This window comes from Simochromis diagramma, unplaced genomic scaffold (genome assembly GCF_900408965.1).
Source record: "Simochromis diagramma unplaced genomic scaffold, fSimDia1.1 OVJJ01000463.1, whole genome shotgun sequence".
Classification (NCBI taxonomy): Eukaryota; Metazoa; Chordata; class Actinopteri; order Cichliformes; family Cichlidae; genus Simochromis; species Simochromis diagramma.
The window spans coordinates 5,345,266-5,406,213 of record NW_024386941.1 but is presented as its reverse complement, the minus strand read 5'-3'; the positions used below and the strand labels follow the sequence as shown (position 1 = coordinate 5,406,213).

At 39.5% G+C, this 60,948-nt stretch overlaps 5 protein-coding genes across 5 annotated transcripts; 4 read left to right on the top strand and 1 right to left on the bottom strand.

The window, feature by feature from the left end:
* Positions 1–4,399: 4,399 nt before the first annotated feature.
* LOC120737005 (olfactory receptor 52B2-like) lies at positions 4,400–5,335 on the top strand. Its single transcript, XM_040037436.1, has one exon. It carries the CDS (start codon positions 4,400–4,402, stop codon positions 5,333–5,335), a length of 936 nt encoding a protein of 311 aa, XP_039893370.1.
* A 4,295-nt stretch (positions 5,336–9,630) lies between these two features.
* Positions 9,631–10,569, top strand: LOC120737004 (olfactory receptor 52D1-like). Its single transcript, XM_040037435.1, has one exon. It carries the CDS (start codon positions 9,634–9,636, stop codon positions 10,567–10,569), a length of 936 nt encoding a protein of 311 aa, XP_039893369.1. The 5' UTR covers positions 9,631–9,633.
* Positions 10,570–15,611: 5,042 nt separating this feature from the next.
* On the top strand, positions 15,612–16,550 carry LOC120737003 (putative gustatory receptor clone PTE03). The gene has a single exon (XM_040037434.1). It carries the CDS (start codon positions 15,612–15,614, stop codon positions 16,548–16,550), a length of 939 nt encoding a protein of 312 aa, XP_039893368.1.
* Positions 16,551–22,588: 6,038 nt separating this feature from the next.
* On the top strand, positions 22,589–24,724 carry LOC120737001 (olfactory receptor 52D1-like). The gene is made up of 2 exons (XM_040037433.1): positions 22,589–22,685; positions 23,904–24,724. Exons 1-2 carry the CDS (start codon positions 22,589–22,591, stop codon positions 24,722–24,724), a joined length of 918 nt encoding a protein of 305 aa, XP_039893367.1.
* A 16,965-nt stretch (positions 24,725–41,689) lies between these two features.
* LOC120737000 (olfactory receptor 10G4-like) lies at positions 41,690–42,751 on the bottom strand. Its single transcript, XM_040037432.1, has 2 exons — positions 42,450–42,751; positions 41,690–42,152 (listed from the first exon to the last, which is right to left on the bottom strand). Exons 1-2 carry the CDS (start codon positions 42,749–42,751, stop codon positions 41,900–41,902), a joined length of 555 nt encoding a protein of 184 aa, XP_039893366.1. The 3' UTR covers positions 41,690–41,899.
* Positions 42,752–60,948: the final 18,197 nt, after the last annotated feature.

Below are 60,948 nucleotides of genomic sequence, written 5' to 3'. Positions count from 1 at the left end.
AGAAGTGGCAAGACAGCTGACACACATGAACATAACGACATCACAGGGGAAACGTAAAACTAAACACAATGAACACAAGAACACAGGACCTCTTTCAAAATAAAACAGGAAACATAATGTAAAGCAGACCTGACGACATGAACTTAACAAAAGACATGCAGACATGAAACACATGAAGGGTAAGGGAGACTTCACACAGGGGTTGAAAACATAAGGGGAAACTAATAAGCAAATGAACATAGAAAACGTAATGAGCTTAAACATACACTATAAACATCAAAATATATTAAAACCCAAAACGCTGGGTCCAAAGACTCAGGATCATGACAGTGGTACTTTTAAAAACTGTCATTGCTGCCCCAAAAAGAGCTCATCCGTGGATAAACGATGACATAAGGAAAGTCAAAAGACTCTGTAGGAAAGCAGAACGCCTTTGGAAATCAACTAAACTTGAAGTTCACAGGCTCCACCTTAGGGAACTTTGGGTTTCCCTGCACGAAACCATTAAATCAGCTAGATCAGGATATTTTTCTCAGTTGATCTCATCAAACAAGAAAAATTCCAAAGTACTGTTCGAAACCATAAACTCTATTGTTTCCCCCGTGGACCACCCAGTACCTGCGTCCTCTATATGTGAGAGTGATGACTTTCTAAACTTCTTTGTAGATAAAGTTAATAATGTCCGTATGAGCATTGTGTCTCTGGTCCACCTCCCCCTCATTTGCTGTAAGTGTTTAACCCATTGACCATACATGACCTTTCACTTCTGCTGGATAAAATGAACATCACCACTTGTCCAAATGACATTCTACCTGCTGTGCTGTTTAAAAATGCTCTCTTTGTCATATCTCCAAACTGCGAACTTTTTTGTCTAAATCTGAGTTAGAAATGATTATTCATGCTTTTATTTCTTCTCGCTTAGATTACTGTAACAATCTTTTTCTTTTTTTGAGCAAAAAGAACCTTGACCGTCTCCTGCCTATGTTTCTGATCTCCTAGAACCTCACACTCCCTCTCGCAGCCTGAGATCATCTAATCAAAGGCTGTTGGTAGCTCGTCAAAACATCAAAACTAAGAGTTTGAGTGAAAAAACAAACAAAAACACAAAAAAGTGTATGCTCAAAAGTTATTCTAAATGTTGAGACAGGTGTTGTTTGTGTTGGGATTCTAAAAATTTGTGAAATTTGTGGCATAGAAATGGTAGCACTGGTTTTTGATAATATGCAGAGTGATGGTTATAAAGTCTAACAGCTGCTGAGAGGAAGGACCTGCTATTAAGCTCCTTTGTGCACCTATGATTTATTTAGTTTTGACTGAATTACATACAAGAAAAAAAAGTGCCCTGTGGCAAGCTGGAGTCCAGGATTTACCCTGCCTCTTTCCATATATTTCCATGATTTCCCATGTATTTCAATAAGTGCTCCATAAAAGCGTAAGCATATGTAAAAATAAATAAATAAATAACTATTTTCAATATTTCATATCTACATTAACATCTGAAAATGAACCAGGGACTTTCACTGGGGCAATTTCAAATTCCCCAAATGTGAATATGTTTATGTTCCAGTGAACCATGTCATCAGATAAGTCAACCGCTCAAATAAACAATCAAGCAGAAAAATACCTTAACCTTACAGAAAGGCCCGAGACAGTAAACTCAACCCATGCCCTTTTATGTGGAACAGTACTAAAAAAGGGCAAATAATGTAATAAGTGGGTCAAATGAATTATCAAAGCAGCTCAAGGGTTCATCATGTCTATTTCCCAGGGGAAGATGATTAGTCCTAATGTCCTTACTGCCCTTTTGTGTGAGTAAAAATTGTCCTTGTTCCCCATTGCCTGCTGTGATCACTTCAGAGCTCTGTTTCAATTAGTATTCTTTCATACTTTCTGGAAAGGCCGAACATTGAAATCATTAAACATGGTTTTTGTCTTTCTGCATTTTCTGTAAAACATTTTACTTCAATATTAATAAATTACTATGTCAGAAGGAACTGTTGTTCCGACAGTGCAAATGAATGTATATAAAAAACAATAAATGATTGTAATAATTTATATATTTATAAAAAATTATAAACAGTGTTATAGTACCCAAGGTGTAAAAATAATTTACTTAATTTCACAGTTCATGATTAAAGTTTAAAAAAATCAAATGTTCACACATTATTATGCAACTCCACTTAACAACTTGTAAACATCTGAGTCACACACACCTCCCAGGAGTATTATTAAAAAACAATCCTCATTAGCAAGTAAAACAGTATATCATTCTAGACTAGAGGTTTACCATTTGTCCAGGGATTAATTAAAATGTGAGACAGTTAATAACACATCAATTAATCAAACTTCTAAGGGGCTCATTAAAAATATGTTTTGACAAAGTAATCAGGGATTTGGCTGTTGTAATTCTGCCCAGTTAAAGTGGTTCCAGTTACATAATAGTTTTATAAAAGTTTTATTACAGCTCTTTATTTTAAGAGCTGAAATTATATTTAAGCTGAATAAAAATATATTTTATTATTTCTGTGGCACTACTTTATGGTATAAGGTATTGTTATGCTAATGCAGCAATTATGTTATAAAACAGTTATAACAGTATATAAAAGAAATACTTTTAAAGTATTATTTGTAGCACTATATACCAACATATCTTTACTAATAATATATATATATATAAGACTTTATTGTTTGCCATTTGTATCTATTTATCTATCTATATATATATATATATATATATATATATCTCTATATATCTATATATATATCTATCTATATATATATAGATATATATATAAGACTTTATTGTTTGCCATTTGTAAAATTCAAACAACATATGGTAGAATTACTATTTTTGAAACATCTTTGAAAAGCAATAAGGAATAAGAAGCCACATTTGAATATTTGGTACCATCATCTTATTTAAAGAAATCTAACATCAGTAAAAACTGAAAGAAACTTTCTAACCCATCTCACCTTTAACTGAAAGGTAAAGGTGCACCATCTGCACCATTGAGAGCATCCTGACCAACTGTATAGCAGTCTAGTATGGGAGCTGCTCTGCCTCGGACCAGAAGGCATTGCAGAGTATCGTGAAAACCACCCAGCGCATTGCCGGAGCACCACTTCCTGCCATAAATGACATCTACAGGAAGCGGTGTCTGAAAAGGGCTGGGAAAATCATCAACAACTCTTCACCCTCCTGCCCTAAGGCAGGCGCTACAGGAGCCTCCGGACTAAGACCACCAGGTACCGGAACAGCTTCTTCCCTACAGCTGTCAGACTGCTGAACTCTGCCTCCTGACATCTGACCGACATTAAACTCATGGACTGATCAGACACACACCCACAACCACCTATAACTGAACACACACACAATGGACAAAAACAAACAAATGACCAACTGTACCCTCATACACACAATAATAACATGGACTGAACCACCACTCACAACCACTAGCACTTTATATAATCTCTGTAGGAATTAGCCACATATCTCACTGATCTAAACTGCACTACTGTATAATTCTGTCCAATAATAATTATAGTTCTACAACTGTTTATAACTTGTATAGTTCATATTCCTATACAGTTTCATATTTATATCCTGTTCATAGCCTGTACATAACTTGTACACTCACTACAGCCTGTACATACTTTTAGTTATAGCATATTTATAACATACCTTCATACCATGTACATAAGACCATAATTTTGTACCCTCATACCTATAATAGACCCATTTTTGTAATATGTCTATATATCTATTTCATTGCTAATATATATTTTGTAATATATCTATATTATTGCTAAGCACTTTCTGGATGGATGCAAACTGCATTTTGTTGCCTTGTACTTGTGACATGTACAATGATAATAAAGTTGAATTCTATTCTATTCTATACTGCTGTGATAAAAGGCACTGGTTATCATAGAGTCTCATATACATAACTGGAACAAACAGACTGTTTTGTGTCGGAAACATTTTAGTTTATTTCTTATGTTTCCTACATTTAGCCTGTAGTTTACTGGTGGTTATTTTAATAGTAATGCCCTTAACATTAGTTTATTTAGCTAAATTAAGTAAAACTTTTAGTACTTGATTTGGATACTGAATACAAACTTAACAAAAAGATTTTTGTTTTTCTACCTTTGTGAATCCATTAATAATCCCAGAAGTATACATGTCACGGGGTGACGTTACATGTTCTGGTCAAGGTGACTTTAATAAAGCAAGAGAAGCACAACAGTTCGGAGCACTTTAGGCAACATTACATTTGAAAAATGGCACCCTTGATTTCTGTAAATATTAACTTGATTTTAATTATAATGTGAAAATATTTTAGTAACAATGTAAATTAGTAAATTCACAGTTGTCTTTTTCTAACCTCTTAAGTTTAAAATGGAAAACCAGTCCTTTGACTTTAGTTCCGAGTTAACCCTTGATCCATTTGTTATCCCACCTGGAGGAAAGTATCCTATATTTTTTCTTGGCATTTCAATTTGTATTTTTGGAATTTCCTGCAACCTGACCTTGTTGGCTTTAATCATATTGAACAGAAACCTTCACAAACCCATGTATTTCATCCTATTTAGTCTTCCACTCAATGATCTCATAGGACTATCTGCAATGTTACCAAAAGTACTTTCAGATATTGTTACAGAGACACACAAAATAGACTATCATCTCTGTGTTTTACAGGCATTCCTGCTCCACATGTATGGTGGTGGCATTTTGTTTATTCTTGCAGCAATGTCCTTTGACCGTTATGTTGCTATTTGCATGCCCTTGCGCTATAGCTCTGTCATGACACCAAGATTTATTAGTTGTATCATTGTACTAGTTTGGGGCCTCGACTTTGTCTTGATTGTATCACTGTTCTCTTTGCAGGCAAGACTTCCCAGGTGCAAACATGTTGTTATGAATGTGTTTTGTGATAACCCATCTCTCCTGAAGCTGACGTGTGGAAACACAACAGTCAATAATATTATGGGGCTGTTTAACACTGCTGTTATACAAGTTGTAAGCGTATCCATTCAGGCATATTCCTATGTTAAAATTCTCATTGCATGTGTGGTTACAAGGAAATCAGAAACAAAGGCAAAAGCTGTCAACACGTGTGTTGCACAGTTAGTTATACTCTTCATGTTTGAGGTTGTGGCAACATTCACGATTTTATCTCACAGATTCAAAAATGTTTCGGTTGACATGCAAAAGATCATGGGCATGCTCATTTTTACTGTACCTCCACTTCTGAATCCAATCGTATATGGGTTGTATACAAACGAAATACGAAGCACTCTCCTGAGAGTCTTAAAAAATAGAGTATCTATGTGAATATTTGCTTACTGTTAATCAAATCATAAAAATCTTCTTTGAGCTGCAATAAAAATGAAAACACTGCGTCATCTGATCAGCACTTTGAAAACTGTAAGAGCTACACATGAAGAAGTAATGTAAAATAATGACACACACACAAGAACAGACACATAAGCCATCTGCATCACTGTGGAAAAATCTGCAGTTTCCTGTATTACAGGAAATATTATTGTGGATTTTTTGTGTCTGACCTTTTTGCTAATGTAGTTTGACTCAATAACACTTATAAGATGTAGCGATTCTTAAAATATAGAGATAAACATTCATCCCACTTAAAATGAATGATTGTTGACTACATCGTACTGCAGTTATGAAAACTTGTTGTTACTTTTATCCTGATCTTTTTCTTTTGGTTTTGTGATGTGTTTTGTGATGTCAATATATTGACAATATACTGCACATGCTCAATACATCAAAGTACATTTTTCTGATCATCTTTATTATAAATGATAATATATTTAGATTCTATTTTTATACAGATTTTTGAATTACAGAAAATATACTCATGATCCATAAGAAAAATGGAGAAAAGATGGGAGATATTTGTGTTGTGGTTTATGTCATGGCCCGTCGGAGAGGCTAGGGATTTTCCAGTGCTTCTGGTGTCCACCCTCAGAGGTTCTGGTGTCTCACCTGTATCTCATTCATGAGCAAATCAGCAGGAGGGTTATTTTGGCCAGCACTGCCTCCCACTCATCCTGCTACCTCTTAGTGATAACTAGGCGTCCCTTATGGTTAGCTTCATCCCAGTTTTCTTCATGTGCAACTTTGTTTCTATGCGCTTCAGCTCCTGGTCGCAGTCTCCCAGATCGACGCTCGGTTGCCATTCTTTTTCCAGCGCTGGTCCTGCTTGCTTTCCTCACCTGCAAACTGCTCTCAGAATCCATAACCTTGCTTACGTGCATGCCCTCCTGCCCATCGTGCCTTTACTAGACCCCTCTGGAGAATCTGGAAAACTTTCCACTTTTCTGGAAGACTTTCCACCGTTTTCAGTGTTCATGCCCTGCTCTGGACACTCCCACAGGTACCCTCCCCGAAGCGTCTCAAATTATGGCCTGCAAAACTCCCTTCAGTCAGTACTCACCTCCAGCTTTCCTCTATCACCTTAACAGTCCAGTAATCTTCCTCTCCTCTGTTTCAGAGTTCTTGTTCCGCTCGCATTCTCTGCCAGTGACTCCTCGTGATGATCTGCTCTCTGCTGGTGTCTCCTCATGTGTATTCATGTTTAGCAAGATTCCACTCTTGCTGTGTAAATAAAGACTTGTGAAAAGTTAAGTGAGTTATTGAGTCTGCTTTTGGGTCTGAATCTTGCTTGAACTTCTGGTTCATGAGAGTTTATAAATACATACACATGAAGTTGTTTAGTCACAAAACTAAATAAATAAAAGAGCATCTAACCCCATCGCCTTACCCTTAACCAAATCTCTATGCAGAATTTGTAAGGGAGGGATATTACTTTTGGTTGTGTAATTTGTTTGATGTTCATTTATAATCTGCTTGTACTCCGAGTTTTACTGACCAATCCCATTTTAGAATGCTTTGGTCTTATACAAGTAAACAGTCTGTGTAGAAAACAATGGAGGGCATGCCTTTACCTAAATACAATCTCAAAAACTTCATCTCTTTTTAACATGTCTTACAACTATTTGTAAACAAGGACCATCAGGTAAAGCTCATCAAAGTTGGTCAGTAGACAGACTGATTGGTTCCCAGATTGCCTTTATGTTAAACTCTGTTGGAAGTGGTGCGAGAGAAAGAGCACAATCCTTACATAGTTATTTAGTAATCTTTCATTTTTAAGGATTCAAGTCAACCATAAAACACTTGTAAAGTATCTAAATCCCCATGCTAAGAAAAGACCTGACATAGTGTATCAGAATATAGCTTAGACTGACTTCAACAAGAACATAGTATCAGAAGGCATATTAGTCACTATCAAGTATACTGAGGTTGTGCACTGCACTGGTATTCTGCAGAGGTCTAAGCCTTTGCAGTATTAAAAAGTAGATATGGATACAGCCTAGGAAGTGATATACATTGAGAAGCAGAGTTGATAAATCAGGGGTGTCCAACTCCAGGCCTCAAGGGCTGGTGTCCTGCAGGTTTTAGATATCACACTGGGTCAACACACCTGAATCATAGGATTAGTTCATTACCAGGCCTCTGGAGAACTTCAAGACATGTTGAGGAGGTAATTTAGCCATTTAAATCAGCTGTGTTGGATCAAGGACACATCTAAAACCTGCAGGACACTTGCCCTTGAGGCCTGGAGTTGGACACCCCTGTCATAAATGAAAGTGAAGAAAAGTCAGGGGCCCAGGCAATAGAAATTACAGAGATGAGAAGGGATAGGAAACAATGCAGAAGACTATGGCCCTTCACAGGAGGCATCACCAGCAAGTCAAGGAAGTTGCTGATGTCAGTAAATCCTCTCCATGTCTAGGGACTGGCTTAGCGATAAGATTTACAAGTTTATGTAAACAAAGTTGTTTGACAAGTCGTGGGCAAAGGGGACTGGAATGTACTGCAGCTTACTGTAACTGCCGCAGGACTGATGATAGCTTCAATCTCATATGGTCCAATGTAACATGAAGCGAGCTTATGGGAAAGGCATTTCGAGCCCCAGCTCCGACAGTCTCTGTCATTGTGTCCTTGGGCAAGACACTTCACACTTGCCTACAGGTGGTGGTCAGAGGGCCCGGTGGTGCCATTGTCTGGCAGCCTCGCCTCTGTCAGTGCGCCCCAGGGCAGCTATGGCTACAATGTAGCTTACCATCACCAGTGTGTGAATGTGTGTGTGTGAATGGGTGGATGACTGAATGTAGTTTAAATCGCTTTGGGGTCCATAGGAACTAAGTAAAGCGCTACACAAATACAGGCCATTTACCATTTAAAAGGATGTTCAGCCCCCTCTTTCCATTTCCCTAGTGCCAACTTCACTGCTAACATCTCCCAGTTGGCCACATCATAATTTTTCTCTGCAGGAGGTGACAGAAAAATGCACAAAGTTGCAGCTTACCTGTTAGTCCAGAACACTGGGAACAGAGAACAACCCTGACTCCAGAGTCTGATGCAACTACTTCTATGATAAATGGTTTTGTGGTATCTGGGTGGATCAAAACAGGTGTTTTAGTAAGACAAAGGCAGTTTTGGCTTCAGTGGACAAGACAGGCAGGACTTTGGTGGAGGTGAGGTGTGGTGGGTGCTTGTGTGACGTGGAAGTGAGCCCTTCACTTACAGGTCGGACCTTGGCTGGGTCGATCTTCACCTGTCCTCCTGCCAAAATATAACCCAGAAAAATGACAGAAGAAGAGTGGAACAAATTTCTTGGCCTTGACATACAAGCGGTTCTCGAGGAATCGTTGCAGGATGGAGTGGACATGGACACAGTGCTCCTGGGGGGTTTTGAAGAAAGTCAGGATATCATCAAAGATCATCAAAGATGCTCAGAAAATCTCTTAGAATGTCATTTACTAATACCAGGAAAACTGGAGCGTTAATGAGGATAAAGTTTTATATTGAATGTGGTTTTCCATTCATCTCCGCTCCTGGATACAGACCAGATGATAGGCAATGCGTAAGTCAAGTTTAGTAAAAATAGTTTCTATGTGCTTACAGATAATCTTGAAAAACTGATAAAATGATGAAAGCTGACCTGTTGATATGTTGTTGATGTTTGTGTAGGTAATTAATGACATGATATAACATTTCTGATCCTTGATAAATCCCTTGTGAGGCAGTGGTTAAGACCATGTGAATCTAAAGATGAACTTTAAGATAACACCTAATACTCCAGAGAACTGCCTGCTGTTCAGAGTCACGTCTATAAAGCCTTTAATCCCTATGAATCTTTTACTAGGTTGTCATTGCCAGCACTGACATACCGGTAACTGGATAAAGATGAGTGCTTTGTGTGTATGTACAATGTTGTGCATATGTACAATGTTTTTTCTTCTTTGAAGCGACTGACTCCTATAAATATGTGTGTGTGTTCTATGAGCTATTTAAATTTAAGGTCAAAACATTCTAAGTTCTTTTTTTTAAGAGTGCAAATTACATGACATGAAATGTATATGAAGTTCTTTGGAGAGGGAGGATAGAGTTTGTTGATTATAACTGAACTGTAACATTTAATCCTATGTCTTCTTTTTATATATTTTCTATTATGTCCTTTGAGGTACGTAAATATTGTCTTGCTCATTAGCAAAGAAGCGATGATTGACTTCTCAATTTTTATTGTGTGAAAAAGCAACAAAATGAACAACCGATACAACACATCCTCTTTTTTACAGATTAATGTCTTTAATCTCTCCTCTGAGAGTGTTTTTCCTGCATTTCTTTTTGCAACTCTGAGTTACATGATAATACTATTTTGCAACCTTACTCTAATCCTCACCATTGTGCTGAATAAATCTCTGCATCAGCCAATGTACCTAATTCTGCTGAATCTTCCTATCAATGACCTTATAGGTTCATCAGCTCTCTTTCCACAGCTCATCAAAGAAATACTGAAGAACAGTGGGATAATGGAATACTCAGCTTGCGTTGCTCAAGCTTTCTTTATCCATATCTATGCAGCAGGCACTGTGTTCAATCTGAGTGCAATGGCATATGATAGATACATTGCCATATGTTACCCACTGCAGTACAGTACTGTGATGACTAATGCCCATATCATGAGAATAATCACCATTGTATGGATGAGTTGTTTAGTTTTAATTGCTGTGCTTTTTTTCTTACTTTTGCGCTTGCCTCGTTGTCGATCTGAAATGACAAACCCCTATTGTGATAATGCATCTCTGTTGACTTTGGTCTGTGCTGACACAACTATTAACAATATCTATGGGCTTTTGATAAGTGCTTTTTCACAATTAGTGGCTAATGGAATTGTTTTCTACACATATCTCTGGATCCTCATAACTTGCTTTAGATCTAAACGATCAGATACAAAAGCCAAAGCTCTGCAGACATGTGCTACACATCTGATTGTTTTTCTCTTGTTGGAGTGTCTTGGTCTTTTCACCATCATATCATATAGACTAAATAATGTTTCACCCCATTTCAGAAGATTTATGGGTTTGTCAACTTTAATTTTTCCCCCAACACTGAATCCAATCATCTATGGTTTGAAAACAAAGGAAATTCGAGAAAAGGTGTTGAACTTTTTAAAGAATAGGATGTTTTCATCTTAATGCACTCTTTCAAAAGAATCTGATGTATCATTCTGAAACATTTTAATTGTTTTATTTTCCCGTATTTATCCTGCTGTCTGACATTAATTCAGCCACTCTGTCGAGTCTTTTAAAAAATGCTGATTAAGTTTTCTGATGACAGATATTGTAGTGCTTTTTGAAAGAATGTAGGTTATTACTTTATTTTTTAGTTATTGCTTGTCATTATATTCTTTTGCATAAAAAGTAAATGGAAACTTCCAATTACACTTTTTTCTCGTTGTGTGACTGTTTTCACAAAAATCAAATAAAAACCTTTATTTTCATAGAATATGAACTTTTATACTTTCATATACATTGTATATTATCAATCATCTTTTTCCATTTTAATATCTGTATTATTATTAGTATTATTGTTATAACTAATACTACTACTAATAATAATAATACAACAATTTAAATATATAATTCCATCATTTCATTTTAATGTCTATTTATATTCAGTACATTGTTTATGTGAAGTGTGCTACATAACTCAGACTGATTTAAACATATATCTGTCATGATCCGGCAGTGTGCAGGGAGGAAATGGACCCAAACACAAACTCACTAGAAACAGGTTAGAAATCAAAAGGGCAGCTTTAATTGCTGAACAAAGAACGTCTACAAAACCTAAACTGAGAAGAATCTAACAAAACACACACAGGGAGACACAGGGAGCATGAGGGAGATCGCGACACTGACACAGAGAAACACAGGGCTTAAATACACTGGGAAATAACGAGGGGAATGAGACACAGAAGGGGAACACAGGTGGGAGAAATCGGACATAACTAGACCCAAGGGAAGCGAAACTCAATACATTCACGTAGGACACAGACCTTCAAAGTAAAACAGGAAATGTAACATAGACGCAGACTTGACTAGGGGAGACAGAGCAACTAAGAAACACAGAGAACAATAACAGGGAGATACAGAGAACAATAACAGGGAGACACAGAGAGCGGCTAACTAAATACTCAGAAAACTAAAGAGAATACAAGAAAACCAAAGTAAGACACTAGACTAAAGAATACATGGGGCAACAAAGAGAACTAAGATCATAATACAAAAACTCAGAGACACAAGAAACTCAAAACACTGGGTCACCGACCCAGGACCGTGACAATATCTATCAATAACATCTTAATTAAGGCTCCTTACTACATTTCTCTTCTTTAAATCTCCAGTTTAGAGGAATGAACATTAAGTAGAATGTGAGTAATTTTAGTAACTCACTATGACTTTAGTTTATATACAATAAATCTTTATTCCGGTGTCCTATATCTCCTCTCGACAGGTTAATATAATTTTTATTGCTGATTTTTTCTCCCCATCGTAATCATTTTCACTAGAATATTTTATGACAGAGATATTTTACTAATGCACACTGCTAAAAACAAAACAAAACAAAACAAAACAAATAAAAACAGGATCAAATGACCCCCCTGTCTTTTGTGTGATACTGGGCTATATATATCAGGCTATTTGACCTAATTGGATATTTTTCTGGATAATAGGATGACAACATAATACGCATAAATAATTACCAGGTTTATCACCATTCATCCACAAGTTTCTGTGTGGTCATTGGTCCCCTGGAAAAGAAATGAAATGGTAAAAGCTCATCTTTTGGGGCTGAAATACCTTCAATAATTTAACATTGGGGACTCAAGTGGATTAAATTATTTATTTTGTTTTTGACAGGTTTACAAGTACTGCAATTAAATGGGCAACTGGGAATATTACTGAAGTTGCCATTGCTCACCCTATAGTGTCTATACAAACTGTTATCAAGTCCTATCCACTTCATTAGCTCTATATTAAAAATATTCCAACATTTCAGTGAGCATTTTGGTCTAGCTTATTTCTAAAGAAAGAAGGAAAAAAAAAAACAGAGTGCCGTTGTACATAAAAGATCTTCACCACTGTTTCCTGCCAAGAATAGATGATGTTAGGGTTCCAAGCATAAATGTCATAACACAGAGCACATACTGTTTTTTGCAATGTTCAATTAGAGCGATTATGTTTGATTTCCATGTGCACGTTTGTGCATGTTCTTAGTGAGATGATAATACATTTTTGATTCTTCACAAACCCTTAAGTCTTAACCAGAGATGGGCAGTAACGCGTTACTTGTAATGCGTTACTGTAATCTGATTACTTTTTTCAGGTAACGAATAAAGTAAGGGATTACTATTGCAAAAACGGTAATTAGATTACCGTTACTTTCCTGTAGGAACACTGCGTTACTGCGTTACTAAAACTGTGATTTTTTTGCAAGAATGTCTCATGACAGTGACGTAAGCGAGTGCGACGTTCGTGACAACAGCTGTGTGCAGATCAACAGTGGATCATATATCGAGTGCGGGAGAGAGTATGAGCATGCAGCGTTTAAAGCTTGGAAGTACTGACCTTATTTTGAGTTTGATTCCATAAAAAGTGACAAAAACATTAGCGTCCGTTGTGCGTGGGAAGAAAACTTCTTTTTAAAGCGAAAACCCCCCCCCCTAAACTTCCAAGCAAGCACTGAGTGCGCTACGACGTAATGGGAAACTCACAGAGAAACTCGTGGATTCTTCCACTGACCGCTGCGGCACACCTGCACCAGGGTAAACCTCCGCCTATGCCACTCCTGCTTTACAGGTGAAAATAGAGCAACAGGACCGCTAGTCTTTGATGTTATTTATTTTCTGCTGTGTTTTACTTGCATCTATTTGAAAGAGTGAATGTAAACACACAAAAAAATATATAGTTTATGTGCTGGAATGTGCAGAAAATAAGTTTAAATGTTAAACAAATTTCTTCCAGTCAGAGAATGTTGCATATAATTTAATTTTTGCTTGATGCATAAAGTTAAAAGGTTAAAACTAATAAAACAAGTTTTAAAAAGGGACTTTTCCATTTGATTACATTTTGTATGATGGATTATGCAGAAAAAGTAGAATTGGGCTGAAAGATCTATCGCTTTATCACCTCTTCAGGTTGTAAATCGTGTTTTTAAAAAGTAACTAAGTAACTAAGTAATTAATTACTTTTGAAAATAAGTAATCAGTAAAGTAACGGGATTACTTTTTTGGGGGAGTAATCGGTAATTAGTTACTGATTACTTTTTTCAAGTAACTTGACCAACACTGATCTTAACTAACAATCTAAAGATGAGCTTTGCATGAACCCTCTGTCTGTAGCCTGTTGTGCTGACTCTATCCCCATCGCCTTACCCATAACCAAATCTCTATGCAGAATTTGTAAGGGAGGGATATTACTTTTGGTTGTGTAATTTGTTTGATTTTCATTTATAATCTGCTTGTACTCTGAGTTTTACTGACCAATCCTATTTTAGAATGCTTTGGTCTCATACAAGTAAACAGTCTGTGTAGAAAACAATGGAGGGCATGCCTTTACCTAAATACAATCTCAAAAACTTCATCTCTTTTTTAACATGTCTTACAACTATTTGTAAACAAGGACCATCAGGTAAAGCTCATCAAAGTTGGTCAGTAGACAGACTGATTGGTTCCCAGACTGCCTTTATGTTAAACTCTGTTGGAAGTGGTGCGAGAAAAAGAGCACAATCCTTACATAGTTATTTAGTAATCTTTCATTTTTAAGGATTCAAGTCAACCATAAAACACTTGTAAAGTATCTAAATATATCGGAATATAGCTTAGACTGACTTCAACAAGTTATATCACTAAAACATAGAATCAGAAGGCATATTAGTCACTATCAAGTATACTGAGGTTGTGCACTGCACTGGTATTCTGCAGAGGTCTAAGCCTTTGCAGTATTAAAAAGTAGATATGGATACAGCCTAGGAAGTGATATACATTGAGAAGCAGAGTTGATAAATCAGGGGTGTCCAACTCCAGGCCTCAAGGGCTGGTGTCCTGCAGGTTTTAGATATCACACTGGGTCAACACACCTGAATCATAGGATTAGTTCATTACCAGGCCTCTGGAGAACTTCAAGACATGTTGAGGAGGTAATTTAGCCATTTAAATCAGCTGTGTTGGATCAAGGACACATCTAAAACCTGCAGGACACTTGCCCTTGAGGCCTGGAGTTGGACACCCCTGTCATAAATGAAAGTGAAGAAAAGTCAGGGGCCCAGGCAATAGAAATTACAGAGATGAGAAGGGATAGGAAACAATGTAGAAGACTATGGCCCTTCACAGGAGGCATCACCAGCAAGTCAAGGAAGTTGCTGATGTCAATAAATCCTCTCCGTGTCTAGGGACTGGCTTAGAAGACAACATGGAAATTCTTTGTGATCTTATGGCAGAAAAGGCCCTAATTATTGGAGAAATAGAGGGAGGTAGAGCCAGCTCATAGTTTCATGGTGTTAGATGAGATACCTTGGGCATGACTGGGGCAGGAAAAGAGACATCTGTGCCTAATTTGACTTAGAAGTACTCTCAACATGCACCAGCAAAAGGTGGCTGAGAACAGCAGAGCTAAAATCTTGGGACTTCAAATCCCAGGTTGCCAAGATATGCAGCATAAGATGCTGGTCATGAAAGTCAATCTAAGCTCATTGAACCTTGAACGTGCATATATAAGTGTTCACATTTGAAACAATTCTCTACTTTACATATTTGGCAACCACTCCTTTATTTTTAAAATCAAAGGAGGGTAAAGCATGCCAAAATTATTAATGAGGTATACTTCAAAGACTTTTTCTGAATAAAAGTAAAATTTTACATATCTACTTCTATGTAAGGACTTACTTCATGCAAAATGCTCCAACAGCTAGCCTCATGGGCCATCTTTGGCATATATAAAGAACAACATCATCATCATTGGTAATTACAGCACTGTAAGGGTGAAGTTAGGGTGATGCAAGGCTTCAGGAAAAAACAACAACACAGGTACAACTAACTTTGTGTTTCATAATCAAATTGAAATTGCTTGTTAATTTATGATAATTTCTTTTAACTGGAGAAATTCGATACAGATTTTGACAAGCAGGAGGAACATATTGTTTTCCATAGGAAAGGAAACAGTTTAAAGATTGTATAATTATGTATACTAATTCATCTACAAGTAGCCTTCTAACACTGCAAACACTGGGCTTATCTAGCACAGATATCTATCCAGCATTTGTATTTGGAACACTTACCTATTTAATTATTATGTTTTCCAATTTGTTGGTGTTAACAGTCATCGCTATGAATAAAAAACTACACAAGCCCATGTTTATCCTGCTGTTCAACTTGCCCATTAGTGACATAGTGGGTGCAACGGCTTTTTTTCCTCATCTCATTTTTAGCATTGTGGCAGAGAACAGACTTATTTCCCACCATGCATGTATTTTTCAGGCTTTTCTGATTCATGTTTATGGTACAGGAAATTTACTCATCTTGAGTGTCATGGCATATGACAGATATATTGCTATATGTTTTCCACTGAGGTATACAACCATTATGAATTCACATAATTTAATGAAAATGATTGTTATAACATGGTTCATAAATTTGTCAATGATGTTTACATTGTTTATTCTGCTTGTACGTTTCAAAACATGCAGAACAAACATTGTAGATTTTTACTGTAACAATCAGTCATTAGTAAAATTAATCTGTGACGACACCAGTGTGAACAACTACTATGGATTAGCAACTATATTCCTGCTTATGGGAGGCCCGTTGGCACTAATTTTGTACACATATGCACAGATCTTGCGTACATGTGTCATTACTAATCATACAGATGCCCGGCAAAAAGCCATTCAGACATGTGCTACACATTTAATTGTTTTCTTAAGCTTACAAATCAACACTGTCTTTACATTGATTTCTCACCGCATCGACAGCTCATCCCCTGTTCTGAGAAGAGCATTTGGTGTGTCTGTTCTAATTTTTCCCCCTTTCCTTGATCCTATTATATACGGACTGAAAACTAAAGAACTAAAGCAATGCATAGTAATGTTTCTAAAACGAAATGTGGGTTTAACAATGTAGCCACTTTTCCGATTGAATGTGCTGTTTACATATGTCTTTTTTATTCTACAGAGTAGGTTAACTTCTGTTTCAGTTGATAAACTGATTAAATCTTGATTGCTTTTTTATCAAATTATTTAATTACAATCTAACTGACATAAGTTAGTCCTTTGAATACTAAGTTTCTTCGGAGAAATCTTTTCTTGATCTCCTCTGTGTTGTAGTTTTTGTTCTCTTTTTTTGTAAATCAAAGACCACCAATGAAGCTAAAGAATAATCTTTATGCAAAAATAATGATAAAATAATAATTTAAAAAATTACAAGATTAGCACATGCAGTTACTTTAGAATAATATAGAATTGTGAACTTCTGCTCATGTTCATTATAATTATTTTAACCTCCTGCCTAGTGACTGTTATGAAATTAATCTAATATTGATTTCAATGATATTGGAATTTATATTCAATGTATATTGCAAATAAGTAAATGCATTTAGTAACATGTGAATCATATATGGTTTTTTTTTCTTTTTTACTAATTCTTATGGAATTTGTATGAGTAACATGTTTATTTGTGTATTTATGTTTTCATGTTTTCGATTTTATCATTGTGCTTGTGTCAGAATAAAAAACTCCTGAAATTTCATCGTTGACTCCATATGATAACATGATAAATAGACAAGAAATAAGGAAAAAGAATTTAAGTTTGTTTTAAGATAAGATGCGATGAAATAAGATAAACCTTTATTACTCCCACACCTGGGAAATTTGTTGTTTTTTTTAGCCCCTATGATTTTCATTGAGAGTGCAACAAAAGTAAGCTTATCAAAATGCCACTGAGGTTGATTTGATTCTAAAGTTGAGTCATTGAGAAGCCTGAAAACATTACTTCATTTTAAGTTAACCACAGCATACCTACTGAAAGTACTTCCTATAAATGCAGAGTTATAGTTTATTTCTTGTCTCCAGAGCACGTCTGTAAACTTTGGTAATTTCTTTATTAAACAGGAATACAGAACAACTGAAGCAGTCATGGGTAGTTAAATACAAAACTGTAATAAGAAAACAGATCAAGCATTTTGTAAAGACTGATCACAGATGCACTGATGCACAGTGTCATGGCCCCAACAGAAAATATCACACATTTGACGACAAAGCCTGTTAACAGAGTTTGGTATTTAGGTCATTACTGACTTTGTTAATTTGTGTTTCACCCAAAATATAGATTTCTGTTTATACACTTTGTGTTACTCAAGGCAACACAAACACACTGCCTTTTCTGTACCAGCAATATTGTCAAAGGGGCCTGGAGCCCAGTGGGAGCCCATGGAGCGAGCCTTTGGGAAAGGCATTTCAGTGGATTGTCTTTAGCAGCAAGCCATACCCTTTGCCCAGGCTGGTTCCTGGGAGCAGGTGTCCTTAGGCTGTCTGCACAGCAGAAGTGAAGATTGCTTGATCTGAATAGCGCCTTCTCGGTCCAGATGCATCAACATTGTTGCAGATGGTGTGGAGGGAGAAGGTGAGTCTTGGCTTACGGAAACAGAGGTGTCTTCAAAGCGTGAGAGACCAGTTGCAGATGGGGTTAGTGTGTTTTGTGTGTATGCCCAGGGAAGATGTGTAGACCATATTGGTGGTTTTGCGTGGTGACACAGCAGAGAGCTGATTGCAGTTTCTGTTTGAGATGCTCGGTTTGGCCATTGGTTTGTGGATGATAACCGGAGCTGAGGCTGACCTTTTCTCCAAGTGCTGAGTCGAAGGCTTTCCAGAACTGAGAAGTACACTGTGGACCTCTATCAGAAACAATTTCCATAGGTATCTAGCTTGAACTTCCTAGAATCTGGATGGTAAAAGACTGATCATTTGAAGTGAGCAAAAACAAAGACTATAGACTGGCTTGACAGACATTAATTTTCTTAGCCGTTCTTAAATAGGTTAACTTTTTATGGTCTGTCCAGATGGTAAAAGGATGTTCAGCCCCCTCTTTCCATTTCTCGAGCGCCAACTTCACTGCTAACATCTCCCAGTTGGCCACATCATAATTTTTCTCTGCAGGAGGTGACAGAAAAATGCACAAAGTTGCAGCGAACCCATTAGTCCAGAACACTGGGAACAGAGAACAACCCTGACTCCAGAGTCTGATGCAACTACTTCTATGATAAATGGTTTTGTGGTATCTGGGTGGATCAAAACAGGTGTTTTAGTAAGACAAAGGCAGTTTTGGCTTCAGTGGACAAGACAGGCAGGACTTTGGTGGAGGTGGGGTGTGGTGGGTGCTTGTGTGACGTGGAAGTGAGCCCTTCACTTACAGGTCGGACCTTGGCTGGGTCGATCTTCACCTGTCCTCCTGCCAAAATATAACCCAGAAAGATGACAGAAGAAGAGTGGAACAAATTTCTTGGCCTTGACATATAAGCGGTTCTCGAGGAATCATTGCAGGATGGAGTGGACATGGACACAGTGCTCCTGGGGGGTTTTGAAGAAAGTCAGGATATCATCAAGACATACGAACACAAAGATGCTCAGAAAATCTCTTAGAATGTCATTTACTAATACCAGGAAAACTGGAGCGTTAATGAGGATAAAGTTGTATATTGAATGTGGTTTTCCATTCATCTCCGCTCCTGGATACAGACCAGATGATAGGCAATGCGTAAGTCAAGTTTAGTAAAAATAGCGGCTCCATGAAGGGGTTCAAAAGCTGAGTTAATCAAAGATAGTGGGTACTTATTTTTAATTGAATATTGAATAGTTTTTATTATCTTATTTGTTATCAGCCTCCTCAGTATTGCAAATATGTGTCTACGGCTCAGCAATGCTTGGCTTTTGTTGTTTCACATGTCACTGCCTCTGTGTCTGTCAATATGCAGAAAGGGAAAAAAAAGTCAGAAAAATAGACAAAAAAAAGACCAATTATTAATTGAACAATCTGAATATGTAATCCAATCATTTAATTTTAACATCTTTTTTAGTGTATAGTTTTTTTAAACTATGTTAAAAAAAAAAATTCCCTACTCGCCCCTGTGGGCGGTCAATCCTTCAAGCTCAGGTCCTCTACCAGAGACCTGGGAGCTTGAGGGTCCTGCGCAGTATCTTAGCTGTTCCTAGGACTGCGCTCTTCTGGACAGAGATCTCCGCTGTTGTTCCCGGGATCTGCTGGAGCCACTCGCCTAGCTTGGGAGTCACTGCACCTAGTGCTCCAATTACCACTGGGACCACCGTCACCTTCGCCCTCCACATCCTCTCGAGTTCTTCTCTGAGCCCTTGGTATTTCTCGAGCTTCTCGTGTTCCTTCTTCCTGATGTTTCTGTCATTCGGAACCGCTACATCGATCACTACGGCCGTCTTCTCATGTTTGTCTACCACCACTATGTCCGGTTGGTTAGCCACCACCATTTTGTCCGGCTGCATCTGGAAGTCCCACAGGATCTTAGCTCGGTCATTCTCCACCATCCTTGGGGCATCTCCCATTTTGACCTCAGCACTTCCAGGCCATATTCGGCACAGATGTTTCTGTACACTATGCCGGCCACTTGGTTATGGCATTCCATGTATGCTCTGCCTGCTAGCATCTTGAACCCTGCTGTTATGTATCTGGGTTGTCTCAGGGGCATCTTTACACAGCCTGTACCTGGGGTCTTGCCTGGTGTGATAGACCCCAGCCTCTATGGATCTTGTACTCAGAGCTTGTTCTTGTGCTGCCATGATTAGTGCCTCTGTGCTGTCTTTCAGTCCAGCTTTGTCCAGCCACTGGTAGGATTTCTGGATATCAGCCACCTCCTCTATCTGCCGGTGGTACATACCGTGCAGGGGCCTGTCCTTCCATGATGGTTCCTCGTCTCCCTCCTCTTTCTTGGGTTTCTGCTGCCTGAGGTATTCACTGAGCACTTGGTCAGTTGGGGCCATCTTCGTGATGTATTCTTGGATGTTCGTTGTCTCATCCTGGACTGTGGTGCTGACACTCACCAGTCCCCGGCCCCCTTCCTTCCGCTTAGCGTACAGCCTCAGGGTGCTGGACTTGGGGTGAAACTCTCCATGCATGGTAAGGAGCTTTCTTGTCTTGATGTCAGTGGCTTCTATCTCCTCCTTTTGCCAGCCTATTACCCCAGCAGGGTACCTGATCACGGGCAGGGCGTAGGTGTTGATAGCCCGGATCTTGTTCTTACCGTTCAGCTGACTCCTCAGGACTTGCCTGACCCTAGCGGCCTCTTCATGGTTCCCATTCGCCTGCGGGATCCCCAGGTACTTGTAACTGTCCTCTATGTCTGCAATGTTGCATTCTGGTAGTTTGATCGCCTCCGTTCTGACTACCTTCCCTCTCTTTGTTACCATCCGACTACACTTCTCCAGCTCGAACGACATTCCGATGTCATTGCTGTATATCCTGGTGGTGTGGATCAATGAATTGATCTATTGTTCACTCTTGGCATACAGCTTGATGTCATCCATGTACAGGAGGTGGCTGACAACTGCTCCATTCTGTAGTCTGTATCCGCAGCCAGTCTTGTCAATTATCTCACTGAGGGGGTTAAGGCCTATGCAGAACAGTAGTGGGGACCAAGGTTATTACCGTTAACAAAAACTAACGAAATAACAAAAACTAGAAGTGAAAAAACATTTTCGTTAACAGAAATAAAAATAAAAACAAAAAAAGGAAAACTAACTAAAACTGTAATGAATGTTCACAAAACTAACTAAAATTAACTGAATTTATAGCAAAAATGTGTTTAGTTTTCGTAGATGTGTGTATGTCATACAATAGTCAAGGGTTAAAATGAAGTTTAGTTTTCAGATTTTTTTCTTGCTGTCTAATTATGCCAGCAGGTGGCAAGTACGTTAGTCGAGTCGTCTGTGTTGCTGCTCCGTCCACGCGCAGAATCATGTCAGGAAAAGTCAGGAGAAAGCACCAGAGTCCAATTTGGGATTACTTTGAATATGACTGTGTTTTGGATAAAGCAAGTGTCTTGTAGTGGAAAGAGACAAATTATGAGGGACATTTCTAAAGGGAAAAAAATCCCACAAACCTTAAAGTGCACTTGAAAAGCTCACACAAGAAGGACTAACCTAGCTTACCTTGAGAAGGTAAGGGAGCACACTCAACCCTCATCCCCAGAAACAGACGCTAACCCCAGGCAAGGCAGCGTGATGCATCCCGAGACAACAGGACTGGGATATCTACATAACTGTGTGAGTCAATTGCCTTCAAAAAGTTTATCAATTCACTTGAACCAAAATTATGAACACCCGGTGCTGCAAGAGTTAATAGTCTCATTGGGGCCAAGATATACATTTTATAGTTGTCTGGTATCAATGGTTGTTCATCTGCCTTTATTTATTTATTTAAAGAACCCATAGGTGGGAATGTGAGTTGTCTGTCTCTGCGTGTTAGCCCTGCGACAGACAGGCGACCTGTCCAGGGTGCAGGGTATGGTAGCTGGAATAGCAACATACCCAAGGATAAGCAGAAGAGAATGACTGATATGATGAAACTGGGATTTTGTTACACTTAATTATTGCAAACACAACTAAAACTAACTGAAACTAATCAAAACTAAACTGAAACTCAGATTTTCAAAAAAATAAAAACTAAACTAAATTGGCAAACAATTGGTAAATACTAATTAAAACTGATATAAAATTGAAAATCTGAAGTCAAAACTAAATAAAAATAAAAACTAATGAAAATTGCGAAACTAGTAAAACCCTGGTGGGGACAGAGCATCTCCTTGGTAGATCCCGCACTTGATGGTGACTTGTGCTATGGGCTTGAGGTTGGCCTCCAGTGTTGTCCGCCACATCCCCATTGAGTTCCTGATGAAGGCTCTCAGGGTCCCGTTGATCTTATATAGTTCTAGGCATTCCAGGATCCAGGTGTGGGGCATTGAGTCATAGGCCTTCTTGTAATCAATCCAGGCAGTGCACAGGTTGGTCAGTCTGGTCCTGCAGTCTCGGCTGACTGCTTGGTCTGCCAGTAGCTGGTGTTTTGCGCCTCTGGTATTCTTGCCCATCCCTTTCTGTGCCCCGCTCACGTATTGACCCATGTGCCTGTTCATCTTAGCCACTATGATGCCTGACAGGAGCTTCCACGTGTATATGTTCCCTTCGGTCCTTGTCGTGTCATTGATGTTGTCTACGCCATACCTGTTTCCAGTCCAGCCAGGTTAGTCAGCTATTTCAGTTCAGTCAGTCCTCCGTTTCATGTCCTGTTTATCTGCTCATCATAATAAACACTAGCCTTCACCTATCTGAGTCCAGCGTTTGGGTCCTCTTTTCCTCGCATCCACACACGATACAAGCCCTGACAATATCATTCTTGCTTATTATTATTATTATTATTATTATTATTATTATTATTATTATATAATTTCCCCATCATAATCATTTTCAATAGAATATTTTAGACAGATATTTATTAATGCACACTGGACAAAACAAAACAAAAAACAGGATCAAATGACCCCCCTGTCTTTTGTGTGATACTGGGCTATATATATCAGGCTATTTGACCTAATTGGATATTTTTCTGAATAATAGGATGACAACATAATACTCATAAATAATTACCAGGTTTATCACCATTCATCCACAAGTTTCTGTGTGGTCAGCAGAGATGGGCAGTAACGCGTTACTTGTAACGCGTTACTGTAATCTGATTACTTTTTTCGAGTAACGAGTAAAGTAAGGGATTACTATTGCAAAAACGGTAATTAGATTACCGTTACTTTCCCGTAGGAACACTGCGTTACTGCGTTACTAAAACCGTGATTTTTTGCGAGAATGTCTCACGACAGTGACGTAAGCGAGTGCGCCATTAGTGACAACAGCTGTGTGCAGATCAACAATGGATCACATATCGATTGTGGGAGAGAGTATGAGCGTGCAGCGTTTAAAGCGTGGAAGTACTGACCTTACTTTGAGTTTGATTCCATAAAAAGTGACAAAAACATTAGCGTCCGTTGTGCCTGGGAAGAAAACTTCTTTTTAAAGCGAAAAAAACCCCTAAACTTCCAAGCAAGTACCGAGTGCGCAACGACGTAATGGGAAATTCACAGAGAAACTCGCGGATTCTTCAACTGACCGCGGCACACCTGCACCAGGGTAAACCTCCGCCTACCGCAGTGCTGCTTAATAGGTGAAAATAGAGCAACAGGACCGCTGAGTCTTTGACTTTATTTATGTTCTGCTGTGTTTTACTTGCATCTATTTGAAAGAGTGAGTGTAAACACAAAAAATATTTTATTTTATGTGCTGGAATGTGCAGAAAATAGGTTTAAATGTTAAACTAATTTATTCAACTCAGAGAATGTTGCATATAATTAAATTTTTGCTTGATGCATAAAGTTAAAAGATTAAAACTGATAAAACAAGTTAAAAAAAGAGACTTTTCCATTTGATTACATATTGTATGTGCTGAATAAATCTCTGCATCAGCCAATGTACCTAATTCTGCTGAATCTTCCTATCAATGACCTTATAGGTTCATCAGCTCTCTTTCCACAGCTCATCAAAGAAATACTGAAGAACAGTGGGATAATGGAATACTCAGCTTGCGTTGCTCAAGCTTTCTTTATCCATATCTATGCAGCAGGCACTGTGTTCAATCTGAGTGCAATGGCATATGATAGATACATTGCCATATGTTACCCACTGCAGTACAGTACTGTGATGACTAATGCCCATATCATGAGAATAATCACCATTGTATGGATGAGTTGTTTAGTTTTAATTGCTGTGCTTTTTTTCTTACTTTTGCGCTTGCCTCGTTGTCGATCTGAAATGACTCACATTTACTGTGATAATCCATCTCTGTTGACTTTGGTCTGTGCTGACACAACTATTAACAATATCTATGGCCTTTTGATAGTTGCTCTTTCACAATTAGTGGCTAATGGAATTGTTTTCTACACATATCTCTGGATCCTCATAACTTGCTTTAGATCTAAACGATCAGATACAAAAGCCAAAGCTCTGCAGACATGTGCTACACATCTGATTGTTTTTCTCTTGTTGGAGTGTCTTGGTCTTTTCACCATCATATCATATAGACTAAATAATGTTTCACCCCATTTCAGAAGATTTATGGGTTTGTCAACTTTAATTTTTCCCCCAACACTGAATCCAATCATCTACGGTTTGAAAACAAAGGAAATTCAAGAAAAGGTGTTGAACTTTTTAAAGAATAGGATGTTTTCATCTTAATGCACTCTTTCAAAAGAATCTGATGTAACATGCTGAAACATTGGACATTTTTCACCTTCATTGTCCTCCTGTTATGTGAAATTATATTGTATGTTATTGTTTACTCGGTCACGTCCTTTTCTAACCCTAACCCAAAAGCAGTGCACATTAAAATTTCTGAAATCAAACAATTTTTGAAAACTACAACACAAGCAATTAACATCTGATTAAAGACTGAAGGTAATATTTTTTTATTGTGCATTGTTACTTTATCATTAATGTTTGTCATTATACCATTGCATAAAAAAATAAACGCATACTTGAAGTTAATTACAATGTTTTTGCTTTCTTATGTTGTATGACAATTTTCTAAATAAATAAACAAACACTGTTTAGTAGGTACCACAGCAGTTGGAATAATTATAATCATTGATAATGATCATTTCTGATTTGGTTTTAGAATTATGTTGTCAAATAATGTAACTTAAACAGGTGTTGCCCTGCAGATAAGATACTGCTTTTATGCACTGATTATCATCAAACGAGTATTTACTATTGTAATATGTGTAATTAAATTATTATTATTATTATTATTATTATTATTATTATTATTGTAGTCTACTTGCCAGATATCCTTCGGCATGATGCAAAAAGTGCTTGTATGAATGGGTGAATGAGGCATGTTCTATAAAGCGCTACATAAGAACTATTCCCTTTTACAGTATTAAAAAGATCAAATTTACTCATTGAGCATTTTCATGTTTAGCACCAAAATATCACCATTTATCTTTTACATAACTGCATGGTAATGATACTACTTGTATAAAATAGGAGAATAGGGAAATGTATTTAAGACTCAGAAAGAGTAGACTTTAATTAAAAAGTCTAATCTTTATGCTCTTATTCCAATATTATAGTACTTAAAGTCTAGAATAAAAAGCAAACTTAGTTTTTGGTGTTCTATAGGTCAGCTGTGTGTGTCGTTTCGATATTAACTAACTTGAATTCTGCATTGTATTTTAAGGCATTTATGAAGTCATTCCAAAGGAAATTGAAATCAGTGTAAATTTATTGTGATTTTCTAAACCTGATCTGTACATAATGTGAAGTCTAAGAAATGTGTGGTTCAGTGCTTAAAACATTAAATATAAATACACATAAAATTAAGAGTGATGTCTGTAACTGTTGTATACATCGCAGATTAAAATTACTTCTTCATATTGCTGGACAATATAGAATATAGTCTGACTACACCAGAGGGCGCCAGCAATACAATCTGAATTCATATCGACATTAAAACTGAAACTGTATGGACTTCATTTCATTCAGCAGTGTACATCTCTCTTTCATTTTGTGTAATCTGCAGCCCTCTAGTGTCTTTGAAGGCACATTAAATGTCTCACAGAACATTACATCTAGTATGGTCTGATTAAACACACACACACACACACACACACACACACACACACACACACACACACAAATTACAGTTCAATATTCCATTTCACTATTGCTTATTTTATCAACTGCTATCCTCAATTTTTGTAGAATTACACTTGTTACTCAACTCTAGCTTCTTAAATGTTTGAACACACTTGGCAAATAAATGTGATTTTGTTTAAGAATAATTATGTTTTCCATGAGTTTAATACTTGTAGGCTGCTTGATATTAAATCTATCAATAAATAATAATTAAATACAATTTGTACTACAGAAACATTGTGTATTACATTCTCATTACCTTAGGAAAACTCACAAACTTAACTACAAAAAAACCCCAGACTTGTTCAAAATTATGACAAAATATGCTTAAGCAGATCTGAAAATGTTCCTGTTATTTATGACCGACCTCAGTCACATATACTTTGTCTCCACATTGTGGTAAAACTTGATAATGCACACCTTGATATCATGGCTAGACTAAGACTAAGACAAAGAGTATCTACATAGTCACTTTCTATTATAAAGAAACATTTCATAGAAAATTCTTTAATTTCCATTTTTACTATTCTGTAATATTCACTAAAGCAGCAAATAAATAATGTGTGGATGAGGAAGTTCTGTTATGAGGTAACTAGCCTTCCTGTCATGGTCGGGTCAAATCTGACCGATTTACAAATTTAAAAATTCATAAATATTGTGTTTTACATCCGATTGCCTTGAGGCCTTACTACATCCTCCATATTATGCACTTGAACATATAAAAGTGATGAGCACCTCTTTTATTGAATTTTGAGTGTTTTAATCAACTTTGTTACATCTGTGGTGTTCCCGGTTAAAAGCCAGACCGCCATAGGAAATGAATGGGAATCTAACAACATCTGACAACAGCTTTCCACTTTGCCACATTCAATTTTAAGCAAGGCTTTGTGTCATGAGACAGTTAGGTGGCAGGCAGAGAGAGGACCCAAATGAAAGACTAGGCAGACAGACTTTAATTGAAAACTCATCTTTATTACCTGGCAAGTGGCAAGGTCATTATATCATTATGGCAAACAGATGGCAAACAGATGGGAGTGCACACAACAACAATGAGGGGATATGACGACAACAAACTGATGACACATGAGGCAATCAGGGTGATGGAACACACCGGGGAGCACCAGTGAAATATAATGTTAATATGACTAATAAGACAATGAAAGCAAAAGTAAAGATGAGCACAAGACTTCTGCTGTGTCCGAATTCAGGGGAAGGATGCTCATAAGGACACTACCTACCTACGTCACAAGGTAGTGTCCTCAGACGGACGGGTAGTCAGGAAGTGAGCGGCTGTGGACAGCCCCTTTTTTTTCTCCATAGAAACTTTATTGAACAAACAATGAGTAGTATCCAACATAACAGATGGGCTGTGGACAGCCTCCTAGCCTTCAACTCCGCTCTTACTTGTGTTTTTTTCCAGTCGCTAGCGCCACAGCGCGAAAACTTCAAAATGGACCCAGAAATGTCGTTCCGTTTTAATTTTAATTTTCAAGGAGCTAGAAAAAACCTTATCGTCGTCACCCGCATGTTTTGTACCTTAGCCTCATCAGAGACAATCATATCCAGGTTACATAATTTCCTTTAATCTACACGCATTTAGGAATTACTCGGCTAATTACACGGATAATTGAATAGACCCTGTGCACGAGAAAATGCTAACTTCCTGGTTTGAGAACGGATGTGGGGTTGTACATTTCCGGTAGCTTTACTTTGCGGTCAATCGCTACTGCGAAGATATACTCCAAAATCATGTCCAAAACTCGAAAACGGAAAGATCACATTAAGTTACAAAGAGGAGAAGGTGGGAACACTCACCACTGTTGTGTCATAAAAAATCTAATGATCAATTTTGACGTTTAAAAAGTTTAGATCGATCAGTTGTTTACATCACTCAACACAAGCAGAACTGCATTACTGCAGCAGAAGACACATCGTCCACATTCAGAAGTATCTCTGTATAGTGACTGGTCTTACGATTTAAACAGGCAAATGTTCAGCATTCAAACTACAGGTGAAGAATAGTCAAACCAGATGTTTCCCCCGTTATGTCGAGATCAGCTAGTCAAGTACACACCTACACAGCATGTTAACGAACCGTGAAAAAAGCCACACAAAAGATGAATGATTGCTGGTAACAGTTTCTATACATTAGTATTTAAGAAGGGTATGTTGTGACTTACCTTCAAAATTACAGCGGTCCCTCGCTAATAACGTGGTTCACCTTTCACCTCGCTGTTTCGTGGATTTTTTATTGCAAGTTTGCATGCTTATTTTTACGTCACATTGTGTCCTGCGTCCTGATCACTGCAGACGATCTCCTCCGTGACGTCTCTCCTGTACAGTACAGAATCGCTGCATTGATCGTTAGCAGTGTGACTCTGAAGTGCAGTACTGTATGTCCACGATGTCCACGAAACGTTTTGCACCGTCAAAAAATAAAATTGGCTACTTGATTTCACCTATCACTGGATATTTTTTGAACATAACACCCGCGATAAACGAGGGACAACTGAGAAATCTAACATTTGAATCCCTTTTCTCTTTTGCTCTGAGGCGCGGGGGAAAAATATCGACAAGTCGATGAACATCATTTACAGATATATTGGGTAAATGCCCAAGACATCTATAGAAATGTAAATCGCCGCTTGATTCATTCATTTGCTTAACTTGTTTTGGACCGTAAACAAGGCGCGAATAGGACACCGGAAACAAAGCTCCCCACAGGAGTTTCCACACCGGAAGTAGCATATGCTAACGTGCACATAAGCTGTGTCCCAAAACGTCGGCTGCATCCTCCGGAGGCCGCATTTGAAGGCCGATTACGTCAAAGCCAGGCGACGAAGGCTGTCCCAATTCGTCGACTCCTTCAAATGCGGCCGACAAATGTGTCCTTCATTTCCCCGAATTTGAAGGATGGGTCGGGTGTGTCCTTCGTGGCCCACCATATCCCAGAATTCATAGCGCGGGCCAGCCAAATTTCAGCTGCCAACAATGGCGGCCGCTACTAAGTTTTAAAATTACTCTTATTAATCTTTCTGGGTCACAAAATAAACTTTTAACATATTTTCAGGCGAGAAAGTAGCTGTGTAAACTTCAAATATCTGCTTGGTTTATCAAGACATCACATATTTGCAAAAGTGTGCCGACGTTTTCGGAGACGTCTGTTACCCAACCGCTCGATAGCAAGCCGGGGGGGTACAATGGTCACTCCAGCCGGCGGGAGCAGTGGACTCCCATTTTCATCGTTTTCAGACCCCCGCTTTTTCGCTACTCAGGTTAAACATGATATATAAGTCACTCTGATAACTTAAAAATGTAATTGTTTTCCTTTTTCGGTGTTTTATTTGTTCCGGAATAAATCGGTTTGGCTGAGATCAAAGTTATTAGATTATTATATTAAATAAAACTTTATTTATCCATCGGGTGGGTTCCTCCGGGATTTTCACACGGCTGAATAAAAGTTAAACAGAAAACTGATTAAACAGAAGTGTGAGACGGTCGAGAATTTATGCCAGTCTCCTGTTATATTTTAGATAGCAAGGAGCGTTTTTGAAGGACCCGGCCCACGTAGACCGCAAAGGCCGGGTCCTCCGAAGGATGCAGCCGACGTTTTGGGACACAGCTATAGTCTATTATTGCCAGCGTTGTGCCAAAAAAGTGTTCGCCTGCCAAAACTGATTTCCAAAGTTTCCGTGTGTAATATGTGTAATATCTTTATGTATGTTGGTAAATAGACTTCGGTGAACATGGTTTACAAAGGAGTTTTATATATACAATAATTGCCTGTTGTTCAAGTATCTTTATAACTCTGGCTATAATGTAGGCGCAATTGATATATTTGTTGCACTGTCTGCTGTCATCTTGACCAGATTACTCTTAAAACCCAAATTTCTAATGTCAACAAGATTGTTTGTGAACTGGATAAATAAAGGATATATAAAAGTCACTGCCAAAAACTGATTGCAGCTTCTACCTTGTTACAGGAATGTTGCAGGTGGCTCAAAGTGACTTGATATCATTAATGAGGGATACATTTGACATATGTTTCACGTATTATAGACCAACAAGTTATTCATAGCAGGCAGGTTAAATACGAGCAATCAGTTTAGGGCAAAGACCGGAAATCAGTTTTTGGCAGACGATCATTTTTTGCCTCAACATCGGTCATTCTTACACATGTACTGTATCATATAAAATATATAAACTAAATATCTTTGAAACGTATAGAATCTAATCTTTTGTTTGTTTTTTTACATAGCACTTTATCAAACTGTTGTCTGCTACAGAGTTACAAGTATTATACTAATAATATAGCATCCACCATCTCCTGCTTGCATATTTCTGAAAACATCTTAGTGGTGTGGCAGCCGTTGATTGAGCCAGCCCTGCAAACCCTGTGGATGGACGATGCAGTGGACAGTGGGAGGAAGCATCCTAAAGCTCTCTTTGCAGACCACCCTGTGTGATTCTCCACTCGCCAACCAGAAAAGACAAACTGCTTATCTCAGTTGCAGCACCCCATCCATGTCTGATCTTGCTCGGGCAGATTCAGCAACACTGCCAGAGACTTCCTGCAATCTATTACAGTTGTTCAAGAAACGGTCCAGGAACAGTTCACTCAGGTTAATCCTGTGTGAACAACTGAAAATATTGTTTTTCCATCTTTACATACTGTGTATTTGAAATATTCTTGTTTAATTGTTATTGTTATTTACTTTATTGCTATCAAATAAATATCCAAGTAATATTGTTCAAAGTTAGCGTTATGTTCATACATGTTAAAAATGCCTGTAAATCAAATTGAGTTCAGTGACAATTACCGTTTGTTTGAATGAAATAAATAAATTTCTCAATACATAACTCATTTGGGAACTAATCTTTCTAGAAGTGAAAACAGTCTGTCCATCCTCTCCCTGCTCTCCTCTCCTCAGCCTCTCTTTGCTGCCTCATGTCCTCTCTGATGAGGTCTAGCAGCTCATCATCCCTGTCTCTTTTCCTATTTCTCCCTGTTGCAGGTGGCTGACTTGCTTCATCATCGCTGTCGTTTTGGTCACCCACTGCTGTGCTTGGCCCTGGAGTGTCCTCAGGGAGAGCGGACATTAGGACAAGAGGCTTAATGGAAGGCATCTGTCCTATCACCTCATCCATGAGGGCAAACAAGGGCCAAGTAGCAGCAGTGGGCTTCCCACTGACCCCCTCTCCTGAGCCTGGATACTTGCAATCCTAAAGGCAGAGGAAATCAAAAATGACAGCAGGAAAATAAAAACACCACAACAACTCTTAGTAATTGCACATTTATTAACTTGTGTTCTTAAGAATTATCTTCTTGATAACACACATACATACTTTGTATTCTTTAAAGTTATCTCATGTCTTCTGGCCTGCAAGGGGGTGACTTTTCCCTGCAGGCCCATCTTCTCCAGAATTGTCCTGATCACACACAACAAATAAGAGAAGAAAGGAAACCATGGCAACTATGTTAATCCCTAAACCCAAAAGTTTTCACAGCAGAACACCAGAGGAACACCGTCTGGACATCACAGGTTCTGTACAGCAGCGGTCCGTGAGTCGTTTGGTACCGGGCCACAAGAGTTGAGGCTCCGCTGTGAAATGTATGGTTTTCAGGGTTTTTATCGTTAACTCTGTTCCCCTGGCTCTTTTCCCTTGTTGTAATTGTGTGTTTTATTTTGAAAGAAATATTTACACGTTACCATAGCGACCAGAGAGCATTAAGCAGCAGAGAGGAGGATGTTACTCTCAATTTGGTACATTTTCAGGAGGACGCTGCAAATAAAGTTACACAATTACACAGTACATTTACGTTATTATTATATTTACAAAATGCCACAGTTTTTGTCTTGGTCGGATCATTTTATGTGGTTGTATTTATCCGCGATACTTTAAAGGCTGGTCTGTGTCTGACATAAACCGGTCTGTGGCGCAAAAAAGGTTGGGGACCGCTGCTGTACACCACGGGGGTTAATAGAACCGTACTCATGTGACTATGATGTGTACGCATTTGTCGCCACATTTTGAGTGATCTTTGAATTCGGACAGCCCTCGTCGCGTCGCTGTGACGTCAATGCATCCAAATATGGCATTTTAAGCATCCTTCCCCTGAATTCGGACCCAGCCTTCATTTCAGGGGACTAACAAAATAACGCAGGAAGTAATGCACACTGAGACTCAGACTAAGACATGATAACTTCACACTGGCACTGGGAAATAAACATGATAAAATAAGACTGATATTATAACATCAGTGTTTTGAACTGAATTCAAGGCAATTCTTTTTAGCCACTCTCATTAGTACCATTCAAGTGTAGCAGACCTTATGAACAAAAGAACCATATTTTGGAGCATTTTTTGAGCATAAAATTTGTGTTGATTAAACAAAACATATGCCTTATACTGAGGTGATGCAGCCTATTAAGCATAAATTAAGCAGATAAATTGATACGTACTTATATAGCACTCTTCTACTCTACCTGAGTGCTCATATTCACCCACTGACAAACACGCTTTCATACAGCACTTAACTCTATGTCTTTAAAGACTCTTGAACCATTATAGATAAACTGATCTACCTCTTGAGGTGGTTCTGAGCCACATTTTAACATTTGAACTGGTATTTGTATAGATATGCATAAAGTGTATATGTCACGATACATTTTTATTTTCACAAATAATGTTGGTATTTTATCAGATTGAAAAAATATAGAAGTATACAAATATGTAGAGTTAAGTGTTGATCATCTTTTGTCAAACTGAACTTTATTACAAAACAAGAAACAACTTTCACTGTGTTCCATCTTAAGTTTGCTCATTAGGTTAATGACCTCTTTGTTTACAAAGCACTCATAGGAAAGATGTGCCATACTCAGCCCTCTTGAGTGAATTATCCTCAGTACATAACTCCAGTAATGAACCTCAAAGGGTTTGGTGACACGATACTTGTTTTTCAGCATTTGAAACTGTGGCTAAGAGATGGATTAAACTTCTAAAAGAATAGTTTGCCTCCATGTTAAACAGCTTTTTAATTTTAGTTTATTATTCATTTTCATTATTAATCTGCTTTTTCTGTCTTCAACTCTGCTTTTGAGGAGATGTTCCATGTTCAAGTTTTATTGTCATATACATTTAAACAGTGTGGCAACATTTACCAGTAGTGAAATTCTTAGGCTCGTGTTCCTCAGGTTTACATGAACCTATAGAAAGTGTACAGGTATATTAAAGAAAGAAAATAACAATAATAATGATAATAATAATAATAATAATAATAATAATAATAATAATAATAATAATAATAAAATATAAAAGTAATAAAACTACTAAAGTATTAAATATTAGGAGAATTTAATTCAATTGTTTGGTATTTAAAGTTTCTGAAAAACTGTGCAGTGAGGTTTAAAGTGACAGTGTGTAGAGTTCAGTAGTTGTAGTGAGTGTCTAGTCTGTTGATTTTTTACAGTTCTAGGAATTCCAAGATCCATGTGTGAGGAAGTGTCATAGGCTTTTTTTTTTTAAGGCTATGCAGGGGCACAAATTGGTCATTCTGGTTTTGCAGGCTTGCGTGATTGCTTTATCTACCAGGAGCTAGTGTTTTCTCCTCTGATGTTTCGCCAATTCCATTCTGGGCCCTGCTAATTTTTTGAGCCATATGTCTGTTCATCTTAGCTGATATGATGTGTAACAGGAGCTCCCATGCGGTACTGAGGCAGGTTATTGCCCGGTAGCTGAATGGGACCAGTCCCTTCTGAGGATCCTTGGGGAGCAGGACTATCCAGCCTTTGGTTAGCCATTCTGGGTGCATCATGTACCTCAGTGTTGGGCTAATAGGTGAACTGGAGTGGGTCTCACAATGGGCCCAACTGGGGCTGAAGATGCGTAAGGACCTGACTCTCCAGGGTCTTCATAAGGTGTGATTTCACTGATATTAGCCACCAACCTGTGGCTGTTGAGGTTGTTTTCAGAACTGATACCACACAAAGCTGTGCCAAAGCTGTGGCACTTTATTTAGCTTCAGGCATATACTAAAAATGTACTGAGCTATCCTGCACAGCTGATGTGCGTGGGATTTGCAAAGCCAGGACTTGATGCCATCTAAACCCATTACATTCCTTGCTTTCTTGTTAGTCCCTTGTTTTTACTGTGTTAGGAGCAGAGAGTTGTTCCTTATAACAGAAGAACAATAATCCTAGTGAATACCTAGAAACTAACCTCATAATGCAAATATAAATATAATTAGAAATACTTGATACATTGTGTAAAACTTTAAAGAATTTTCATCCATTTGATCTTTAATTATTTTGGCTGTTTTAAAAAGTTGTATAAAGTTTCCCTAATGAAAGTCTGTCATATGCTATATTTCTAAAAACAAACAAAAGTGTTTGTAACTTCTGACCTCTTAACCAATGCAGAATAAAATGAGCAGAATGAAATGAAAAGGCCAAAATTACCATGATATTCAAGCTTATTATGACTGTATGTAAACTTCTGACAATATAGTTCTCACATGTAAATGTGACAAATATATATCTTATGTCTTATATCTTTGAGTCAGTGAATTGTACATTTTAGCACTACATCATAGGTATTTTACAAGATAATAGAAAAAATACCAAAGGAAAAAAAAAAGAATAGTGGATCCCAGCTTTGTTGATAAAAACATAATGAGTATGTGATTTATCTTACTCAAAAGGGTAAAAGAAATAGTCAAAAAGTAAAACAAAACAAAACAAACAACAACAAAAACTGAAGCATTTACTGATTTTGAGATTATTCAGGAAACTCAAAAAAACCTCTTATATTTAGTTAAAATTTGTTCTTTAAAGCATTGCAGGAAACTTTAAAAGCTCACAGACAAAATCAGAAACATTTTCATTTGAATTGCAAAGCAAGTCAAAGACATATTTTAACATTTATTCAAAATCTGACAACCTACAGAAAAGTCTAATGTACAACATCTGAATACTGTGTCATGAATACTTTGTCTCCACCTTGTGGTAATATTTGATAATGCATACCTAAGATATCAAAACGTGCTACACAGTTATTTTCCATGATGAAGCAAATTTTTATTGTCTCCACTATTCTTTTATTTTTATTTTACTGGAGCAAGAAGCAAACAAACAAGACATGAATGTGTAAGTTCTGTTATAAGGTAACTAAAGCTGAATATATAAAAACACCACTCTTTCAGCAGGGCTAGAGGAAAGGCCTGATTGTTTTTTGAAGTTTGGTTATACATAACAAATTACACTTTATAAATAATATTTTACTCATCTGCTCCCCATATTTGCCGCCCTGCAGTTAGTGCTTACTTTACAATATTAATAGTAAATTTTTGTTTGGCAGTCTAAGATTTTGAAGAAAAAGGAAAACTGTAAGAAAGAAGTAATTAAAACAGTAAAACCCCCAGCAAAAAACGTGTAAAGAATAGGAGATTATGGTTTGTATTTTTGTAAAATGCAGTAGAATACATAGTGTCAGTCAGCAATACCTATATGATGAGCATCTGTAGATGGACTGTAAAGACTAGTAAATAGGTAAGTAAAATTTATAAATATATCACTTTTAAGACATGAATCTATTACAAAGTGCTTTACAGGGAATTTAAAAACACATCAGACAAAAACAACATATTACACGAGAGCATTAGAAAAATGACTCTCTAAGTAGATGAGTTTTCAGCAGTTTTTTTTAAAAAGAAGCCACAGAGTCAGTGGTGCGTAGAGGGGGAGGTAAGTTCCACAGTTTTGGTGCAAACAGGTCTATGGAATAGCTGAAGAGCACTATGGGTAGAGCTAAGGATCCAGTTTGGAGAATAAGGGTGAAGAAGCTCATTGATATAATCAGAATCAGCATACTTGATTAATCCCTAAGGAAATTATGTAAGTGGGGGCCTTTCCTTGTAAGGCCATAAAAGTAAAAGTGAGAATTTTAAACTGATATCTGTACCCAACTGGAAGCCAGTGGAAGTACTTTAACAAATAAACAATCTAGAATGGGCTTGATTATTCCCTTCTTATGGTTGTTTATAAAGATACTATCTTTATCCCGAAAACATTGGGGCACTGAATGAAACATAGGATTCGATAATCCATAAAAAAAATCGAATAATAAAATAAAATAAGAATAAAATAAGAATAAATAAGAATAAAATCTAATATCTGATTTTATATATTTAATATATGATCGTTTACTGCAGGAAGACTCGCTCCACCCACACACCACTCAGCATCCGGGGTTCCATGATAGAGACTGTTAACAGCATCAAGTTCCTGGGAGTTCACATCTCAGACGACCTCACCTGGAACACCAACACCACCTCCAAAAAGGCCCAGCAGCGCCTCCACTTCCTGAGATGCCTGAAGCGGGCCAACGACCCTCCTCCCATCCTCACCACGTTCTACAAGGGCACCATACAGATAGTTCTGACCAGCTGCATCTCTGTGTGGTTTGGCAGCTACAATGTTGGTTATCTTAGCAAACTACAATGGATTGTTAAAGCAGCTGCCAAGATTATTGGCACATGTCTGTGGAATATTCAGACTCCTGAATTCACGACCAGCCCTCCCTCTCCCACCACCACACACACCCACCCAAACTGTTTATTGACTCTTTTGCACTTTACTCACCACTGCCTCTATAAGACATGCTGCTCTATGGACAATTTATGTTGCTGTATGGACATTTTTTTTACTCCAGGTTTACAAGCTGCTACAATGGTCACTTTAGATCACTCCAATCTGTAAATTGTAAAATCTTATTGTAACTTAAGCGTATATTTATTTTCTTCTCCTATTTTTTTCTCCTATTCTCCCTCTATCTATTTATTAGGTTTTTTTGCACTGATGTAACCGGAGCCTCGTCGTTTGGTCTCTCTGTATGTTGCACTGGTTATAGCAGAGATGACCATAAAGTCACCCATCTCCTGGGTCTAGGTGCCGTTTCCCCCTCCAGCGGCGAGGGTACCTGGACCCAGGGTATAGAGTTTGTTTGGGGAGTGTGATTGTGTGTACAGTGTCCATGTATGACTATCCCTATGTTGGGTGAGTGCTGAGTATTTGTATATGTGTGCATGAGGGTGGGAATGCATGTTTGTGTCTGTGTGTGCCTGTTTGTCTATGTCTATATGTCTGGTCGGGTCTTACACGCCACCTCTCTCTGGGAACTCCCAGGCCCTCCAAAGGCCTATCTCCCCTCACCACACCCCCTGCCGGTAACTGATGCCCTCAGGGGTCGGTGCGTTGGTGGTTCTTGGTGTCCGGGGCTGGGCGCTCAGGTATGTACCAGCTCACTCCCGGTGAATACTTGGCGGGGCCTGGTGCCTGTTGCTCGGTCAGGCCTTTTCCGGGGCAAAGGGGGCCCTCCGGCCTCTGGGCCTGCGGCTCGGTTCACTCTGGCACAGCTGGCTGCCGGCAGAGCCGGCGGGTACGCCACTGCAGCCCCCTCTGGCTTCTGCTCCATGGCTACTGGGTGACCCCTCATCTGGGGCTCTCCTCAGCTCTTCCCAGGAGGGTGGCATGGATGCCGGTGGTCCTCCTTGGGCTCTCGCACTCTGGGGCCTCTGGATGTCTGGGGCCTGGATCTCCTCCATGCCTGCTTCATGCGCTGGGGGACAGGGCTATGGCTCTCTACATCCTCTAGCAGACCGTTACATGGGGAAACCTTTTGAATACAAGCGTGCTGATCCGCACAGGTGTGCACACGGATGTTCACTGTTCATAGACATAAACTACACCTCTATTGGCTGCTATTTCCAAGCACATTGTGCGCTGTCGGTCCTACTTGCTACACAACAACATTCAATATTTAGTATTTACTGCTGTTTACACTTAGCTAGATTAACGTGATGGTGTTGTGTTTAGTTTGTTGCTCTGTTTTTTTTGCTTGTTTTCTCTTCTTTTTCTCTCAACAGGTGATCCAGGAGATTTTTTTTCTTCTTTCTCTTTTTAAGTGCCCTTTCTCACTGTCCCTCTTCCCTTCTGTTTTTCTTTTCCTTCATCTTTCATGTCTGTCCCGTCTGTAACAACTGAAAATAAAATAAAATAAATAATAACAACAAAAGGCCATGATGATCCATTTGGCAAAGTAAATCCATTGGGTATCCTTCTAGGTCTTCAGACAACAATTCTGACGGCTAAAGAACCAAATGGGACAGGCAAAAAAAAAAGAAAAAAAGAAAAAAAAATGAGATGACCATAAAGTTCACTTTGACTTTGAATAATAATCCCATATTTCATTTGCAATAGAATTGAAAAACAGTTGAACACACTTTTAACTCTTAACTCTTTTTCCTGTTGCTTTGAAGCACTGGGAACACCTGTTAAAAATAAATAAAATAAAACAAAATAAGATGAAATAAAAGTTGCAATATATTGGTCTAATATTATCAGGCTTTAAAACCAAACTCAATGCAATAATAATATATAATATACAAATATAAGGAGTTGACTATCTCTCATTGCTTGTCCAACTGAACTTTGTTACAAAACAAGACACAACTTTCACTGTATTATGGTTGCCTAGAATTTGTTACTGTTTTCATCTTGCGTTTGCTCATTAGCTTAATGACTTCTTTGTTTACAAAGTGTTGATAGGAAACAAGTGTCATACTCAGCCCTCTAGAGTGATTTACCCTCAGTACTTAGCTCCAGTAATGAGCCTCAAAGGGTTTGGTGACTCAACATTTGGCGACTTATTCTTCAGCATTTTGCACTGTAAGTTGAGATAACTTCTAAAAGTTAGAGAATTCTTTGCCCCCATGAAAAAATGTAGAGACCATTTTAATGTTAGTTTATTAAGTATTATTTTCTTTTTGATCCATCTACCCGAATAAGCATGCAAAGGAACGCAAATTGTACAGGAATGCAGTTTTTGATGAAGATTCTTCAGTGTGCTTCTGAAAGTTCTGCATTGTGTATTTCAGTGGCTTTTACAAAGGCCCAGTTTCTCTGGTGCATCTGACTTACTTCTTTGCCATCCTCTGCTCTTATGGTGATGTTTTGACCGCCAAAGTGCTGATAATCCATTGGTTTGCCTTCTTTACACGCAGGGAATTAAATATGACTTTTTAATCTTTGGAGGTTTTATGATGGAGGGACTGTTCTCATCCCTGATGCCCACTACAAGATCCAACGAGGATAAAACTATATCTGTATAAGAAAAGACAAATTGCACCACACTGTCTGACATCCATATATACAGGCACACATCAATCCAATATTTTTGTTATATGCACTGTTTTGGTATCCTTCATAATAGAAGAACAATAATCCAAATGGAAAGCAAGAAAATAACCCCAAAGTGCAAGCATTTAAGAAATGACTCAAATGCAAAAAAGTAAAAAGCAATACATTTTTAAGACAGGCCGAGGAAACCGTAAATACCAACACAGCCAAAGTGATTAAAATGAAAATGAATGGTCAAATTCAGAATAGAGGGACACAAGTTTTAAGTTTTTGCACTGTCATGCTACTTTCCACTTCAACTATGTTATATATTTGAGTAAAATATTATACTGTATTAGTTATACAGCAATATAACTTTTTCCAGTTATGATATGATACCCAGTTTTGTCACTGGGAATAACTGTTTTTTTTTAAGAGTTTGTGTTGTATACCATGCTAATTTTATGTATGATTATGATTATTATGATGATACCAGCCCAAACCAGTACTCCACCTCCACCTTGCTGGCGTCCGAGTCGGACTGGAGCTCTCTGCCCTTTACCAATCCAGCCACGGGCCCATCCATCTGGCCCATCAAGACTCACTCTCATTTCATCAGTCCATAAAACCTTAGAAAAACCAGTCTTGAGATATTTCTTGGCCCAGTCTTGACGTTTCAGCTTGTGTGTCTTGTTCAGTGGTGGTCGTCTTTCAGCCTTTCTTACCTTGGCCATGTCTCTGAGTATTGCACACCTTGTGCTCTTGGGCACTCCAGTGATGTTGCAGCTCTGAAATATGGCCAAACTGGTGGCAAGTGGCATCTTGGCAGCTGCACGCTTGACTTTTCTCAGTTCATGGGCAGTTATTTTGCGCCTTGGTTTTTCCACACGCTTCTTGCGACCCTGTTGACTATTTTGAATGAAACGCTTGATTGTTCGATGATCACGCTTCAGAAGCTTTGCAATTTTGAGACTGTTGCATCCCTCTGCAAGATATCTCACTATTTTTGACTTTTCTGAGCCTGTCAAGTCCTTCTTTTGACCCATTTTGCCAAAGGAAAGGACGTTGCCTAATAATTATGCACACCTAATATAGGGTGTTGATGTCATTAGACCACACCCCTTCTCATTACAGAGATGCACATCACCTAATATGCTTAATTAGAGTCCCCCGAGAGCAGCCATTTGGCTTTTCTACCTTTAATTGGTAGTAGGCTTTCGAGCCTATACAGCTTGGAGTAAGACAACATGCATGAAGAGGATGATGTGGACAAAATACTAATTTGCCTAATAATTCTGCACTCCCTGTATGCTCTGCAGATTCAGAGAGAATTGTTTACTGAGCATTGGCGACCCATATATGCTTTATGTTGTTACTGTTATACATATACATTGATGTTAACTTGTTGTGTAGGAATTATGATGATGAGGTATCAAGAAAGACTGAAATGAAACTGGACACAGACTGCCAATTTATTTTTCAAAAATGCTGAAATATAATCATGTAAGTGTTTGACGATGAAACAAAATACTTTTCACATAAGACTGAGTATATTAATCACAAAAAATCAAAGTCCAACAAGTTTAACCATCCCTGGTGCAAAAATATTATTAACGTCAATTTTACATGAAACATAATATGTTTTAAGCCATTTGTACATTATTTAATATATTTTCTTGATTTAAAAGAAAAGTTTAAATATAAATTACAGTGCTGTTCATTTTGTAAAAAAAAACTGATGAAGTTAATATTTTATCAAATATCAGATTGCATACTAGGAAAATAGTTATATATATAAATAGAGGTAAGAAATCATAAAAGAAAATGAATTAAAAAGTTCGTTATTGATGCTTTGTCAATTGCCAATTATTATTCAGCTCTGATTTTTATTTTATTTTATGAAGATATTTAATATACTTTTTTTAGTGTATATTAAAGCCCTAGGCCTAGATGTAGGCCTTTGCATTAGAGCTCATTAACAGCCAAACTACAAACATATGATTTTTACATAACATAATGTATTACTGTAGATTCAACAGAATATGACACATTTAGAATGAGCTCAAGTTTAAACATTTGCAGCAGTAAAATTAATCCATGTAACACTAATGAAAAACATTTTTCTGCTAGATATTTACTTATACTTTGATTTCTATACAATTTGCAATTAATGCAGTTTTATGTGCATTGTAGTGTTTTTATTGTTTGTGTGTGTGGCTTTGTTTTTTTGTTTTTTTTGTTTTTTGCTACTTTTAACATCTCTACCACTTGTTATTAACAGCTAATAGTAAATATTGTTATGATAGTTACAAAAATAATAAGAGTTTACAATTCTTCAGCCAAAAAGGTGCATAGAAAGTTTAAGACTTCCAAACACAGCACAAAAATTTATTTTTTAACCTTTCTTTGCATAATTGGTTGTTTAATGAGGGGGAGACATTCTTAGAGACAGTCAAAATAGTAATGTCATCATTTCAGCACAGTATTTGGACTAAAAAATTATGCATCTTTTATTTGTACAGTCACAGTTCATAAGAATCTAGTTGAGTATGTCAGCCTTTTTTGTGAATATCTTAAAGATCTTATTTTTAATTTCCTTTGTCCTGAAACAGTACACAACAGGATTTACAAGAGATGGACTAAGGATGGTCCCAATCAATAAACCCTGACGTTCCTCAAGTGTTAATACCACACCCACTCTGGTGAAGACAATGAGAACAAATAAAGGAGAATAATAACATGTTACTACAATCAAGTGACTCACACAGGTGCTTGCCATTTTCTTTTTATCTCTATTTGATGAAAATTTCATTAAGAATGCAATCACAAAATATGAAAGGCCAATGAAAGAAAAAGTGAAAAATAAAAGAAAAAACATCATGACTGAAACTAAATTGAAATAGTAATTAGGATCAACACAAGTGGTGCGTATTACAGCAGCATAGTCACAGAAAGCGTACTTCATCCTTGAGGTACAGTAAGGAAGCGTAGCTGCAGTTACAGGCATAACAGCAACAAAACCAGAGGCAACAACCCACAGAATGTATGTAACAACAAGAGTACGTGTATTTGTTAAATAACTGTGGTACTGAAAAGGAAAAGAAAAAGCAATTAATCTATCAAATGCCATAATTGCTAAAGCAAACAACTCCATCACTCCTACTAAGTGGAAAACAGACATTTGAATGAAACACTCAACATAGGATATAGTATTAACACCAGCAAGTAGAACCCCAATCATTGTGGGAGTGGTACTGCAGCAGTACAGTATATCAACAACAGCAAGGTTGCAAATCAGAATATACATTGGTTTATGCAATCTCTTGTCAAAAATGATGAAGAGAATATTTAGCACATTGGCAATAACAGCAAGTAGATAGGTTATCAGCATAACCACACCAACAGCAATAGGTCTTTTAACTGTGTCAAATCCACCTATAATAAAGTGTGTTACTTTGATCGAAGCATTTGGTAATGACATATTCAACAAAATCTTAAATTGCGGTTGTTAAGGCAGAAAAGACAGAAACAACTTGTCTCAAAGGAAAAATGTGGTAAAATATGTTTCAGAAAAAAGAAAAAGAAAAAAAAAACATGTAATATGTAAGCTTTGGAGTTACAAAAAAATAACGAACTTTTTCAAGGAAAGAAAGAGGTTAAATATCTAAATATATTAATATAAGTCTTTACCAGCCATATAAAATTGTTATGAAGAAATAACTGTGGCACACCCAAACAGCTGTGGGTTAACCAGGCAAAGTGTAGACTTTGGTATTTAAAGGCCCACAAGTTTTCAGTTGGCAGCTCATTCATCCACTCACACTGGACATAGGGCTTGGCAATTTTTGTATTTACATATCACCAGAGATTTCAGATATTTGATGTCATCCCCTCCAATGGAGGGATGAGGATGGACTGGGAGTCTGTACCAAGGGCTGTCCTGCTCTTATCAGCAACATTTTATCTGATTATTGAAGAATCAGTGAAACATTTGAGTCCAACAGCCAGGCTCTAGATTGTGCAACATCAAATTATGTAAAATCAGGATTAAGAATATCAGCAAATCGTACTCTCTTACTCTCAAAAAGCAGCACTTCAGCTAACAGATTGCTAAACCGATTAATCAGTTTATGTGTCTCAAGGTTGAACAGACAGCACTACTTGTGAGACTGGCTGGCTGTCATTCTGAAGGCTGTCTGCATAAATGGTAAAGGGTTCAAATAGACTGACAAGGTTCTCAAACTTGGCCCATTCACTTGTGACAACTGTGTCTATGCCCAGATTCTCAAGTAGTTGGAGCTGTTTAACTCTGGGTCCCCAGCAGTTGTTTTAACATGTCAGAAATACTTTGAAAAGTTTCAGTGAAACATACAATCTCAGATTAGAGGAAGACAAAACAAAAGACACACTGTTGCAGAGAGCTAGATATTAATAACAACTCATGATTAAATGTGTAGTGGTATATAAACACATGGTCAGTGAAAAAGATGAGTTAAGAAAAAACACTCATCATGGGAATCCCCGAGGGGGTGGTTCCACAGAAGAGGGGTTTGAAAGCTGAAGGCTCTCCCTCCTATTCTACTTTTAAATATCATATTTTAATCTGTTTTAAAGGTGGTATAAAAGCTGGAATACTTAATGGTATCAGGGATGGTATTCAGTTGAATTGAAGATTTCACAGAGAATGCTGACTGCCTCAAAGCAGAGTGACAAAAAGGTACAATACAGTTGTTAGTTGAAGATATTCTTGTAGATTTTATAGATTCTTCCGGGTGAAAATAACTAAAATAAACAGGAGAGGAGGTAACATTTCAAAATAAATGTTAAACACCAAACACACTGGAAAGTATTTTTTAAAAATCCATTAAATGGTGCCTCTCCCGAATCTTACAGTGGTGATATAGAACTGAAGACTTTTCAGGGCATTTTTAGGACAGCCCAATGACAAATATAGAATAAACAGTTAAGAAATGATTCACATGTAACACATAATGCCTTGGTATGAATGAGGGAAAATCAGTGCCCAGAAATACAAAAAGAAAGAAAATGTAAAAGAATGTTATATAGTTGGTTGGACAAATATAAACCTATTCACCAAATTAACCACAATGTGTCACATATACAGTGGTTTGCAAAAGTATTCGGCCCCCTTGAACTTTCCCACATTTTGTCACATTACAGCCACAAACATGAATCAATTTTATTGGAATTCCACGTGAAAGACCAATACTGGTTTTCCAAAATACTCTGGAAAACCTCCTGTGTTGTACCAGTGCCAAAGACTTCACGCCCCAAGGACCTCAACTGCTAGTGGCCAGTGACTCTGACATCCCACCTGATGAAGACCCTGGAGCGGCTGGTCCTAGCTCAGCTTCGGCGACTGGTGAGCTCATCACTGGACTCACTTCAGTTTGCCTACCAACCTGGCATTGGAGCGGATGATGCCGTCATCCACCTCTTACATCGTTCCCTCTCTCACCTGGAGACCGCTGGGAGCACTGTGAGAATGATGTTCTTTGATTTCTCCAGTGCCTTCAACACCATTCTTCCCACAGTCCTGAAGGACAAGCTGGAGAACTCAGGAGTGGACCATCACCTAACAACATGGATTCTGGACTACCTCACTGACCGACCACAGTATGTGAGAACTCAGGGCTGTGTGTCGGACAGGGTCGTCTGCAGCGCGGGGGCCCACAGGGAACAGTTCTGGTTCCGTTCCTCTTCACCATCTACACTGCAGACTTCTCCCACAACTCCACCCAGTGCTTCCTGCAGAAGTTCTCTGATGACTCTGCAATAGTCGGCCTCATCACTGATGGGGATGACAAGGAGTACAGAGAACTGACCCAAGACTTTGTGGACTGGTGCCAGCTGAACTACCTTCAGATCAACACTAGTAAAACCAAGGAGCTGGTGGTAGACTTCCGCAGGCACAAACATCCTCCACTGCAACCACTGAACATCCAAGGTATGGACATCGAGGCTGTGGACAACTACAGGTACCTTGGTGTTCATCTGAACAATAAACTGGACTGGACTCATAATTCAGAAGCCCTCTACAGGAAAGAGCAGAGCAGGATGTACCTGCTGCGGAGACTCAGATCGTTTGGAGTAGAGGGCCCACTCCTGAAGACCTTCTATGACTCTGTGGTGGCCTCAGCCATCTTTTATGGTGTGGTCTGATGGGGTGGCCACATCTCTGCTGGGGACAGGAAGAGACTGAAAAGCAGGATCCGAAGGGCCAGCTCTGTTCTAGGATGCCCTCTGGACCCAGTGGAGGTGGTGAGTGACAGGAGAATAGAATAGAATAGCCTTTATTGTCATTGTACAGAGTACAACGAAATTGGAGTGCCACTCCCTTGGTGCAAGTTTCAATAATAAATATAAATGTAAAATATAAAAAGTACAAAAAAAACAATCGTAAGTACTCAAACAATAGTATGTACAATATATACAGGATAGCAGCATTAATATAATGACAGTATGAATAGCAGCATAATATAATGACAGTGACGGTATGGAATAGGTTCAATTGTTTTTGTGCTTATTTACTACGGAGAATGGCGGCTAAGCTGTCATCCCTGTTGGACAACATCTCCCACCCCATGCAGGAGACTCTGACAGCACTGAGCAGCTCCTTCAGTGGCAGGCTGTGGCACCCACGATGTGGGACGGAGAGATTTTGCAGGTCTTTCCTCCCCACTGCTGTCAGACTCAACAACAAAGACTTTTGCAGCTGATCAAACCCACACATGTGCAATAAGACTGCTATATGTGCAATTCTTTTTCTGACAAAGTTATACTTTTGTATTTTCTTATTCAGTTGTATCCATCCATTCACTTCCGCTTTTCCTTTTCAGGGTCACGGGGGGGCGCTGGAGCCTATCCCAGCTGTCATAGGGCGAGAGGCAGGGTACACCCTGGACAGGTCGCCAGTCTGTCGCAGGGCCAACACACAGGGACAGACAACCATTCACACCTAGTGGCAATTTGGATTATCCAATTAACCTATCCCCACAAGCTGCATGTCCTTGGACGGCGGGAGGAAGCCGGAGTACCCAGAGAGAACCCACGCAAACACGGGGAGAACATGCAAACTCCACACAGAAAGACCCCGGCCTGATGGTGGAATTGAACTCAGGACCTTCTTGCTGTGCGGCAGCAGTGCTAACCACCATGCCGCCCTATATACAGGGCAGCACGGTGTATATAGCATTTGTCTTCTATTTTATTCTATTGTATATAGTATTTTATTTTATTGCATTCCAGTGTTTTCTAATTTCTGCTACATAACTTTGCACTTTTGCTGTAACGAAACAAATTTCCCACCTGTGGGACTAATAAAGGTCATCTTATCTTATCTTATCTTATCTTATCTTATCTTAATACAAAGTTGTGTACACATGAGAAGTGGAACGAAAATCATACATGATTCCAAACATTTTTCACAAATAAATAACTGAAAAGTCTAGTCATGGCTCCTTGATAAAAGATGTGCTGGGAGCTGAGGTGGGAAGTGTGTGTGTGCTAAAAGCAGGGCAGCTGAAAAGTTGCTCAGTGAAAAACACAGTGAAATGAAAACATGTGCAACTACAAACGCTGTTGGTATCAGGTCCATATCAACATCCACTCAGGAGAGATGGGAGCTCCAGGGGCTCTGGTTTGAAGATGTGACACAGCTGAGCTGTACAAACTGTCTGACATACAGTTTGAACTATAATTATATAAATAGCAGACATCATAATAGTTGAATTATGTTGCTATGCTTGTATAAAAAACATGACAGTCTCCAGTCCACCATGTATGGGAACACTGGTTTAGAGGAGTCAGTATCCAAAGTAACTGAAAAATGTGATTCATACTGAGTTGGACAGTGAATTTATTTGACAAAATCCATAGTCTTTAAGACTAATTTTGCAACCTTATCTAAAAATTCTGATATATCTTTTCAGTGAAGAATTCTATAGAAGTCATGTCCCCCAGTCGTATTTTTAATGTTTTGTTACGTTTTTGTTTATGATATTTCTGTGCGATATGACCAAAATCTCATATCCCGATATAAGACATTTCTTATCCCGATAACAATATATATTGCAAAATAGCATTTTCTGTAAATGCTGTGAATCTCTGGCAACTCGATGTGGTGTGAATAAAGCACGGCGGGACCACAGATTGTAATTATGAGCCATTTATTTACATTGGCTGCAGCTCCCAGCTGCTAGCAGCACACCACACCACAACACAGCAATTCTGTTCTGCCCGTATCGTTCCTCTGATACCCCTGATGTTGACCTTGCTGCTCTGACCCCTCACCTGAAGAGCTCGATTACCAATCTTGGGGTAAAAATCGACTCTGCACTTACTTTGATGGCCACGTGAATGGGGTGGTGAAATCATCATTCTATCATCTCAGGCGTCTGTTGAATTTCAAACCTTTTCTTTGAAGGCGTGATTTGGAGACTGTTATCTTTTATAACCTCACGCTTGGGTTATTGCAGCTCCCTTTGACTAGGGGTTGGACTAGGCACTCTGACACGCCTGCAACTAGTATAGAATGCTGCATCACAGTTTTTAACTGGTAGAAGAAAATTTGAGCACATTACTCCAGTTCTGGCCTCCCTTCACTGGTTTCCAATTAAATCTAGGATTCATTTTAAAGTCCTTTTATCGGTTTTTAAACCCTTAAATGGTCTGGCACCTGCATATTTGTCTGATTTGCTGAAGCCCTATGTTCCCACTTGTTCGCTCTGGTCAACTGAGCAGCTGTTGCTCTCAGTCCCCAAATCACGGCTGAAACTGAGAGGAGACCGAGCGTTCTCTATCGTGGCTCCAAAGCTTTGGAATAATCTTCCTCTTCACATTAGGCAATCGACATCAGTGCTGGTTTTTAAATCCAGATTAAAAACACATTTTTATTCACTGGCCTTTGACTCAGTGGTTAACTGACTTGTATTTACTTATATTTTATTGTTATTACTATGTTTATTATTTTATCGTATTTATTATTCTTATTGTATCGCGTATATTTCTGTTGTTCAGCACTTTATAAACACACAAGGCTGACCAAAGTGCTATATAAATAAACTATGATGATGATAACATATCTCTCAACCCTGGTTGCCTGTGATTTATCACTGCGGGTGTGATCTGCAGATGCCGTGCAGGTGCGTCCGCACGGCACCGCAGGCCACACCCCACCACACACCTCCTACCTATCCCCCCCACCGGCCTTCAACCCAACGACAGGGCAGTGTCCTTTGCGGAGGCCAGCCATGCCTCCTGCGGCAATGCTGGTCTGGCCCCCTGGCGAACCAGCACGACCCTGCGGGCTCAGCCGTGAGGTAGCCCCATGTTTAGAGGTAGCCCTCGATTTGTTTTGACCAGTCCTTCTGTTTGAAACTACCTGGTTCTGACTCATCTTCACTGGCCATGCTGGTATTTTGTGCCCGCATCCATGTGGTGACTGTAAGCACCATTTAAAGTTACTTCATGTTTTTATTTGAGGTCATTTGTTTGATACATATTGTGAAATTTGATCTTTGAAAATAATGTATATTGTCATCATTTCAGTTTATTTTGAAAAGTCTCAACAGGATCTTGAGCTTTATTGTGAAAGATTTATGTGGAAAATAAACAAGCGGACGGCGGAACCACATGATGGTTTTACTGTCATTGTTGGTAACGAAATTGTGCATAAAAAAAAAGGTAGTTTGTCCTTCCATAGTGTTGTTATTTTAAATATAAGAGAAAGACAAAACTTCAAGAAATTAATATAGCCACTACAGTAACCATCAAAACAATGATTTACAAGGTGGGTTAGAGTTATACTCAAATAAACTCGACAAGAGAATACAATTAAGAATTGATAAATATTTTTTAATGTCATTTTGCACAAAAAAAAAAAAAAAAAAAAAAAACATGCCCACACTCCACAAAACTCTAGCTAGTTTAATTGTAAAAAAAAAAAAAAAAAATTCTTAATCTCATTTGTCTTAAGACAGTCAAGGAGTGGATCAATTTAAACCCCAATAAAAACAAATAAATAATAACCTATCAATTAGTCATTTGAATATTTCTTGAAAGAGAATGAAAAATGTGCTGTTTTCAGATATCAAATGCTTGTGTTCATTTAACATGTAGTTAAACAAAACTTAAGAGCTGTTCCACAAAGCAATATTTTCTGAGGTTGAAAGCAATTATTCATAATGATTAGCTTCTCTTGATTAAGCAAAAAAAAAAAAAAGAAGAAGTAAGATTTAGAACACACACACATACAAAACAGCCATTTTTAGAGTTGTTAGGATGCTAGTATAAACTCACAATAAAAAACAAATAAAATCAGATGTGATGAAGTGGAAGATGTTTTACAACCATTTAGATATATAATATTCACAAAACTTCAGTGGGGAAAAAGACAAAAATGCATAGTAATTATTATAATAGAAAAGCACACTCAGCTCACAAGAGTCTAAGAATCTTTTTGAATATCTTAACCATCTTATTTTTAATTTCTGTTGTTCTAAGACAATACACAAAAGGATTTACAAGAGATGGACCAAGAATGTTTCCTATCAATAAACCCTGACGTTCATCAAGAGATAATACCACGCCAACTCTAGTCAAGATGACAATAATGAATATAGGAGAGTAAAAGCATGTTACACAAATTGCATGACTCACAACAGTGCTGCCCATTTTCTTTTTATCATTATTTGAAGATAATTTCACACAAAATAAGATTCCACAGTATGAAATACAAATGAAAGTGAAAGTGAAAAATAAAATAAAAAATGACCAAATGGCACTTTGGTTGAAATACTCATCAACATTGACACAAGTGGTTCGCATTATGGCAGCATAATCACAGAAAGTGTACTTAAGCTTCAAGGTGCAGTGAGGGAGAGGGATAACTGTTGCAGGAAACAAGACAACAGTACCACATCCAATAATCCATAAGATATATGTAAGAACAACAGTACGTGTATTTGTCAAATAACTGTGGTAATGAAAAGGAAAAATTATAGCAATTAATCGATCGAATGCCATAATTGCTAGAGCAAACCGTTCCATCACCATTGCTAAGTGGAAAACACACATTTGAATTAAGCAGTCCACGTATGATATGGTTTTAACATCAGCAAGGAGAACCCCAATCATTGTTGGAGTGGCACTGGAAGTGTACATTATATCAACAACAGCAAGGTTGCAAACCAGAAGATACATTGGTTTATGTAATCTCTTGTCAAAAATAATGAAGAGGATGTTTACCGTATTGGCAAAAATAGCTAGTATATAGATTATCAGCATAACCACACCAACTGCTACAGGCCTTTTGACTGTGTCAAAACCACCTATAATAAAGTGTTTCACTGTGATTGAAGCATTCTGTAACAACATACTCAACAACTTTTTAAATTAGGAGATGTTTCAAAATTTAGTTAAAGAAGTAAAACAACAACAACACCTCAGCCTCAAGCAATAGCCTTTCAAATATATTTTAAATCTTTATCAGCTGGACACGTTTGTTAAGAAAAAAGCACAACCCAAACCCAAACAGCTTAGGGTAAACACTTTAAGTATCAAAAGAATGCTACGTTTTCATTGGTCTCATCCAATCACAGTTCATATAGGGGTTGGCATAGAAGTTTTTCATATGACATCATGTGGACATCGGTCAAGAACTGTCCACCATCCTGGACATGATAAGCAGTAGCAATCACATCCAATCGCTCAAAAGTACTTTACATAGGAAATATCACTACTTTTCTCCCCTGTGTAAGCACAGCTGGGAGTGATCCAACTGCAGACCTACCTTGATGAGAATAATATAAATGATAAATTTCAATCGGCCTTCAAACAACATCACAGCACAGAATCAGCATTGCTTCGTGTTTTCAATGATCTCCTACAAATGGCTGACAACGGACGCCCCTCAGTCTTAGTGCTTTTGGATCTATCATCGGCATTTGACATGGTTGACCATAATATCTTATTAGCGAGACTTGAGCACACTGTGGGCATCAAGGGCGCTGCCCTGGATTGGTTTAAATCCTATCTCTCCAATCGGCTCTCTACGGTACATCTGGCTACATCGTCTTCCTCGGCTGTACCTGTTTGCTGTGGTGTCCCCCAGGGATCTGTGCTGGGCCCTACCCTTTTCTCATTATACTTGCTTCCTTTAAGTGCCATCTTTGAGAAATACCATATTGCTTATCACTATTATGCAGATGATATCCAGCTCTATTTTGAGCTAAACGACGATCTTGCTCTGTCTCTGAATAGCCTCCGAGAATGCATGTCTGAGGCCAAGAAGTGGTTGTTGTCGAATTCTCTTATCCTTAATGAGAAGAAAACCGAGATTATGATTTTTGGTAGTAATGCCCTTCGTGCCAAACTCCGGGATGCCTTTGGTTTTCTTAGTTGTTCTTTCTCTGATACTGTCAGGAATCTGGGTGTCTTATTTGACAGCTCCTTTTCACTTGACAAACAAGTGTCTGCTGTTGTCAGATGTAGTTTTTACCAGCTTCGTCTTATCTCTAAGGCTAGGCGCTATATCCCGCATAAAGATCTCGAAAAGCTCATCCACGCCTTTGTAACGTCGAGGCTAGACTATTGTAATTCACTTTATTGTGGTCTCCACTCTTCCCTTTTACAGAGATTACAGACAGTTCAGAATGCTGCAGCTCGCATTCTAACTAAAACCAGCAAGTTTGCCCACATTACTCCTGTCCTTGCCGATCTGCACTGGTTGCCTGTCAAATATCGTATTCAATTTAAAATTTTGTTGTTTACTTTTAAAATTACTAACAACACTGCACCCAGCTACCTTAAGGACCTTTTAAACCCTTATGCTCCTGCTAGGGCTTTAAGGTCATCGTCACAGTTACTGCTGGCTCAGCCCAGATCTCGACTTAAGACTAGAGGTGATCGATCGTTTGCTCTTGTCGCACCTGTGCTGTGGAACAATCTCCCGATTGGCATCCGGGCATCTGATTCTATTCATTCTTTTAAATCACAGCTTAAAACATATCTTTTTAAACTTGCCTTCTCCACCTTTTAATTGCTGGTTTGTTTGTTTGTTTGTTTGGTTGTTGTGACCTATTGACCTCTTGTATTAATTCCCTCCTATCTTTCTATTGGTGTCTTTTATTATGGTGGTACAGCTTTTATCTTGCTTTTACCCATGTGCTGTAGTCATTCTTATTGGTAGCTTTTATCTATGAACATAACTCGTTACTTTTATTTATCCGTTATCAATGTTTGAACCTTTTATTGTTTTATGTAAAGCACTTTGGTATGCCCAAGGCTTTTAAATGTGCTCTATAAATAAAGATTGTTGTTGTTGTTGTTGATCAGACCTAACAAGACAAAGGAAGCGAAGCAGGATACAATGAAAAAAACAGACTGTAAAAGAAACAAGAAGTATAACACAGAGACACAGACTTAACACTGAGACAGAGGCATGAACCGTGGGACTTGCAGAGCCGTAGGACGCACATGAATGAGAGGTGGAAGGCGATTGTAGTTCCTATTAACAGGGTATTGCCGACTGTCCTGCTAATTGTATGTCATATTTATGATTAAAAAAATAAAATAAAAATTGAAATTAAAAAAAGTTTAATCAAATTAGATTGTACAAAAGGTTACGGTTTTATTCCATTCAGTTGTTAGTTCACCTGTAGTTTTTTAGAGTGGCCATTAGAGGTCACCCCACCGCTTTGTATGAGAGAGACTATGGGCAGGGAGAAACGTGGGCAAGGCACCTGAGCTTTTCTGCTCCAGATTACCAACAGAGAAGTTGTCATTCCGTGAGAAGTGTGCGTTAATGAGCAACAGAACACACACACACACACACACACATACACATACACATGCCCACGCACCTAAGCCTGTATGCAATACCTGCTCCTCTGACAATCCCTGTTACCTTCAACTGTGTAAAGTCAATACAAAAGTCTGCACTATCCTCGGTGTCTTCATTGTCTCCCTTCTGAACATTCATCCGGGCCTTGAGCAGTGTTCTGGCCGACACTCCGGGGAGTGGTAGCGGCAAATCTGAACTAGCACCTTACAGTCCTCCCAGTCCAAGCTATCTACCCAACATTAATGGTCCTTCGAGCCGGAGGTAAGCTGCTTCTACCCTAACAAGATGGATGATATTCAGAACTTCTCAGTCCTTGGTGCACGCCCACGGCGTAATATACGTCGCCCCCTCCGCTATGAAGCTTATGAGACTGACTTCCTCGGGCTTGGTGCAGGTTACCAGGAGGAAAGTGAGACAGGAGGCGACACCCGTTCTTCCCACCATCCTCCGTCTGACCCCTCTGATGACCGCTCACACAGCCATGTCACACCATTGAGAGCAGAGTTAGAAGATATACAAGGTGAAAGGTTCCTGTTCCAGCAGTCCCATGACCAGATGAGAGCCGGGCTGGCTGATTTCCAGGCCCTTCATACTAGTTTGCTGCAGCTGCTGGACCGTGCAGAGAGTCTGCAGCTCAGTCCACCGCACAGAGCCCCTGTTGTTCATCTCCAGCCACCCCCTGCTGAAGAGGAAGAGGACTGGCCTCCACCACCACCTCCTGTTGAATTCAAGGAGGCGTCTGTCTCCAGCCAGGGTCCAGTTGCGGACCGCATCGATACAATGATGAAAGAGCTGCAGGATCTGAAGAGGGAGTCTATGGCTGCACAGAAGAGTTAGATCATCCCCCCACATAAATCTAAGCCAGGGTTCACTTCTCCTCAGCCAAGGACCACCTACCCTCCAGCGCCGCCTCCGAGAGCACACCCCCCTCCATTGCAACCACTGCCAGTTCCACCTCCATCCTCATCTACTCCTTTCTGGCCCTCACAGATGTACAGACCCCCGGCTTAGCAGTGGCCCCAGATTTGACCTACAGGGGGCCTCGTCCGAGCATTCCCAAGCTCACACGCCGTAATCCTGGGGAATTTGCTCGTCTAAAGAGAACTTATTGCCCCCGGAGAGTTCAGAGCTCTTCAGGTACCAAGTCTTGTTAGATCACCTACACCTGGAGGAAGCAAAGTTGATAGTGGACGCTTACCTCCATTCTGCCACGCCCTTCAGTGACACCATGAATACTCTTAACGACAGGCTTGGGCAGCCTCACCAGCTTGCCCTGAGGAGAACTGCTGCTGTCATGGACTCACCTGACATCCGCCGAGGGGATGCAGCCGCATTCGAGCGATTCTCTCTTCACATCCAGTCGCTCGTGGGCATGCTGAAGACTTTAGGCCCTGATGGGGAGGTCGAACTCCAGTGTGGCTCCCATGTGGCTCGACTTCTTAGTAAGCTTCCTTCAGAGCAAAGAGCTGATTTCCGTTGGTGCATGTACAACCATTCTGGTCAGGCTTACACCCTGGACGACCTGGCTACCTGGTTAAAGTACGAATCCTGGTGTCAGGACTATGACGGCTTGCCCACGCCAACGATCACCAGAGAGAAGCCTGATGTCAGACCAAGCAAGCGCTCTGTTGCGGTTCTTCACAGTGTAGAGAGCTCACCCAGGTCACTAGGTACCACTCCAAACAAAGCTAGGCAGCAGCCCTACTGTGCCTTTTGCGATAACCGTGCCCATCCCCTGAGTCAGTGTCAGGAGGTCATCAAGCTGAGTCGCGAACAGCTCACAGACTGGATAAAGACCAACAAGAGGTGCTGGCGTTGCGCTCGCTCCCATCAGGCAGCACAGTGTACCCTCAAGAAACCCTGCAGCCTGTGTCAGGGTCGTCATCTGCAGGTCCTTCACGACGTGAATTCTAAGCCCTTAAAGACACATGGCCCAGTGTCTGCTCCCCCACGAGGTGAGAATCCTACGGGCGTCCTGTACCTCGATCGTCCTACAGAGAGCGGCCAAGTCCTGTTAAAGGTTGTCCCAGTCATCCTTCACCATAATGGCAAGACTTTGAGCACTCACATAGTTTTGGATGATGTGGAGTCCTTGCAGCGGAAGTAGAGACACCTCAGAGGCCTGCCTCTCCAGGCCTTCAAGAAGGTCAAACCTCTCCTTCTCATTGGCAGTGACCACCCACAGCTCATCACTGCAACTGAAGCTGTCCGTCTTGGTCCACCGGGTGGTCCCGCTGCTATGCGCACCAGGTTAGGGTGGACACTACAGGGTCCCTCCAGCCTTATCGGTTCCTCTTCGCTGCCACAACAGTGCCTCTTCACAACTGCTATTCCTCCCCAGGTGAGTGAGCTACTCAAACATGTAGAGAAGTTATGGCAGGTAGATGTCATCCCAGTGCCAGAAGGCAAGGTGGTTACCCGTTCAAGAGAGGATAACTATGCAGTTAGCCTGCTAGAGCAGAAGACAGTTCGTGTAGAAGTCGAGGGCATCCAACGCTATGCCACCCCCCTCCTTCGCCGCCAGAACATGCCACACCTTAAAGCTAGCCCTAACGCTGTTGTTCCCAGTTTGAGAAGCGTGGAGAGAAGGCTCCAGAAAGATCCAGAACGAGCTAAGATCTACTGGGCGGAGATAGAGAAGTTGGTCCAGGCCGGTTCGGTGGTTAAGGTGTCCCCCTCTGAGGTTGTTCAAACAGATGAGTCATGGTACATCCCTCACCCCCTTGTTAGCCACAATGGCAAAGATTGTCTTGTGTTTAACTGTTCTTTCCAGTTCCAAGGCCAGGCCCTCAACGAACATCTTCTGCTGGGCCTACCCTGAGCGCATCAAGATTGTGTTACAGAACACACACACACACACACACATACACACACACACACCTAAGCCTGTATGCAAATAACTGAACGAATGAGGCAAATCACTTTAGGGGGTTGACCAGGAAACCAGAGGTGGAGATAAACCGGAATCAGAATCAGAGATTCTGATTTATCTCAGAATTTATCTCAGAATCTAGTAGAGAGATCAATCAGAATGAAAATCAGAATCTCTGATTTTGAAAAGGGCCAAAGCTTGGATTCGAACCCGGGCGGCTTCTCTCAGCCAGCTTATCCCAGTGAGCTAAACCGGCGCCTTTGTATATGTGAAATTTTCTTTAAACGAACTATTAAAATACTACATAGAATGTAGTTAATCTTAATCAAGTACAAAACTATTTGTTATTTTGTCATTGCTTCATCCGTGATGGATCTACTGTCAGTTTTAATAATTGCCATTAGTTAAGTTAATATTTTCAAAGGTGCAATTTCCTTGTGGTGATAGCTTCTGTGTTATAGCAACTCTAAAGAGCCAAAGTAAAAGTAAATTAAAGTATCCAGCCATCCTCATCCTACCCTTGGGTGGATGGGAGCATGGTTCTGCAATCTGGCGCCGGTGAGGTCGGCTGCCGTCACGACTGCTCCGACCACTTTTTCTTTGTCTTTGTTTTTTAAGTTAGTTTTCAGCGTCTCTAAATAGGCAAAATCATCACCATTGGGTACATTAGGTATGACAGTGACACTCTTGTTTCTATTGGAATACAATGTACTCACAATTCGAAGTTTTTAACTCCGGATCCGAGCTGGCCGAGTGAGATCTTGAGGGAGAACAAAGGGAAGCGGCGGCGGCGGCCTAGAGGGAAGCGAGCCGGCGTTAGGAACAGGCTGAGAGCTCGTGCACACCGCACACCTCTGCCTAGCATCCTGCTCGCCAACGTCCAGTCACTGGAGAACAAGCTTGATGACCTCAGGGCCAGGATAAAGTTCCAGAGAGACATTCGGGACTGCAATCTCCTCTGCTTCACCGAGACATGGCTGAACCCAGCGGTGCCGGACCACGCCATCCAGACGGTCGAGTTCTTCTCGGTTCACCGCATGGACAGGACACGGGACTCGGGGAAGTCAAGGGGAGGCGGCGTGTGTTTAATGGTGAACAACAACTGGTGCAACAGTGCGAAAGTTGTTCCTCTCACACGCTCCTGCACACCAAATCTGGAACTACTGTCCATCATGTGTCGTCCTTTTTATCTACCTCGGGAATTTACATCGGTCATTGTAAGTGCCGTTTATATTCCACCACAAACGGACACGGTCACCGCCTTATGCAAGCTGCATGAGGCACTCACACAGCACCAGACACAACACCGGGACGCTGCGCTTATTGTGACGGGGGACTTTAATAGTGCCAACCTCAAACGTGCAGCGCCGAACTTTTATTAACACATCACCTGCCCCACCAGAGGTGAAAGGACACTGGACCACTGCTACACTATGGTCAAGGATGGCTACAAGGCACAATCCCGCCCTCCTTTTGGCAAATACGATCACGCCGCCATCTTCCTCATGCCAAAATACAAACAAAGGCTAAAACAGGAAGTTCTGGTTCAGAGGAAGATCGCGCGCTGGACTGATCAATCGGTGGCCGCGTTAAAGGACGCACTCGATGACGCAGACTGGGGCATGTTCAGAAACAGCTCCGATGATGATGTCAACGTGTTTACGGAAGCGGTTGTGGGATTCATCGGGAAACTAGCGGATGATACCGTGGAGACAAAGACTATCACAACGTTTCCCAACCAGAAGCCGTGGGTGGATAAAACCATCCGCGACGCTCTGAGATCCCGCACTGCTGCCTACAACACGGGACTCACGACGGGGGACATGGACCCGTACAAAGCCGCGTCATATAACGTGCGGAGGGCGGTGAAAGAGGCGAAGCAGCGCTACGGGAGGAAACTAGAGTCACAACTCCAACAGAGTGACTCTAGGAGCCTATGGCGGGGACTAAGGACAATAACGGACTATAAAGCACCAACGACCGGTATGACGAACGCGGCCGTGACTCTGGCAGACGAGCTGAACACTTTCTATGCTCGCTTCGAGGCTGCAGCTAAGTACTCCAACAATGCTAGTGCTAGCGGCGCTAACGGCTGCAGACAGGAAGGTACTGCCAGCACCGGAAATGTGCTCGTCATCTCCGAGCATGAAGTTAGGAGAGCCTTCAAGAGAGTGAACACCAGGAAAGCAGCAGGACCAGACGGCATCCCAGGTCGTATCCTCAGAGACTGCGCATACCAGCTAGCTCCTGTGTTCACTGAGATATTCAACATCTCTTTATCTCAGTCGGTGATCTCCACATGCTTCAAAGAGTCCATCATTGTTCCTGTCCCGAAGAAACCCCACCCTGCTTCTCTCAATGACTATCGCCCTGTAGCACTCACCTCAGTAGTGATGAAGTGCTTTGAACGCCTGGTCAGAGACTTCATCATTTCTTCACTACCAGACACACTGGACCCACTACAGTTTGCTTACCATCCAAATCGTTCCACAGACGATGCCATTTCTCATCTCCTCCACACATCACTCACTCACTTGGACACTAGAAGGGGGAATTATGTTAAAATGCTCTTCATAGACTACAGCTCTGCATTTAACACCATAATTCCCTCCACACTCACCACCAAGCTGGAGCATCTGGGACTCAGCTCATCTATGTGTCAGTGGATCTCCAACTTCCTAACTGGCAGACCACAGGCAGTAAGGATGGGCGGACATGTCTCAGCCTCCACCACTCTCAGCACTGGAGCCCCCCAGGGGTGTGTTCTGAGCCCCCTGCTGTACTCCCTGTACACATATGACTGCGTGGCCACTACCAGCTCCACCACCATCATCAAGTTTGCTGACGACACCGTCGTGGTGGGCCTGACCTCTGATAACAACGAGACGGCCTACCTGAAGGAGATTAGAAATCTAGAGAACTGGTGCCAGAGGAACAACCTCCTTCTAAACGTCAGTAAGACAAAGGAGCTGATAGTGGACTTCAGCACTAAGCAGGAGAGGAACTACCAGACCCCTGTCATCAACGAGTGCCCAGTGGAGAGAGTGGACAGCTTCAAATACCTCGGAGTTCACATCACGCAGGACCTGTCATGGTCCTGTCACATCAACACCGTGGTGAAAAAGGCCCGTCAGCGTCTCTACCACCTCAGACGCTTGAGAGACTTCCAACTGCCCTCCAAGGTGCTCAGGAACTTTTACTCGTGTACCATAGAGAGCATCCTGACAGGAAACATCTTAACCTGGTTCGGGAACAGCACCATGCAGGACAGACAAGCTCTACAGAGGGTTGTGCGGTCAGCTGAGCGCACCATCCGCTCCGAGCTCCCTGACCTGCACTCAATCTACAGCAGGCGGTGCTGGACCAAGGCCAGGAAGATCGTGAAGGACCTCAGCCATCCCAACAACGGACTGTTCTCTCTGCTGAGGTCAGGAAAGCGATTCCGCTCCCTGAAGACCAACACAGAGAGACTGAGGAGGAGCTTCTTCCCGCAGGCGATACGGTCTCTCAATCACACCACCACACAGTACTGACTCACACATATAGTTCTTACACACACACTGGACATTCTGGACATTGTTATCACTTAAATCACTTTAAGCATATTTGCACTGCACAAGACATAATGTGGATTGCACAACACTGGTCACTATATTCTTCATTTCCAGTTAATACTTGTACAGCTGCTGTTATTGTGTGTGTGTGTGTGTGTGTGTGTATATATATTTATTGATTGATTTTTCTTCAAACATTCTTATATAGTTCTATACTGTGTATTGTGTATTTTGTTGTACAGTTATTTTATTTTCAACTTTAATTTATATATTTTATCATATTCTTTCCCAGTTAAATTTACCCTTCATTCTAATTTGTGTTGTACAGTTATTTCATTTTTAACCTTAATTTTTTATATTTTATTCCTTCCTAGTTAAATTTACACTTTAATTTTTCATATTTATTTCCTATCTTATTCATAGCCCTTTCCTTTTTTTCTTCTTCTTCTTCTTTAGGTCACAAGCAGTTGTCTAAGCATTTCACTGCATATCGTACAACTGTGTACGTGACAAATAAAAAATTTGAATTTGAATTTGAATTTGAATCTCTGCGGATATGTAAATAGAAAATTGTCTATGCCACAATGCAGTGTCACTGGATGACGGGAGTGCAGAGTGAGAATGTACGGTTCTTGTGAGGCTTAAAATGCGAAAGCACAGGTGCTTTGTGTTCAAAGCCAAACTGTCTGTTTAGCTGGGCTAATATTTTTTTGTTCTTAACCACTGTCTACTGCTACTAAAGCTTTGCAATATCTTTAACCACCTTTTGCTTTGAGAGGTGTCTTTTATTTTTGTCTTTTTACTTTATCAATTCCAATTTGAAACTTATTGTAATTTAATATTCTTTAATATGTCTTTACAGAATGCGTCAACCAAACTAACACATTTTAATATAGGTGGCTTTGACACAGTCAAAAGGCCTGTAGCAGTTGGTGTGGTTATGCTGATAACTTATTTACTAGCTGTTACTGGCAGTTTGGTCAATATCCTCTTCATTGTTTCTGACAAGCAGTTACATAAACCAATGTATCTTCTGATTTGCAATCTTGCTGTTGTTGACATACTGTATACCTCTAGTGCCACTCCAACAATGATCGGGGTTCTTCTTGCTGGTGTTAATACCATATCATATGTGGAGTGTTTAATTCAAATGTGTGTTTTCCACCTGGGATCAACAATGGAGATGTTTTCTTTAACAATTATGGCATTTGATCGATTAATAGCTATAATTTATCCTCTTCGGTACCATAGTTATTTAACAAATACACGTATAATGGTACTTACATACATTCTGTGGA

Excerpts from the sequence above, each read along its gene's own strand:
- LOC120737004 (XM_040037435.1), top strand. The coding sequence starts at position 9,634 with ATGAACAACCGATACAACACATCCTCTTTTTTACAGATTAATGTCTTT.
- LOC120737000 (XM_040037432.1), bottom strand. The coding sequence starts at position 42,751 with ATGCTGATAACCTATCTACTTGCTGTTATTGCCAATGTGCTAAATATT. Across the intron at positions 42,153-42,449 it reads GCTTTTTCTTTTCCTTTTCA|AGATAAAAAGAAAATGGCAA; the intron begins GTACCACAGTTA and ends TTCATCAAATAG.
- LOC120737005 (XM_040037436.1), top strand. The coding sequence starts at position 4,400 with ATGGAAAACCAGTCCTTTGACTTTAGTTCCGAGTTAACCCTTGATCCA.
- LOC120737003 (XM_040037434.1), top strand. The coding sequence starts at position 15,612 with ATGTATACTAATTCATCTACAAGTAGCCTTCTAACACTGCAAACACTG.
- LOC120737001 (XM_040037433.1), top strand. The coding sequence starts at position 22,589 with ATGATGCCTGACAGGAGCTTCCACGTGTATATGTTCCCTTCGGTCCTT. Across the intron at positions 22,686-23,903 it reads CCTGTTTCCAGTCCAGCCAG|AGACTTTTCCATTTGATTAC; the intron begins GTTAGTCAGCTA and ends AGTTAAAAAAAG.